The 60,948-nt window shown below is 39.8% G+C and overlaps 1 protein-coding gene and 1 long non-coding RNA gene across 10 annotated transcripts; both read right to left on the reverse strand.

The window, feature by feature from the left end:
• Positions 1-21,789: 21,789 nt before the first annotated feature.
• Positions 21,790-24,931, reverse strand: LOC121780411 (rust resistance kinase Lr10-like). Of its 8 annotated transcripts, none has more exons than XM_042178039.1 (10): positions 24,371-24,545; positions 24,220-24,257; positions 24,108-24,140; positions 23,985-24,014; positions 23,763-23,816; positions 23,631-23,684; positions 23,433-23,462; positions 23,277-23,366; positions 23,135-23,179; positions 21,790-23,051 (listed from the first exon to the last, which is right to left on the reverse strand). In XM_042178039.1, the coding sequence occupies exons 1-10, from the start codon at positions 24,400-24,402 to the stop codon at positions 21,910-21,912; spliced, it is 1,548 nt and encodes a 515-aa protein (XP_042033973.1). In that variant the 5' UTR covers positions 24,403-24,545; the 3' UTR covers positions 21,790-21,909. The 8 variants fall into 8 exon arrangements, with proteins under 8 accessions (XP_042033973.1, XP_042033971.1, XP_042033968.1 ...); XM_042178037.1 differs by having other exon boundaries at positions 23,763-23,870; XM_042178034.1 differs by having other exon boundaries at positions 24,220-24,931.
• A 31,885-nt stretch (positions 24,932-56,816) lies between these two features.
• On the reverse strand, positions 56,817-60,038 carry LOC121780419. Of its 2 annotated transcripts, none has more exons than XR_006046011.1 (5): positions 59,715-60,038; positions 58,775-59,603; positions 58,446-58,671; positions 57,921-58,355; positions 56,817-57,354 (listed from the first exon to the last, which is right to left on the reverse strand). It is a non-coding gene; the product is annotated as an uncharacterized LOC121780419 (long non-coding RNA). The 2 variants fall into 2 exon arrangements; XR_006046012.1 differs by having other exon boundaries at positions 59,707-60,038.
• Positions 60,039-60,948: the final 910 nt, after the last annotated feature.

Below are 60,948 nucleotides of genomic sequence, written 5' to 3' on the forward strand. Positions count from 1 at the left end.
GTTTGGGATTAGTCACTTTTTAGCCATATTTCCTCACCTTACCAAAGAGCCTACATTACAACTGAAAATAAAGACCTTTCGGATTTTTGATTTTAATCACATAAAGTAGAGGATGGATTAGACATCGAGCAAGCCTATGGTAAACTTTGCATGTTGCATGATCTGAGAGCATATATTCTTTACCTTATACACTTTGAGAGTGAGTGATAAACACACTTCTAAACACTTGTGAGCGCATGTACTTCAAGGTGATCAACGAGCTAGTAATGAAAATGCACTAATAAGCTTTGCTTGATTTGATTTGTATTCTTGTCAGACTCTTTATTTCTTGTTACAATTTTAAAGGCAACTATGAAGTCTAGTTCTTAGCATCCGTGTTTCTTTACTAGTTTTTCTCTTGTTTGTTTGAGGACAAATAAATAATTAAGTTTGGGGGAGTTGACAAACACAGATTTTGCATGTTTTTAAGTACTAGATTTGACTTGTTTTAAATGTCAATCATGCAAATTATGTTCTTAAATTGCATATGTTATACATTTGGTATTTTTGACGTGTTTGTTGATAAATGATAGAAAAAGGTGAAAAAAGGCCAAAGTGCAGCAGCCTCTGTTCGAGCCCATTCTTCCAGCGATTTTGAAGTCCAGTACGTGCGTACTACATGCCATTTTCTTCGTCTTCGAAAGAGCTTCGCGTGGATATCTTGCATGTCTCAATCGGAGTTCTGTGGAGAAAGTTATGACAATTCTACGAACATTGCGCAGTGCAGTCAAAGCTGGCGGGAATTTAGGCGGAAATGCACGGAAGAAAATAAATTATTATATTGTAAAGCCAAATCTCTCCTATCTCTTGTAGGGCACGAAATTTATCAAAAATAAACATTTTTCCAGCCTATAAATACCTATGAACCTAATTCATAATCTTCATCTCAGAGCCTCCAATCCTTCTCACTCTCTACAATTCTTCCATTCCATATTACACCCTTAAATTCATCCATCTTCCATTGGAGCGGAGTTCTGCAGATCCAGGCAAGAGAAGACTGAAGATTGAAGATTCAACCTTGGGTTTATCAATTTCTTTCATGTCTCGTACTTTAATTGTAGTTTTTACTTGTCTATGAGTAGAACATCTTTTGTAGAATTTTTGGTAAAGATATTCGATTGATTTTTCTTGTTAGCTCTTGCAGTTATTTGATTTATCTGGCGCTTTCTATGTTCAATTGATTAGCTACCTCTTGAATACATGTTAGAGTTGATTAGAGTATTTGGGAGACGAAATAGTTGACTTGGAAAAGGGATAATTCACACCTTAATTCAATAGAACTCGGGAGAGTTGAGGTTTTGAGTGAGGTCTTTGATCTTATATGCTTTTAGGAGTTAGAGGTTTAAGGGTTAGAAGGGGACTTCAATCCTATTACCTAATCTACAGGTTTCTCACATCGGGAGGGGGTTTAATCTATAATTGTGATCGACTTAATAGCTCTGGAGACCGTAATTCAAGACAGTCGATTGTGTTTTGGATCCTAATATTCTACATTCATATGCCTGCTTTGTATCATTGTTTATATGCTTTCTTTTTATTTGTTTATTTATTTTTCAGTCTAGTTTAATAAAATCAAACCAAAAAACATCTGTGTCTTTAAATAGTATATGACGCTTAGTATATGATAGCCAGTTGCAATCTTATTCCATGTGTTTGATATCCCGGTACTGACCTTTAGCTATACTAGATCTACCCTGTAAACTTGCAGGTATTTTTAGTGCTAATAAATAGTGCATCAAGTTTTTGGCGCCGTTGCCGGGGAATATTATTGCTTTAAGCTGATATTGTAGAACAATTGATAATACTAATTTGGAGTGTAATATTTTGTATAGTTTTGTTTTAATTGTTTTTATTTTATTTGTTTTGCAAGGAGCACGAATGGATTACTCTGCGCTCCTATGGAAGATGCAATTATCTGCTACAACATTTGATATACTCCGTAGAGCATGGGTACATTAGGCATCCCAAAGAAAATCCCGAGAATTGGGGATATTTTATGAGCCTCAAAGAACGTCATGCTAAAGACGTTAACCAAGCGCTTGTTGGGAGGCAACCCAACATTGGTATCTTTTTTTATTTAGTTTGATTTGTTTTCTTAGTTTACTCACATCTCCACAGACTTTTCAAACTTATTCTTAACGTAGTTTTGAATAAGTTTGGGGGATGAAGTGGTGGACTGTGAGTTTAGTTGTTTTTGCTTATTTTTGTTAGTTTTTTTTAATAATCCCGAGGTGAATCTTGTCATGAGCATAACATAGAAAATTTAGAAATACTCATGTTTAGGAACATCGGACCGAGTTGCCTATGATTAAAAGTTCGTTTATGTATTGGTTGAGTTGACTTGATGCATTGATTTGAAGGTTTAGTGAAAATGTGCATAAATAATGAATTGTTTGTTTGCCTTGAATCTTGCTTATACCTTGTAAGACTTGAGCCATAAATTTATTTCTTGTGTGATTTATCTGCATTCATGTATTTGTTTCTAGAACTTGCTCCTAGTCTGCCTAAGTTTACATAGTGTTTAAATGATAAAAGAGGACGTTAGGTCATCCTTCTTAGCTACTTTATATATCCAAATTTATGACCTTATTCAAAATATTTGTCCCTAGCTAGCCACTTTGAGCCTTTAAAGCCTTTTTCTTTGAAAGCTAAATAAAAGGGAATATCCATACACTCTTGGTGAATTTTAGTTTATATTTTGTGAAAAGAGTTGGAGAGATAAGGTAGAAAGAAAAGTAGTGTGCTTACTTATGAAAAGTGCATAGACATCTGTGGTTTGAATGAGATAATTGGTTGTGCATAGAAAGAAAAAAAAAGAAAAGATGTACAAATCAAAAGAAACAAAATCAAAGGAATTTGGGAAGTGAGAAGAAATTTAGACAAAGTCTAGAATTTACTGAGATTCGAATTGTTGGTGCGGTGCTATGTTTGATGTAGTAGAAATTGATCACTTTTGCTATGTTTGGGATTAGTCACTTTTTAGCCATATTTCCTCACCTTACCAAAGAGCCTACATTACAACTGAAAATAAAGACTTTTCGGATTTTTGATTTTAATCACATAAAGTAGAGGAGGGATTAGACATCGAGCAAGCCTATGGTAAACTTTGCATGTTGCATGATCTGAGAGCATATATTCTTTACCTTATACACTTTGAGAGTGAGTGATAAACACACTTCTAAACACTTGTGAGCGCATGTACTTCAAGGTGATCAACGAGCTAGTAATGAAAATGCACTAATAAGCTTTGCTTGATTTGATTTGTATTCTTGTCAGACTCTTTATTTCTTGTTACAATTTTTGAGGCAACTATGAAGTCTAGTTCTTAGCATCCGTGTTTCTTTACTAGTTTTTCTCTTGTTTGTTTGAGGACAAATAAATAATTAAGTTTGGGGGAGTTGACAAACATAGATTTTGCATGTTTTTAAGTACTAGATTTGACTTGTTTTAAATGGCAATCATGCAAATTATGTTCTTAAATTGCATATGTTATACATTTGGTATTTTTGACGTGTTTGTTGATAAATGATAGAAAAAGGTGAAAAAAAGGCCAAAGTGCAGCAGCCTCTGTTCGAGCCCATTCTTCCAGCGATTTTGAAGTCCAGTCAGTGGTTACTACATGCCATTTTCTTCGTCTTCGAAAGAGCTTCGCGTGGATATCTTGCATGTCTCAATCGGAGTTCTGTGGAGAAAGTTATGACAATTCTACGAACATTGCGCAGTGCAGTCAAAGCTGGCGGGAATTTAGGCGGAAATTCACGGAAGAAAATAAATTATTATATTGTGAAGCCAAGTGCTCTCAATATTCCCTGGGTCAAGGTATATATAAAGAGATCTTAGTCACCTGACCCAGGAATATTCTAAGAACACTTCCTTCCCAGACCAGTCAGGCGATATCAAGGAGTGCGCGTAGCGGCACTTCGTCCACTACACACATCTCCGAGTTATCCCTAAATACCTTCACCCTATGACCATTAACAAGAAAAGGAGTAGAGTTTGAAGCACTTCCCTGGATCTCTACTGCTCCATTTGCACGCAGATTCACAACAGTGTATGGTCCAATCCATTTGGACTTAAGCTTACCGGGCATTAACTTGAGCCTGGATTGGAACAGGAGAACTTTCTGCCCAACTTGCAGTTCCTTGGTCCGGAGATTCTTATCATGCCAAAGCTTGGTCTTTTCCTTGTACCACATCGTTGATTCGTAAGACTCAAGCCTCAATTCTTCCAATTCCTGGAGCTGCAGTTTCCTCTCTCCCTCACAAGCTTGAGGATTCATATTAATCTCCTTGACCGCCCAGCACGCCCTGCGCTCAATTCCCACCGGCAAGTGACACATCTTGCCGAATACTAACCTGTAAGGAGACATTCCTATGGGCGTTTTATATGCTGTTCTGTATGCCATAGTGCGTCGTCAAGTCTCTTACTCCAGTCCTTCCTTGACGGATTAATCGTCTTCTCCAGTATCGCCTTTATCTCCCTGTTGAAGATCTCTGCTTGCCCATTTGATTAAGGATGGTATGGTGTGGAAAGGCGGTGGTGAACTCCGTACTTTCTCATTGGGGCTTCAATATTTTTCTAACATTTTTCTTGCAGTCCTCCTAGGTCCAAAGTGACCTCTACAAGCTAGGGCATGGCAATGATTTAGCACATCCCTCTGTTCCCACTCCGGGATACACCTTCGGATTACTTGATCAGCCCCCATTCTCCACAAATACGGGTCGTCCCATAAATAATACTTGGCTTCGCTTTTGAGCTTCATCCTCTGGGACCGGGAGATTTCCTGCGAACTGGGCACATCTCCAGTGACCAAGTAGTTTGCCAGGTCTGCGAACCATGACTCATCGTTTAGATGACATTTTCCTTTTTCAGAATCTCCTAGACTTGTTAACGCCATGATCTTTTCCCAATTAATTGGTCTAGGAAATACTTTCATATAGTACAAATGTTCCTCGGGGAATGCATCTGGTATTGCTTCCTCGGTCTCCCCTTGAAAAATACGACTCAGGTGGTCAGCCACCTTGTTCTCAGTTCCCTTCTTATCCTTAACCTCCCAATCAAATTCTTTTAAAAGTAACACCCAACAGATTAATCTTGTTTGGACTCCCTCTTCGCCAGCAGGTACTTAATAGCTGCGTGGTCTGTGAAAACGATCACCTTCGACCCCAGCAAGTACGGGCGAAACTTCTCAAATGAGTATACAACAGCCAGCATCTCCTTTTCAGTGGTGTCGTAGTTCTTCTGGGCTTGATTGAGCGTTTTCGAAGCATAGAAAATCACGTAGCTTTTTTCATCAACTCGTTGACCTAGCACCGCCCCTACTGCATAATCGCTGGCGTCGCACATGATTTCAAAGGGTAGATTCCAGTCAGGTGCTCGGATAATGGGAGCAGAAACTAATCTATCCTTCAACAAATGAAAAGCTTTTTTGCACTCCTCATCGAAAACAAACTCCACATCGTTATGCAATAAGTGAGTGAGTGGTTGAGCAATACTTGCGAAATCCTTTATAAACCTCCTATAAAATCCTATATGCCCTAGGAATCCTCTCACCTCCTTCTGATTCGTCGGGTAAGGCAGTTTTGAGATAACATCAATTTTTGCTTGATCTACCTGTATGCCTCTTTCTGATACCACATGCCCTAGGACAATTCCCTCAGGGACCATAAAGTGGCATTTCTCGAAATTCAAAACCAAATGCTTCTCCTGGCACCTCCTCAGCACTATATCCAAACTTGCCAAACACGAGTCAAATGAATTCCCGTACACAGTGAAGTCGTCCATAAAAATCTCGATGCAATCCTCCAGGAGATCCGAGAAGATACTCATCATACACCGCTGAAAAGTTCCTGGCGCATTGCACAGACCAAACGACATCCTTCTATAAGCATACGTTCCAAAGGGACACGTGAAGGTCGTCTTCTATTGGTCCTCGGAATCCACATAGATTTGAAAATACCCACTATATCCATCCAGAAAATAGAAATATTGCTTGCCCGCCAACCTCTCCAACATCTGGTCAATGAAAGGTAATGGGAAGTGATCCTTCTTAGTAGCCTCGTTCAGCTTCCGGTAGTCAATACACATCCTCCACCCAGTAACAAGTCGAGTGGGGACCAACTCATTTTTATCGTTCTTAACCACCTGTATTCCTGACTTCTTTGGTACCATATGTACGGGACTAACCCATTCACTGTCTGGTATGGAATATATGATTCCTAGGGATAGCAGCTTCAATACTTCCTTCAGCACTTCTTCCCTCATGTTCGGGTTCAACTTGCGTTGCGGGTCCCTACAGGCTTTTGCTCCTTCTTCTAGGCGAATGTGATGCATGCACATATCCGGACTGATTCCTACCAAGTCAGAGAGTGTCCACCCAATAGCCTTCTTGTTTCTCCGGATTACATTCAGCAATTCCTCTTCTTGTCCCTCGGTCAAGCTGCTGTTAATAATCACCGGGAAATTTTCATTCTCCTCTAGATACGCATACTTGAGCCCAGGTGGAAGCATTTTCAATTCTTTCTTGGGGACATCTTTTTCCTGGGGCAAGGGATTTTTCTCTGTCGACTCAGTTGTTATTCCCTTCTTAGACTCAGTAGAGCTGTCCACGCTCGCCACATAAGGTGTCTTCCTTGTTCTAGCTAGCTCCGGGTTCGTACAGAATTCCAGAATCGCTTCAGCTTGCTCATCATCTGATAACTCACTCGTGTTCATTGCTTGACACCAACTAGCTACTTCTCTATCAATGGCATGACTCATCTCAGAATTCTCGATCTGTTCCTGCATTAACTCTGTCTCAAGATATTCCTGGACCAAGGGGTTAATAACATCTATAGCATGCAAATTTTCAACATCGAGAGGTTTTTTCATTGCCTCATCTATGCTGAATGTATATTTCTCCCCATTATAATCAAGGCAGATGGTACCATCAAAGACATCAATGATAGTCTTAGCGGTACGCAGGAAGGGTCTCCCTAAAAGTACTCCGCCAGACTCTGCAGACTCATTATCACTCATTCTAATCACCTGGAAATCAGCTGGGTAGAAGAAGTCATGTACCTTTACTATCACATTCTCAAGCACTCCTTCAGGACAAATGCATGACCTGTCTGCCAATTGGATCACAACTTTCGTGTCTACCATGCCTACCCCTACTAACTTCTTGTATATAGATAGTGGTAACACATTTATGGATGCACCTAAATCACACATAGCATGCTCGATTTTTACATCACCAATAGAGATGGGTAAGGTAAACATACCTGGATCATTGCATTTCGAAGGCATCCTCCGCTTTTGAATCACTGCCGAGACGTTCTCGCCTATCAAAATTTTCCCACTGGGTCTAGCCTTCCCAGCTATAAATTCCTTGATGAACTTGCTAAACACCGGCAATTTCAAAGCCTGTAAGAATGGTAGATTAATTTTCAATTTCCCAAAAATATCCATGAAATCCACCGGCTCTTCCTTCTTCTTCTTGGCTTCCCCCCGACTCGGGAAAGGCTTCAGTCGCTTCCCTGCTCCTGTAGAGCTTTCAGCTGAAAATTCTCCAGTTTCCTCCCTTACTGCCTCGTTCTCCAACTCCGGCTCTAGATCGAGGAAGAATGGTTCAGTTGACTTAGGCAAGGGTTTCTCCAAATCTCCTGTTTTAAGGTCATCCTTGACCAAGGAATTTTCTCCTTCCAAGTTCCTAGACCTAGGAATTGTATCCTCGTCCTTTTTGTCTTCCTTAGGGTCTGTCGCTTCCTTCGTTCTTACCACTGGCCCATCATATCCCTTCCCGGATCTCAAGGTAATCTGACTTATATTCGCTCTATCTGGTGGCCTTACTGAGGCTTCCTTCATTTCCCCTCATATCACTCAAAGAAGTGGCTATCTGGGATAATTGCTTGGTCAGCATATCCATTGCTGCCTTTTGCTCCTGTTGAGCATCTTGAAGCTTGTGCACTGCGTCATTGTTCGATTGCAGGTTGTTTTGCATATGTTGCTGAGAACTGACGAGGTCGTGCACCATATCATCGATACTCTTTAGTGGCTTTGGTGGCTGACTGGTCCCTGGCCCTATACTCAGAGTCGGTCCACTCATTTGACTCTGACGAGCGCTTCCTTGACCTCCTGAAGAGTTGTTGTATTGATTTCCTGGACCCTGGTAATTGTTCTGAAAATTCCTTTGGTGCGGTGGTACATAAGAGTTCCCTTGATTGTTCTGATTTCTGTTTCCCCAGCTCGAGTGGTCTCCTTGGTTCCGATTGATCCAATTGCCCTGCCCCTCTTGGTTTCTTCCTGACCAGTTACCTTGTCTCTCCGGCTGAGGTGCAAACTGCTGATTTTGTTGTGGTGCTGGCTGATTCTGTTCATTGTCAGTCCATCTGAAATTTGGATGGTTCCTCCAGGGTGCATCTCTCTGTCTCCCTGGATTCCAGCTCCCATCGGGATTCCAACTTCCCATTGCATTGACTTGGGCTTGATAATCTCCTTCCTGGGTCCCGTAATATTGCTGAATTTGATTATATCCCGGACCAGGAGATTTCTCATTCCCTTGTGAAGCTAGTGGAATTGTTTTTTCAATCGCGTTCAGAAGAGCCTTCTCGAGCATATCAATCCTTGCTTCTACTTTGTCATCTTCTTGCTCTCTTACAGCATGCACCGATCCTCTTCTCACTGCATTCCTAGGGTTATCGTACGCCTTCTTAGCGTCGATCAACTTCCCCACGATTTCTCTTGCCTCGCTTCCCCTCTTTCTTGTGAAATTTCCCCCACTCGAGGAATTCATTAAGTCCTTTGACTCAGGAGTTGCCCCTTCGTAAAATAGAGAGTAGGTCTCTGCCTCTATCATTCGGTGATTCGGGCATGCTTCCAGCAACCCCTTGAATCTCGACCAATACTGACTCAAAGATTCATCATAATCCTGCTTACACTCTAGTATTTCTTTTTTCAGTGCATTCGTCTTGTTGGATGGGAAGAAATAGTCTAAGAATTCCAACTTGAAGTCCCTCCATGTGCGGATAGAATCCGGGGGCAACCTCAATAACCACGTATTAGCTTCCCCCTTCAAGGTAAACGGAATTGCACGTAGGCGATAATCCTCCTCTGTTGCATCATTCGGCCTCTTCTGAATACCACACAACTTACTGAATTCATTTAAGAACTTATACGGACACTCATTTCTACGCCAAGAGAACGTTGGCAAGATGCCGAGTACGTTTGTCTTGATCTCAATAGTCCTCTGGCGTGGATTCATCACTATAGCTTGAGCTGGTTCTCCATCTAGATGGGCAGTGAGCGAACCGATCTCTGGATCTGGATCTACCACTTGCGCCATGACTACTTCCTCTACTTCCCCTGTTTCTGACTCTGTTTCTGATTCCGGTGGTGACTTGGGATCCTCCCTTCTGGATGAACTCCAATCCTCTTCACTTTCCGAACGGAACGGAAATGGATTTCCTGTAGATAACCCTGATCTGATGGTGACCGTGGATGCTGTATCCTTGACCTGCCAAATAGATCTATCGTTCCTCCACCCAGATGAGTTACTCCAGAATCCAGTCCGCGAGCATCTGCTCATAAACCGAAAATAAAAGAAAAATAAATCAAAACTATGTACGCCAAAAACCTCTAAAAACAATCACAAACTACGCCATCCATCCCCGGCAACGACGCCATTTGGAAGGGAGCGGGCGTGTTAAGCTGTGCGAGTGTGAAAATGCGTGCTGGGTCGAGACACCAAGTCCTATGAATCCACTAGATCACTCGGTCTAGGAACTCAATATAACTCGGAATGCTCTATCGTTGTACACACAAAACTCCCCCTCAAAGATCCCTCAACCCGAATACTATGGATTAGTATAGAGAAGCAGGGGTCGATCCCACGAAGATGGGCACGTAAGACAGCATTTAGAGACTTTCGACTAAAGCGGCTGCTGCCACGCAAAAAGGGTTGAGGTATAACTATTACTAGACCTAGGCAGGAAAATGTAAACGCTAGACCTAGAAAACTGTAAACATGCTGAAATCAAACATCATCAAGAAATTCGGTATATTAAATTTACTTCCTAGACAGTGTAAACGATTACCCAATTAAGTTAAACAGAAATCAACTAACAGTGGGGACCATGACTAGAAATAGCACGTACGACAGAAAAAGCTGAAAGTAACTAACCAGGAATTTAACTAACGACAACATGTATCTCTGTAACGGAATTAAACACGAAGATGAAAGAAACAGAGCACATACCCGGATTCAAACAGAATGTAAAGATTTGGTCGTCGGAAACTCACGACCAATCGGAAATAACACAGATCTAAATATACTAGACGAAGCGAAATAAAAATACGAAGACTAGGCATCAAAATAACAACCAACTCTGCTCAGATCTCACGTCGAGCGCTTAATCCACTCCAGATCCAAGCAATCCGAGACCAACAACAACTGGAATCAACTCCATAACTTCCGATCTAACAGATCTACTCCGATCAACTCCGAATTTAAACGATTCCATAATCAAAACCTCAAAATCAAATTCAACCTCCGATTCGTTTACCAACAACTCCGATCACTCCGATCTATCCATTACTCAGCACAGATTCAGTAAACAATTGCGAAACGCATCCAAAATAAGTAAGCTAACTCAAAACTCCAGAAATCACAGAGGCAAACCAAAAATCAACATCATCGACATAACAGAAAATAAAACTTGCATAGAACACGGAATAGACGATAAAAATAGAGTGCCGAGCTTCGAACAGCGAAGCTCGGTGAAATCCACAAAATGCGAGAAATTAAACGAGAACTTGTTTCTTCGCCCTCACTAGGACGGTGTTACAACCCAACTCAAAAATGTAAGAAAGCTGAAAGTGAATCCAAGTGTGTAACCCCCCTGAATTTCCCTCTAAGAACCCAAGTGTGTAGAAAAGTGAACTAGCTGCAGACTGTTAGTGAGGCCTCCACCGAGAAAGTCCCTCCAGAATGCATGCATCCTTCATTTTATAGATACGGACATCATCTTCTAGAACCTTCGTAGAAATCTCTATTCTACCCTTCGGTTCTGAGATTTACTCCGTCTTGCAATTTCTTTCAAAATGTTCACTTATCTGCCAGTTTCCTCGGGCGTGTGATTCCCGCCTTCTATTCCTGGACCTGACAAATTCCTTCTACACACCTGACTTAAAACATGTGTTAGACCCAGTAAATTCACGAATTTTTCCCCTAGACCTATGCATGAAATTAGCCTTATCACACGTCCTAGTTGCCTTTGCCTCGATCCATTTGGACACATAGTCCACTGCCACTAGTATATAGAGATTGCCTTCAGACGCGGGAAAGGGTCCCATAAAGTCCATTCCCCATACATCAAATATTTCACAGACAATAATGGGGATTTGAGGCATCTCGTCTCTAGTAGATATCCCTCCAGTAAGTTGGCATCGAGGGCACTTCTTGCAGAACTCATAAGCCTCTCTACGGATGGAAGGCCAGTAAAACCCGCTATCAAGTATTTTCATTGTTGTTTTCTTTGGTCCAAAGTGCCCACCGCAAGCCAGTGCGTGGCAGTGGAACATCACATCTTCCTGTTCCCACTCTAGAATGCATCGTCGGATTACTTGATCTGCCCCTATTTTCCATAGGTAAGGATCGTCCCAATAGAAGTATCGGGAATCGCTTTTAAGCTTTAGCTTCTGTGCTCTTGTAATCTCATCACTTCTAGGTAACTCGCCCGTTACCAAGTAGTTGTCCATGTCCGCGAACCATGGCTCCTTTCTCGTGTTCTGTCTCTTGCTTCTCTGGTTGCCTTGATCAACTCCCTCCGCTTGGTTGATCCACCGGCATTCAGGTGATGACTCGATCAGGCAGAGATGCTCTTCAGGGAAAACGTCTGGAATTGCTTCTCCATTGTCCTTTTGCAAAATTCGACTTAGGTGATCTGCCACCTTGTTCTCACATCCTTTCTTATCCACCTTGATCTGCCACCTTGTTCGTCCATGAAAATCTCAATGCAGTCCTCCAATAGGTCTGAGAAAATGCTCATCATGCATCTCTGGAATGTGCCCGGGGCGTTGCAGAGGCCAAAAGGCATTCTCCTGTAAGCGTAAGTGCCAAAAGGGCAGGTGAACGTCGTCTTCTCCTGGTCTTCTGGATTCACAGCAATCTGGAAATAGCCACTATATCCATCCAGGAAACTGAAGTACTGCTTCCCTGCCAACTTCTCCAACATTTGATCAATGAACGGCAGAGGGAAGTGATCCTTCTTCGTAGCTTGGTTCAACTTCCTGTAATCTATGAACATTCTCCATCCAGTAACTGGCCTTGTCGGGATTAGCTCATTTTTTCATTTTTTACCACTTGAATCCCTCCTTTCTTAGGCACCATGTGCACTGGGCTGACCCAGTTACTGTCGGGAATGGAAGAGATAATCCCGATCGAAACCAACTTGACAATTTCCTTTAGCATCTCTTCCCTCATGTTGGGGTTGAGTTTCCGTTGTTGGTCGCGGTGTGGCTTGGCTCCTTCCTCCAGTCGGATGTGATGCTACATAAGTCCGGGCTGATGCCTACCAAATCTGTCAGCTTCCAGCCAATAGCACTATGATTCCTTCTTAATACTTCCAGCAATCTGTCTTCCTGCCCCTGGATTAATTGATTGTTGATGATGACAGGCTTGGTTTCATCTTCACCCAGGTAGGCGTACTTTAGATGTGCGGGAAGGGGTTTTAACTCTTTTGCAGGTTTTGGTTCTTCATTGGACAGAGGGTTTTCTGCTGTGTCTCTTTCCAGTAGCTCGCCTTGATTATGCCGCTTCGCTAGGCTAGATACTTGAGTTGTCCCACTTGACCCAGCTGGCTTTGGGCGCTCGCAAAAATCATTATTGCACTTGCGACGGCTTGGTCGTCCATTTCTCCGACCTTCATGGTCTCAAACTATTCTTCTACTTCCTTTTCGACTTCCTTATCTGCAGCGGAGTCAGTGAACTGCCTTTTTAAAAATTCTTCCTCCAAATACTCATGTACCAAGGGCTCAGTCACATCGATGGAGTACACGTTCTCTCCGTCGGCTGGCCTTTTCATGGCCTCGTCAATATTGAACGTGTACTGTTCTCCTTTGAAATCTAGGCTGATCGTTCCATTCCGTAGGTCTATGATAGTGCTGGATGTGGACAAGAACGGTCGTCCTAGTAGGACTCCGCTTGACTCCTTTGTTGCGGGCTCCGTCATCTTGATTACGAAGAAATCAGCTGGGTACAGAAAGTTATTTACCTTAACAATAACATCTTCCAAAATTCCTTCCGGGTGAATACATGATCTGTCGGCCAGCTGTATCATTATATCCGTGTCGACTAGCTTTTCCTTTCCTAGCCGTTGATAGATGGAGCATGGCAGAACATTGATAGATGCCCCCAGGTCGCACATGGCATGCTCCACCTGGACGTCTCCGATTGAAATTGGGAGCGTGAACATTCCTGGGTCGGTCTTCTTTGAAGGAAGGTCATTCCGTTGGATCACGACAGAGACAGTTTCATCTGCAATCATTCTCCCCTCCTCATTGACTTTCCCTGCCAGTTAGTCTTTAATAAACTTGCTGACAGGGGGCATTTTTAAAGCCGTTAAGAGTGGTACTTTAACGTCCACATCTTTGAACATACTCGCCACATCGATTGTGGCATCCTTCCTTCTTGCCACCATTCCGCGGTACGGATACGGCTTAACTTTCTCACCCCCCTCTTTCTGATTTCCTTCTGAGGTTTCATCTCCCACTTTTTCCTTTCCTTTCTCTTTCGCTTGATCCACCACCTTGGGTTCTTCCTTCTCTTCACGGTTTGGTCCAGGATCAATTATTTGGGATGTCGCAGGATAACTGGGGCCTTGGTAGACCCTTCCCGACCTTAGGGACACTTCGCTAATGTGTTCACGCCCAGGCGGCTGTTCAGTAGCTGGAATTCTTCCGTCATTTCCCTTTAACTCTCCTAGCGACGTTGCAACTAGAGAAAGTTGTTGTGTCAGCATCTCTAATGCCGCCCGCTGCTCCCTCTGAGTTTCCTGGATTTCCTGCATCGCATCATTTGTGTGGTGCGGTACTATCATATTGCTCAGGCTATTATTGGAGTAGCGGTTATATTTCTGATTTGGCGGCCTCCCTCCATGGTTGGGCTGCGGGTAGTCAGATCGCTCGTAATGTTCGAGCAGGTATGGCTGATGGTTGTAGAATTGATTTCCTTGTTGCTGGCTTCCCCGTTGGTGTGGCGGGACATAAGTAACCATCTGGTTGTTTGGCTGCCTTCCCTGGTTGCTTGACTGAGAAGCTAGTTGCCTGTATCCCCAGTTTCCTTCCTGTTGTCTGCTTGACCGGCTAGGTTGTCCTCCGCTTGACCAATTCCCTTGAGGTCCATTTGACCAACCTGTCTGACTTCCCTGCATTTTGTTTCCTCCAGCATTTGGCTTGTTCTGGATCCGAGCAGACCAGTTAGGTTATCCGTCAGAGGATTGCAGTTGCTGCGTCGATAGTGGGAGTTGTTGGCTTTGATTCTGATCCGTCCACCTGAAGTTGGGGTGGCCCCTCCATGGAGCGTCTCTTTGCTTCCCCTGGATCCAGTTGCCATTGGCATTCCACTGTCCTACTGCATTTACTTGCTCTACCTCAGGGGGGAATTCGCAGTAATAATAGTGATGTTCTTCTGGCGGCCTCGGCTGTGGTACGTACTGCGTCTCTTTTGGTGCAGGTAGTGTTGGCGGTGGTCTGGTTTTTTCTACTGCTTCCAGCAGTTTCTTCTCCATGTCCTCGAATCGAGCCTCCAGCTTTTCATTGTTGCGCTCCTCTGCTGCGTGCACTTCTCCTCTCCTGTACTGCCCTCGAGAGGTTTCATACAACCGCTTAGCCTCAATTAGTCTTTCCAAAATATTCTTAGCTTGGCTGAAAAGGGTTTTTGAGAAATCCCCTTGTGTTGCAAGGTTGAGGTCGTTTTTGTTGTCCACCGTGAGTCCGCCATAGAAAATCGAGTAGATTTCCTTCTCTGCCAATTTGTGGTTAGGGCATGCTTGAAGCAGCCCTTGGAACCTATCCCAGTACTGGCCGAGGGGCTCGTCGTACTCCTGTCTGGCTTCTGTAATTTCCCTCTTTAGGGCACTTGTTTTTTATGTTGGAAAGAATCGATCAAGGAATATCTTGCGAAACTCAGCCCACGTTCTGATGGATCCTTCCGGCAGCCTCGACAGCCAGACGCCTGCGTCACCCTTCAATACGAAGGGAATGGCCTTGAGCCTGTAATCTACGGATGTGGATCCAGCCGGCACGGGCTGAATATCACAGTATCGGCAGAACTCCTCCAGGAAGGCGTACGGACATTCCTTCGAAAGGCCATAGAAGTGGGACAAGACGGCCAGTACTCCTGATTTGATGGCAATGGTCCGCATCCCAGAAGTTGCTGCAATAGCATGCGTGGGCTCTCTCTCATCATGAGCATGTAGAGAACCAATCCCTGAGTTATTGATGACAACGGCCATCGCTGCTTCCGTTCATTCTGGTGGTGGTGGTTGTGTTTTCTGCTCGGTGGCTGCTGCTGCTTCTAATGCGGCTCTGCGACGAGTGATGACAACGTCGGCTTCCTAGATTCTCCACTGAGTGTTAGCTCTTCTGTATATCAAGGGATGATTCCAGTAATCGCCTTGGTGGTACCTTCTCATCAACAGTAAAACAAAAATTGAGAAACAAAATTATATACACCTACGCACTACACACAAACATAAAGTAACACCATGTTTCCCAGGCAACGGCGCCATTTTGGAAAGTCCAGAAAAGGGTCGAAAACACGAAAAGAATGCGGATCAAGTTATATGGAATGATAACCGAACCTATTGATTCAGTTAGCAATGTCGTTGCCAGTTAATCAGTACACTCTAGTCTTCGCTCTTTCCTCCTTACCAAAGTAATTTTTAACTCCCAATTTTGCACAACTTTAACAGTAAAGCGGCAAGTCGGGGTCGATCCCACAGGGAAGTTGGTGTGTCGAGTGTGTGAGTAGTGAACAGGGAGGGTTGGCTGCTGCCACGATTTAACTTGGGAGTTTTAACTACTGTTTTTATCTAGGCAGAATTTAAACTAGCTAGCTTGATCAACGGAAATTTAAACACTGGGTCAAGTAAATTGTAGGTAATAACAGAAAAGTAAATGCGCGATTTAAAAGAGAGAATAACTTCGATTAAACTAAGAGACGATTACAGCGTGAAAATAAACTAAGCTAACACTTCGAAAATAAAGAAAGCGTTAAACTGAGAAGAATCTCAGCGGGAAACTTAAGTTACGCCGACAGAAATGGATATTCTGCAGCGCTCCCTTCGGTCGCCCTTTTAACTACGCTATCTAAGTTAAACTAGAGATCTGAACTAAACTAAGCTAAGAGAGCAGAACTAAGCTAAACTAAGCTAGAGAGCTGAACTAAGCTAAACTAAGCTAAACAAGGCGGAAAGTAAAGTCTCGGATAATTTCTTATGGTGGCGCAGCCTCTATTTATAAGCTCGATTCAGCCTCCAGCTGAATAACGATCTTGACAGGGAATATTCACTCATGCAGAGAATGAGCGACTCATTGATTGCTACGTGCTCTTTCTTCTAGAATAACGACGCTATTGGATAACAAATTTCTAATCGGTTCGTCCTGGCGTCTTCACAAGCTGGCACGTGTCCCCTTCTAGAACGTCGTCCTGGATAACAGAATGGTGCGCCACATCCTGCTCATTTCCTCACGTTTTCCTTTTAGAAACCAGCGGTCCCCACTTTAACTGCTTGACCTCGCCCCTTGATCAACTCCCCCGATTTTTGACCTTTTTCGCCTTTTGTACGTGCTTGATCAGTTCGGCCTTGCTGCCTTGGACAAGTAGCATTTCTGCACATTTTAACACTTGTTTGCGCGATAAACCGATCAAGTAGTATATGTTTTACCCCCAAAACCGATGCATGAAATGAGCCTTATCATACCCGTGGCAGCAGATGATGCAACCCCGTATGCAGATGATGCCGGGGTGGGCACCCGGGATGCAGCCACCGGCGCAGCAGATGATGCCACTGCCGCAGGGGACCGGGGGGGAAAACGTCTATCGGCCGGCTTTTGATTTTTCCACCGATTCTTCGCACACATCGACCCCAACGGATGCACAGTACACACAGTATGAGACCTTCTCCTTAGAGGAGTTGGGTTTTGATATTAACGAGGATCCGGAAACTCCCATTCAAAGCCAGGGAGTAGGGCGGGGTCGGAGCGCCCCTAAGAAGAAGGGCAAGGCCAAGAAGGTCGGCGAGTCGTCGCAGCCGGGTGAGAATAGCCGGGTCCGGAGGAAGTGGTCGGACGCGGAAAACGTTGCGGTGGCCAAGGCGTGGGTGAGTGTCTGCGATGATCCTCTCGTTTCGAACAACTAGAGGATCGTCAACTTGTGGGCCAAGATAGCCACAGCCTACATGGCATTTTGCCCTGAAAGGAGACCGCGCACCGGGGAGGAGTGCCGGAAGTGCTGGGACCGAATCAGGTCTGCCGTCTCTCGATTTTTGGGTTTTTACGTCAACGCCCTCCGCATGCGGACCAGTGGCCAAACAGAGGAAGACTGCAGGAGGATTGCGGAGAGAGCCTACCCGGATCCCGAGAAGTACTATGAGTTCACCTACTGGAACTGCTACCTTGTGCTCAACGAGTCGGAGAAATTCCGGGCAGGTGTCGACGCTGGCTGGCCGAAGAAGCAGAAACTGAACTATACCGGTGATTATAGCGGCAGCAGCGGTGGTTCCCACGACCTCCCCGAGACGGCCCAGGAGGTCCCGACCCCTCGTTCGTTCGGTCGCCGACCTCGCCCGGTTGGCCAAAGGTGGGCGCAACGGGATGCGAGGGGGGCACCCCGAGTTCCCAGGAGGTCCAGTCGGCATCCCCCCTCGACAGGTCCACCGAGGAGCTCAAATTCTTTGCGCGTCAACAAACGTGCGCTCAAATGGTGAAGACGTTAGCCGACTTCCGGACGTGTTCACAAGCTGGCACGTGTCCCCTTCTAGAACGTTAGACGTTAATCGGTTCGTCCTGGCGTCTTCACAAGCTGGCACGTGTCCCCTTCTAGAACGTCGTCCTGGATAACAGAATGGTGCGCCACATCCTGCTCATTTCCTCACGTTTTCCTTTTAGAAACCAGCGGTCCCCACTTTAACTGCTTGACCTCGCCCCTTGATCAACTCCCCCGATTTTTGACCTTTTTCGCCTTTTGTACGTGCTTGATCAGTTCTTCCTTGCTGCCTTGGACAAGTAGCATTTCTGCACATTTTAACACTTGTTTGCGCGATAAACCGATCAAGTAGTATATGTTTTACCCCCAAAACCGATGCATGAAATGAGCCTTATCATACCCGTGGCAGCAGATGATGCAACCCCGTATGCAGATGATGCCGGGGTGGGCACCCGGGATGCAGCCACCGGCGCAGCAGATGATGCCACTGCCGCAGGGGACCGGGGGGGAAAACGTCTATCGGCCGGCTTTTGATTTTTCCACCGATTCTTCGCACACATCGACCCTAACGGATGCACAGTACACACAGTATGAGACCTTCTCCTTAGAGGAGTTGGGTTTTGATATTAACGAGGATCCGGAAACTCCCATTCAAAGCCGGGGAGTAGGGCGGGGTCGGAGCGCCCCTAAGAAGAAGGGCAAGGCCAAGAAGGTCGGCGAGTCGTCACAGCCGGGTGAGGATAGCCGAGTCCGGAGGAAGTGGACGGACGCGGAAAACGTTGCGGTGGCCAAGGCGTGGGTGAGTGTCTGCGATGATCCTCTCGTTTCGAACAACTAGAGGATCGTCAACTTGTGGGCCAAGATAGCCGCAGCCTACATGGCATTTTGCCCTGAAAGGAGACCGCGCACCGGGGAGGAGTGCCGGAAGTGCTGGGACCGAATCAGGTCTGCCGTCTCTCAATTTTCGGGTTTTTACGTCAACGCCCTCCGCATGCGGACCAGTGGCCAAACAGAGGAAGACTGCAGGAGGATTGCAGAGAGAGCCTACCCGGATCCCGAGAAGTACTATGAGTTCACCTACTGGAACTGCTACCTTGTGCTCAACGAGTCGGAGAAATTCCGGGCAGGTGTCGACGCTGGCTGGCCGAAGAAGCAGAAACTGAACTATACCGGTGATTATAGCGGCAGCAGCGGTGGTTCCTACGACCTCCCCGAGACGGCCCAGGAGGTCCCGACCCCTCGTTCGTTCGGTCGCCGACCTCGCCCGGTTGGCCAAAGGTGGGCGCAACGGGATGCGAGGGGGGCACCCCGAGTTCCCAGGAGGTCCAGTCGGCATCCCCCCTCGACAGGTCCACCGAGGAGCTCAAATTCTTTGCGCGTCAACAAACGTGCGCTCAAATGGTGAAGACGTTAGCCGACTTCCGGACGGCGGTGGACCCCGAGGAGAAGGCTTATCTTCACGTATTGCTCCGGAGCATGCGTGAAGAATTGGAGGGGTTGCAGAGGGATACCGGCGGGAGTAGCCGCGGCGTTGGTGGCGACGGAGGCGGCGGCGGCGACGACGAAGGGCTGGGCGACGACAGAGGCGACGACGGCGGCGATGAGTGATTTTTTATGTAATTTTTTATTGTACTTTTTAATTTTTATACTTTTTTTTAAAAAATTAATGTACTTTTTTTAAAATTATTGTACTTTTTAAATTTTAATAGTATTATTCAATTTTACTGTATTTGTCTCGTTAATTAAATTCTGTATGTTGCTACGATTGTAATTAAATTATATAATTGTTATTAGTGATGTGGATAGGCTATGGGAGGGCTATTGCTTGTCCAGTTGCATGTTCAGATGATGTGGCAGGAGGATTTTAGTACTGATGATGTGGCAGTGGCAATGCTATGGGAGGGATATTGCATGTCCAAAACCACTAGAGATGCTCTTATGGTAAAATGGAAAAACCGGACTCTTATTCGCGGACGGGCTAAAATGAAAAAATGGGACTCCCATTCACGGACAGAGCGAGTAAGTAGGAGTTATAATACATAATTAATAAATTTAAAAAAATAGTAAAATAAATAAGATAGAAAAAAGTTGATAAAATAAGAGAGATGAAGAAAAAAATTAATAGAAGTAGTGTGGACTGTGCAATCCACGTCCTAAAATGCAAAATTCAAAAAAAAATTTATTTTTAAAAACAAATCAACATGAAAATAGTTCATATTTTTAACGAACAGAGTAATATTAATATAAAATGAATTTAATTTTGTATCTAAAAGTCTTCAAAATTGTAATAGCACAAAATTTAGTCATATATAAAAATATTAAATTCATAATAGTATTAAAACATCGCCAAACCAAGTCAATTAACATAATACTTCTTCCATCAATGAAAAATGCCACTAGTTTTTTGTTATTTTGGATTATTTGCAATTTAAAGTCTTATTTGTTTTATTTATTTTGGTAGGTGGATCTTATCACTCAATTAAATCATTACACTCATATTTTATTATAAAATTAATATATTAAGAGTATATAAAAGTGAGACTCATATTTCACTAACTTATTTATTTATTTTTTTAAAAAAAATTAAACAATTTCTTAAAATTCGTGTCAAATCATAATAAGCTATAAATAGCATACAGATAATGTATCCAGCAAGAATGAAAATTTGAAAAAAATTAAAATACAATTACTATTATAAAATATAAGCATATACCCTTTCCAGATTTTTCATGAAACATTCTCGTCAATACTAACCATAAACTAATATTTAATCAGTAATGTGGAGCATTAGCGGATATAGAAAAAAAAAAGTATTGCTAGAATTTTTACTGAACCTAATTTCTTATTGGGAAATAGTAATATATTATCTCCGTCCATGAATAGGAGTGACATTTTTCATTTAATTAGTTCATTTTCGAATAGGAGTCTTGGTTCATTTTTATCATAAATGATTATAGAGTCTTATATTTCACTAACTTATTTCATTTCATTCAAAATTAATATATAAAAAAAGTGAGACTCATATTTTATTAACTTTTTTCCATCCACTTTTTTTAACATTTTTCAAAAGTCACGTGCCACCTAGGAATGTGACTCCTAATGACAGACGGAGAGAGTACAAGGTAAAATCCATACAGGACAGATGGCCGGATTTCTAGAAATGAAACATTCTTCATCGAATGCTCGAATCCTGACCAGGATGTCATCACTATTAGATCGAATCCACATGTCTGCGGCACCTCTAAGGCCTTGAGGCGCCTGACCTTTACATATCTAAATCCAGGAGGGGATGAATACGAGGCGCAATATGGAGACTGGAGTGATGTTTGTGAAGAAGGAAGAATTGAGCAATGGATCAGGACAGTTAATTAAGTTAAACCGACCGTTGTAGAGAGGAATAGTAATTGACTAGTAAGGATCCGTGGAGTTGGAAGAAGGAGGAGATGAGGAAAGGATGCAGATTGTGTCGGAAGTTAGAGTCATCCAATCCAAATAAAAAAAAATTCCCTACAACACTGATGACGGATATCTGATAAGAACAGAACAGACAACCTGTATATTTGTTGTTTACTAGTATTTCATAAAAGGTCGGCATAGTTTGCCAGCACTTTCAACACCAACAATAATACTTCAAAATCATAACATTCTAAAAATTCCACCTCCTTCCCTCCAAAATCATACGGACAACGTCTGTTCTGGTTGGTTCCAACTGCTCGGTTTACATTGCATATAGGATAGTCTTCAGTTGGCCATCGGTCTGAAGAACAGTTCGACCACAAAGATCATTAGCCACCAAGGTTTGCTGTGTCTCATTAATAATATAATGCATATGTTTATGAACATCTCACAAATACATAATCAGTGGAACTTGTTTCTAAGTAAACATAGATGGTAATACAAATATTTCAAGCATTACTAATAATCTCAATAATGTTGTTATCATGCAACAATGATATGGAAGCATTAGAATCTGTAGCCCGGCTTTCTTCCTCATTTCCTGCCATAAACGATAGATAATTGGGAATCTGTATATGTTCGACATCACCTTCTAACATCTCCAACACCTTATTCATTGATGGACGATTGTCTGGGCTCATTTGTATGCACCATAATGCAACAATAGTAATCTTCCGACCAATGTTTCTATCATCATTTTCATTAACATATCCAATGTCGATGTCCTTTCCTTGGTTCAAGTGGTCGTATATCCAGTTTGGGAAATACTTGCTAGATTCATCATCGTTCCTTGTCAAGTCTTTGTTTAATCTCAACATTTCCATCAACAACATCCCAAAACTATACACATCAGCCTTGTAAGACACTGCGCCAATGCTTCTATTGATAAGTTCAGGAGCAACATACCCTATGGTTCCTCTAGCCGCCGTTAATGTCACCGCCTCCTTGTTTGCAGCGCATAATTTTGCCAACCCAAAATCAGATATTTTTGGGACGAACTTATCATCAAGAAGAATATTGTGAGGTTTGATGTCAAAATGCAAGATCTGGATGTCACAACCATGGTGCAAATACCTGATCCCTCGAGCCACTTCAAGTGCAATCTTAAATTTCATATCCCAATCCAACGAAAAGGCTTTTTCTGGATAGAAGACGTACTTATCAAGCGAACCATTTGGCATGAAATCAAAAATGAGGGCACGCTTTGATCTTTCAGCACAATATCCAACAAGTTGGACAACATTTACATGATGGATCCTTCCAATAGTTGCTATTTCATTGATGAAGTCTTGCCCGTTTGCTCCGGACTTCTTAAGCAATTTGACTGCTACAAGATGGCCACTTCGAAGCTTTCCCTTGTAAACAGAACCGTAGCCTCCTTGGCCGAGTTTGTCTTCAAAATTCTTAGTCATCTTCTTTATGTCTGAGTAGGAATACCTTATTGGCACGAGTTTGTTATCACTTTGTAGGAATGACTCTACTCCTTCGAAAGAGGACAAGTGCCTTCTCCGAAATTTGTAGATCAAAATCCAGAATATGAAAGGACAAATGATTATCTTTGGTGCCCAGATGATGACCCCAGTGATGATGGCTGGAAAATGAACACGAATGAATTAAGAAAAAAGCCAAAAAAATTGATGCAAATCGTAATATTGAAATGGTGATTCAACTTACAAGGTAAAACGAGGTCCGTAAGGTCATACACCATATAAGTGTCCCCTATATATATGGAAAAATAAAAAATAAAATTAAAACGTATAAGGAGCGATAATAGATTTAGTCCTAATGAAAGAGAAATAAATTTATAGATTCTTACATTTGTAGATGGCAATAAAGATGAGTGTCAATACAATTCCAACTCCGAAGGTTATTTTGAAAATGGGGTTTAGTGCTGCAATTAAACAAACTACAGAAGACAAAATTAACAATCTAATATTATCCATAGTTGGACATTTATAAATTAAGAGCTCACCTATAATTGCCAAACAACCCGCGAGAATTGCTGCATATATACATAGACAAACACAATATATAATTAAAAAAACAGGATTAACAATGTTGAAATTCAAAGTCATCTCACTAAATTATGTTGTATTGGGTAGATCAGTTGATGGACTTATATAAATTGGAATTTAATATAGTAACTACAACTTAAATTTAAAGAGCGTACCAATGAATACAATGTGATTAATTGCTTCTAGCATAGTCTGATTATTATAGTTGCCTGCAAATTAAAAAAAAAGGGAACATTTGAGAGATTATAAGAGAGACGAAAAAGAGAAATGAAATTGAAGATTCTTACTGAATTGTATATTTTCCAAAAGGGAAGTAGGAGTAAATGATAGTACTAATACACCTGCAATTCCGATGATGATTGTCACAAGAAGGCTTACCCCTGCAATTATGAAAACTGGAATTTCTTTGACAAGATTAGATTTATATCTCTTGTAATCTTATAACCACTATTAATGATTCTTGATTGAATAAACAAAGAAGAAAAAAAAGAGTAGTTATATGTAGGGACCTAGAATGGCAAGAGGAATAAGGAAATAGCCTGCATATAAATTATAGTAATCATTAATCATGAAGACATATTATGCAGTTAGAGAATAAGTATGTTGTTAGAATTCAATGTACAAATCCTTACTCTTAGGTCCTGATAAGTGATGTATGAGTTTCCCTGCATTTTACAGAATCAGATAGCAAAGATGAGCAGTGATGAAATTATATATTTTAATTAACAAGATTAACTTTCTTACCCCATTTTGTGGATTTTCCATTGCAATCATCACAGAATCTGAGTTCAAAACCATACAAGAGTGATTTTTGGATGAGTGAAGCATTAGTAAAATCCCAGAAAACCAGCCACGATGTGAAGACTAATAGATCTAATGTACACAAATGTGGTACCTCTGAGGCCAAGATGTGCCCAACATATACATATCTAAATCTGGTATGTGATAAAGTACAGGCAGTAATATCTGTAAAGTGGGAAGAATTTGGCACCGGGTTGGGGCAGGTAATCAAGTTAACTGGCAGTAACTTATCAGAGGGATCAGGAATATAGTATGGAGAAGAAGAACGATCGGTGAATTTGTAGAATTTGGAGGAAGTTTTAGGGAAAGAGCATTTTGTAGAATCCGTGTTTATGGAAGCATCAACCAACCTAATGGTGGAGGAATCATAGTTGATGTGTTTGACATAGTATTTGATAGAGTTTAGATAGACGAAGGTGACATTGTTTTCGCACGTTAGTTCATGGTATTTGGAACGGCCGCAGTGGCTGGGATCGCCCTGGACGCGGAAAGGGTAGCTGATATTGCGAATATCACCACACGCAGAATGACTGCAGCTTGCATCAGAAGCAGCATGAAGTGATAGAATCAAGAGAGATGAAGTGATGAGGAAGATGAAGTTATGTGTTGTGGTCATGCTGGAAAATGTGTTTCACCAAACAACATTAGGGTTATATAGTAGTATCAAATACAGAAGTTTACTTTTCCCTATTTTTACATACACTATTTTTCCTTGTGGCTGTCCTTTTTAATTGGTGGAATTAGTCATTGTGGAATTAGTTTACTTTATAGTCTTCCATTTATTTTTATTTGAATGCCGATAGTTGATTGCTGACTATGACCATATTAAAATATTATAACTTTGAAAAACTTATCAAAACAAATAGCATTACAATGGGTGTTAGAGCAATTCCTTTATGAAAACCGAAGCATGAATTGAGTTCAAAAGATGGGCCTAGAAAATAGAGAACAAAAATTTCACTATTTTTGTGATATTAGATTTTAAACATATTATATCGTATGTTTTTAATATAATGCGGATCTGATTAGGATTTCTTTTACAAATCATATAGTAAGATGCAAATAGTAATTCTTCATTAATTCATCTATTTATTTTGTAATATTAGATCTTAGCAATATTATAGCATTAGATTTGGAGATTGAATTAATAAAGGAAAGGCCATTTGGACTTATTAACTTGGGACCATTAGTTATTTGATTGTTGGGCTTGGATAAGTTTTTTATTTTTGGATATAATAAAGCCCAAATAACTCTTGCTGATTTGCCCCTCGCCGGAGAGTTGCTGTCGCAGGGGAACGGAAATCGTAGATAAATCGGTTTTCTTTTTATAAAACTAATATATGGATAGCCAATATTTGGCCCCATTTACTGAAATATTATATCCCATCTTCTATCCAAAATGAATTACAAAACAAAATGCTCAAAAGCATCAATAACCGATACATGGACTTCATTAAAATAGTCAACACCTCTATTACTATGCAGTATGTAAATATTCAATGACGATAGATTTTTCAAAGTTAATGATGATAGTTAAGTGCAGAGATGAGAGAAGTCTACAAACCCATACATCAACATTTATAACTCCGTGTTGAAATTTTCGTCGAATTAATTTTCTTTTTGGCACAATGAAATATAATTATCGATCCCATAAAATACATCTTTCATATTCTTCTATCAAAATTAATAAATGTTTTTTTTCAGTAATTCACCACCAAAAATATTTACAGTTGTAACTATAATTCACCACCAAAAAGGTAATTAGCACATACTCTTAACTTGGTACATTTTGAACTTCAGTGCCAAATTAAGATAATATCATCGTAATTTGTTACAACTTAAATTGTATTTGTATATTTTATAAATTTAAAGTGGATAAGGTAATTGCCATGTATGGGGTTATTAAACCTTTCACAACATGTCTCACCCTAGTTATAAATAACTAAATAATAGTCCATCTGTGGCTCCGCCCCATTATAAGTCAGTCGTATTCTTTTTAGGCCGGCTACTCTAAGTAATACATTTTTATGGCAAAAAACAACACTCTATCTATTTCTTACTTTATCATATCTCCTACTTTTTCTGCCTACTATTTTTCACTCCTAAAAACTTGTTCATAAAAGAAATATCTCACATGTAAAGGAACGGATGAAGTAATATAGTAGTTCACTTCATGTTACATATGATTATGAACATATCACAAATACACAACTAATGTAACCTTATTCTAAGTAAACATAGATGACAACACAATTATTTCTAGTATTACTAATTGTAGGGATCAGATCACTTAGGATTCACTAATTACCGGGACCTCTTTTGTTTGTGTCGCTAATATCAGTAAGAACAAGCCGATTACAGAACCAAATATTACAACAAGCTAAGCTGAGTACAAGTACAAGATTTACAGAAACCTTAATCTATTGCTAAGCCTCAAGCGCCTGCAATAGAACTGGATTATTCACCGCAAATCACATGCACAACTCACACACAAGTTAGTAATAACAAGGAAGAGATCCTTTCGGATCTAAGCAATAAACAAACAGTAACCGAAAGATATTGGAACACAAAGATCAGAGAATGGCTCAGGTCGCTCACACGATTTCACATGGCCAAAGACCTCATCTGTCTTGTCCAACAAATCACAAGGGAGCACAGTGAAAACAATCAAACCCCGAGCTAGGGTTTCTCGATTACTACAGCACGAAAGCCAACCCACGCGTTCACTGACTCGCAATCACAACCAAACACCTCAAGAACACTCTAAACCCACGGATCTATGAAAACAACCGAAGATCTCCCCAGAAAGAACAAGAGAACGAACTCAACCGTTCGAATCTCACACAAATCTCTAGATCAACACAGATGTTGAGAGATATCACTCGATCCTCACTAAAACAGAGAAATGAGTCATCGGAGAATAAGATCGGACGAGATTTCAGAGTGAGAGAAGAATCTAGAGAGAAGCTGGAGCAAAGGCTCAAGGAGAGAGAGAGTACATGAACAGACTAAGGAGTCCAAGAGGTGAGTGAGAGTGTAAAGACTCCGAAGAAACACACCTTGGATCCATCGGCTCAGCGCCGTGATCCGCGTAAACGGTGCACGTGGCAGCCATCTGGATAACTCATATAAGTATTGGGCCAAATCCGGATTGGATCAATACACCATTGTAAATGGGCCATCAGAATAACAAGCCCAGCTGATTTAATTAGCAAGGCCCAAATGGTTAGTCCACTATTTCACATACTCCACCTTAGTCTACAGTTGGTAAACAGAGGAGAGCCTTGGTCCACATGTTGCTTCATCACAGCCTACAAGATTAGTTCAAGACACCAAAGAGACAAAGCTCATTAGTCAAGAAACAGCAAGGTCTTCCCCTGGGACATGCATATGCACATGCTAACCACAGTCAAAATGCAACCTTTTAATGTAAGTAAGCAATTTTTTATCAGGCAAGCATTTAGTTCCCATGTCAGCAGGGTTCTTGTCAATATGCACTTTATGTAGCAAAATTTATTGTTTTTCAACCACATCTCTAATGAAATGGAACCTAACATCTGTATGCTTAGTTCTATCATGAAAGACAGGATTTTTGCATAATTGAATAGCAGACTGACTATCAGAATACAAAGCAGAAGTAGATTTCAAGAATTTAAGTTCAGACAGAACTCCCTTTAACCAAATTGCTTCCTTCATAGCCTATGTGATAGCTATATATTTTGATTCTATAGTGGAGAGGGCTACTATGTGCTGCAGTTGAGATTTCCAGCTTATACAAGAACCACAAACAGTAAACACATAAGAAATGGTGGACTTTCTCTTGTCCCTATCATTTGCATAATTAGAATCCACAAAGCCACACAGATTTATACCATCATCACTTTTCAAAAAACACAGACCATACTTAGATGTATGTTTCAGATATCTCAAAAGCCATTTTAAGGCCTCCAGTGCACAGGTCCAGGTTTGACATGTATCTTCTCAAACAAGAAACAACATAAGAAATGTCTGGCCTAGTACTAACCATTAAGTACATAACAGAACCTATAGCATTAGCATAAGGGACCTTTCTCATAGCATGGATATCAGATTCAGACTTTGGGCACAATTTCTTACTCAACAGAAAATGAGCAGCTAAAGGCACAGAGCCAGTTTCAGCAGCAGCCATGTTAAACTTATGCAGAATTTTAAGCACATATGGTTCCTGGTGAAGCACAAGCACTAAATCCTTTCTGTTCCTATGGATGTTAATACCCAAAATCTTTTGAGCATCACCAAGCTTCATATCAAAGTTCTCACATAAGGCAGCTAGCACATACTTAATAGATTTAAGGCAGGGTCCCATAATCAGCATATCATCAATATATAGCAACAGAAAGACATGAACCTTATCAATATTTTTCACATAGAGGCAAGCATCAAAGGTACTTCTCATGAACCCAAGTTTTTGCATAAAAGAATTAAATTTGATGTTCCATTGTCTAGGGGATTGCTTTAAACCATATAAGGCCTTTTATAACAGGCAGACATGATAGGGATACTTGGGATCTACAAACCCTTCAAGCTGTTTCATATCGATAGGCTTATCTAAATCACAATGCAAGAAGGCAGTTTTTACATCCATCTCTTTCAGTTCCCAATTAAAATGTGCACACAAAGCAAGCATAAGTCTAACAGTAGTGAATTTCACAACAGGGGCAAAAATTTCAGTATAATCTACCCCCTCTTGTTGAGTAAACCCTTTGACCACAAGTCTGGCCTTGTACCTAAGTCGTTCTAAATCATTTTTAATTTTATACAGCCATCTGCAATCAACAACAGAAGCACCAGCAGGGAGAGGGACAAGCAACCAAGTGCAGTTAACTTTCAAAGAAAGCATTTCATCTTCCATGGTTTTCTGCCATTCATTCCAAAATTTTGATTTTACAGCCTGTTTATATGACTGAGGTTCATCACCATCAGATTCATGCACATTAAAAGTTAAAGCAATCAAGTTGACCAAACCAGAATATCTATTAGGTTCATTAATGTGTCTTCAGACTCTATCTCTAGACATGAGATAATTGCTCAGATCTGGACCAGGGTTAACAACAGGCTGATCTACAACAACTTGGTCATCATGATGGATCACTGTTTGGTGGTCACCTACATCAGGTTCAGGCTCAGGAACAAGCTCATGAACAGGCTCAGGGTCAGGAATTATAGGATTAGAATTCCAGAATTGCTCCACCTCATTTGGAGCATCCAAGGATACATCCACTTCAGTGAGATTATTAGTGGACTCCACCTCACTAAGAGGCTCATTGTATACACTAGTTGGAAAGGAATCAGGGGCAGTGTTAAGACAAGGAAATTTATTTTCATTAAAGACAACATCTTTACTTATGGTGACTCTGAAATCAGGTTCACTTCTACTCCAAATCCTATAACCCTTGATCCCATCTGGACATCCAAGAAACACCTCTTTCTTGGATCTGGGATCCAACTTATCAGTTTTAGAATGAACAAAGGCACTGCAGCCAAAGACTCTCAGGTGAGATAAAGAAATTTTTCTATCAGTGAAAAGAGACTCTGGACACTTTCCCTTAGGGGAACAGAAGGTGATCTATTTACTAGGTAGGCTAAGGTCATAAGGGCTTCACCCCAAAATTTTTTAGACAAACCAATTTTAAACAAAAGACATCTAACTTTTTCTAGATGGGTTTTGTTCATTCTTTCAGCAACTCCATTTTACTGAAGGGTATAAGGAGTTGTCTTGTGTCTTTTAATCCCAAACAGAGAACACACTGAGTTCATTTGGGAATTACAAAACTCAAGACCATTATTTGTCCTAATAACCTTAATGGTTTTTCTAGTTTGATTTTTCACAAGATTTTTCCATGTTAAAAACTTTTCAAAGACCTCGGACTTATTTTTCATTAGAAAACACCAAACTTTTCTGGAAAAATCATCAATTATGGACAGAAAATACACAAACCCTGAATGAGTTGAAACAGAGGACCCCACACATCCATGTGCAAATATTCAATAACACTGTGACTGATATTTTCGATCACATGTGTTGGGAAGGACACTCAATGTTGTTTGCCCAAAACACAAGTGTCATAGAAGGGGAGACTATTTTGAAAATCATTTTCAGACAACAACTCATTTTTTTTCAAAATATTAAGACCCTTCTCACTCATATGACCAAGTCTATTATGCCACAACATGACTTTGTCAACCCTAACCACATTTGAGACATTATTCACACAAGCCATAGACTGAGCAGAACATACATTGAGGTTACACTTTTTCACAGCTTTAAACAAGCACATAGCACCTTTACAGATCTTCATGATACCCTGCCCCCACTTACTCTCTAGCCCATCTAATTCCAAACAGGTACAAGAGAGCAAGTTGTAACACATATCAGACACACATAGCCATTACTGAATTTCAAACACACAGTACCAATGCCAAGAATTTGACATTTCTTATCATTTGCCATCGAGACAAAAGTATTTTCAATAGGATTGAAATTAGAAGACATAGATTTGAAGGGAGATATGTGATAGGTGCATCCTGAATCAATCAGCCAGTCATTTTTAGTGAAACAACAGCCCAGGGAAGAGTTTACAGACAGAATATCATGGGTCATGAAGCAAACACCTTCAGGATCATTATTCTTAGCCAAGCCAGCAAGGGAATCAAGATGATTATTACCAGTTTACTGTTTTTTAGGATTAGGGCACTCCCTTTTATAGTGACCAACCTCACCACAGTTAAAACATTTTCTATTAGCTATTGGATTCTTGCTCCTAGACCTGGACCTACTCTTTCCTTTCTTTTTCCCATGGTCATTGGAATGACTGTCCTCATTACCCCCTTTTGTTTTAGACCTGCCTCTAACATACAAGGCCTTTGAATGAGCAGATTTAAAAGCATGATTTTCTTTAATTTCCATTTCCTTTGACTTTAAAGAACTGATAATCAAATCCAGAGGGACACTATCCCTACCATATTTTATCGCAGCTTTAACATCATTATAAGAGTCATGGATAGCATTCATTATAGCTATACTAGTGTACTCATCAATTATTTTGTCACCAGACCTTTTGATATCTTGGACAAGTTTCTGAATAGTATCAATATTATCATCAATGTCCTTTGACAGATCAAGTTTAAATTTGAAGAGTTTTTCAAGTAAAGACATTCTTGAGGACATTGAGGTTTCAGTAAACAAAGTATCTAGTTTTTCCCAAAGTTCAGAGGCAGACTCAATAGCTCCTACTTTCCTAATCACAGAATCAGAAAGATTTAGGATTATAGTAGACCTAGCCAATTCATTCATTTCTGCCACCTTATCTTTAGTTTCAGTATCAGGAATGGTTCCTTCTACTGCCTTAAAAACTTTTTGCTGAATCAAAATGCATTTTATTTTCTGTTTCTCATTAAAGGGCACAATACCAACTGGTTGAGTCATTTTGAGAAAGATTTTTACACACACAAAGACTCAAGCAACACAGAAGGCACAATAAGCAACCCTACTGTCATAGAGAGTGGACTTAAACACACAACAATTAGTGAGTCCACTTAGAATAGATATGTAGGGATTTTTCATGCAGAAATCACAGATGAAAGTATACGAACAAGGCACACACTCACAGGAAAGCAATTAACACAATTCAACGTGATTTCAGACACAAGAATTTTGGTCAGAACCGAGTTCCTCCCTATCTGTCACGTGTACCCCGGCAAGAGGATCTCCCAGTTCACAATCACCCAATGTATGGGGGCGCAGGGGTCACTCAAGGCGGTTAAGACACAGGGTGGATAGGTAATTCACTCAAGACATAGAGATCAAGCTCTGGAATACACACATTGAACCAAAACAAATAAGAGACAATCACAGAAGAGACAACGGAAGCAAGTCAAGCAGTAACTGCATCAAGAAGCATATATGAAGACAAGAGCACATAGTCCTAAACCACGACCAGTGGCAACTACCAGAAACAACTGCCCAAACCTAGACTAGTAAGCAGTAAAAGTTTTAGGGTTTCAGCCAATATACCAGAGCGGATATCCTTCGTTAAGGAGTATCCGAATTACCTCAGGGCCTATACCGGAGGACGAGCTTTACTCTGACGAGCCCACCTCCTTATAAATTTGCGAGCCGACGTGCCCAAGTGATCTCCCCGTGTCTCTGATACCACTGTAGGGATCAGATCACTTAGGATTCACTAATTACCGGGACCTCTTTTATTTGTGTCACAACTGAGATGGATAATCTCAGTAAGAACAAGCCGATTACAGAACCAAATATTACAACAAGCTAAACTGAGTACACGTACAAGATTTACAGAAACCCTAATCTATTGATAAGCCTCAAGCGCCTACAATAGAACTGGATTATTCACCGCAAATCACCTGCACAACTCACACACAAGTTAGTAATAACAAGGAAGAGATCTTTTCGGATCTAAGCAATAAACGAACAGTAACCGAAAGATATTGGAACACAAAGATAAGAGAATGGCTCAGGTCGCACACACGACTTCACATGGCCAAAGACCTCATCTGTCTTGTCCAACAAATCACAAGGGATCACAGTGAAAACAATCGAACCCCGAGCTAGGGTTTCCCGATTACTACAACACGAAAGTCACCCCACGCGTTCACTGACTCGCAATCACAGCCAAACACCTCAAGAACACTCTAAACCCACGGATCAATGAAAACAACCGAAGATCTCCCCAAAAAGAACAAGAGAATGAACTCAACCAATCGAATCTCACCTAAATCTCCAGATCAACACAGATGTTGAGAGATATAACTCGATCCTCACTAAAACAGAGAAATGAGTCATCAGATAAGAAAATCGGACGAGATTTCAGAGAGAGAGAGAAGAATCTAGAGAGAATCTGGAGCAAAGGCTCAAGGAGAGATAGAGAGTACATGAGCAGACTAAGGAGTCCAAGAGGTGAGTGAGAGTGTAAAGACTCCGAAGAAACACACCTTGGATCCAACATCTCAGCGCCGTGATCCGCGAGGAGGGTTCGTGTCAGCCATCGGGGATAACTCATATAAGTATTGGGCCAAATCCGGATTGGATCAATACACCATTGTAAATGGGCCGTCAGAATAACTAGCCCAACTGATTTAATTAACAAGGCCCAAATGGTTAGTCCATTATTTCACACTAATAATCTCAATAATACTGCTACAAATTGTTATCGTGCAACAACGATATGGAAGCATTTGAATTTGTAGCCCATTTTTCATTCTCATTTTCTGCCATATACATTGGGTAATTAGGGATCTTTAGATGTTCAACATCACCTTCTAACATCTTCAATACGTTATTCATTGAGTGATGATTGTCTTGACACATTTGTATGCATTATAATGCGACAATGGTCATCTTCCGACCAATATTTCTATCATCATTTTCATCAACATTTCCGATGTCAATGTTCCTACCTTCTTTCAAGTGGTCGTATATCCAGTTTGAAAAATACTTACTAGATTCATCACTGTTCCTTGTCAAGTCTTTATTTAAGTTTACCATTTCCATCAACATCCCGATGCTGTACACATCATCCTTGTAAGACACTGCACCAATACTTCTATTGATAAGTTCAGGAGCAACATACCCAATGGTTCCTCTAGCAGCCGTCAACGTCACTGCCTCCTTGTTTGCGGCACATAATTTTGCCAGCCCAAAATCTGATATTTTTGGAATGAACTTATCATCAAGAAGTATATTGTGAGGTTTGATGTCAAAATGCAAGATCCGGATGTCTCAACTATGATGCAAATAGGCAATCCCTCGAGCCACTTGAACTGCAATCTTAAATTTAATTTCCCTCTCCAATCTTAATGAAGATGCTTTTTCTCGATTGAAAATGTACTTGTCAAGGGAACCATTTGGCATGAAATCATAAATAAGAGCACGCTTGGATCTTTCAGCACAATATCCAACAAGTTGTACAACATTTACATGATGGATCCTTCCAATAGTTGCTATTTCATTGATGTCTTGCCCGCGCGCTGCAGATTTTCCGAGCAATTTGACTGCCACAAGATGGCCACTTCGAAGCTTTCCCTTGTAAACAGAACCGTAGCCTCCTTGGCCTAGTTTATCTTCAAAATTCTAAGTCATCATCTTTATGTCCGAATAGGAATACCTAATTAGAGCAAGTTTGTTGTCACTTTGTAGGAATGACTCTACTCTTTACAAAAGCCTTCTCTGGGATTTCTTGATCAAAAACAAAAATATCAAAAGACAAATGATGATCTTGGTGCCAAGATGATGATAACATGGAAAAACAAGAACAAGTACATTTAGTAATAAGGCCAAAAAAACTTGTGCTAAAATAGTTTTACAGTAACCTGCATGAAGTAGAAATGAAAGGAAAACAGATGCAAGCAGTGGCGGAGCTAGAGATTTCATAATGGGGGGTCCAAAATTAAACTTCAAAAAAAATTACATAAATTAAATTATAAGGTTCAAAATGTAAAAGTCAAATGCAATCACATCATAACATTTGTCTTCTATTCTTCATCTTCTGAAACCGCTGCATAATAGTTTCATTGGTAACTTTAACAAACACATCATTTTCGATGTAAGGAACTAAGCAATCATTCAATAGTTGGTCTCCTCTGATACAAAAGCATCTTGTCCATTTCCGTGGAGTCTTGAAAAAAGATAGCAATATAAACAAAAAGCTGCTTCCTTTGTAACACTATATTCCAACCAATCCTTACATTCATCAAACCAATGTGAGACAAATTTACGTTTTCGATTTCCATCTACTGTAGGACGAAAATCATGATTACGTGGTTGACACGGACCTTTAAGTAAGTAAGCTCTGCGAACTTGTTCTATTAAATTTGGTGGATAACTCATTATATCAGGTCGTTCTCCTGGATCACTTGGAAGATTCTCTAAATCAACCTTACTTTTATCTTCATTCGATAATTCTTGAGGTTGAAGATGTGAAGGTTCAACTGATGAAGAATCAACGGAAGAAAGTTTCTTGAAATAACGATCCATATACCTACAAAAATAGTCAACACTGATTAAGTTCAAAATATTTGATATTTTCTGTATGCAAAACTATTAACACACACATCAAATAAAGAATTGGAGTTATAAAATTCCAACTACAGAACCACCGTAGACCGTAGCCATTGAATTACATAAGCTATCTTCTTTCTCCCCCTTTGAATTATTATAGCAGCCAAACAAAAAAACAACCTATGTAGAAAAATTAATTGAATTATATTTGAGTTTTGAATATACCTAGTTCTAGTTTACCAGATTTCAGACTTGGAACGACAGAATGAATACGCTAAATTCAGACTTGGATTGGAACGGCAGAATGAATACGCTAAATTAAGAGGCACGATTCATATATATTTTGCTGAAACCTATCTCTAATATTATATTTATTATAAATTATAATTATTGTGAAATTACTAAAATACCCCTAAGTTTTTTAAGAATTAGTGGGGGGACCATGGGCCCCCCTGGCCCCACCCTCCCTCCGCCCCTGGATGCAAGTGTATAGAGCTCACCAGGAAACTCGAGTTCATTAACTTCATTTGGGATTTTGTAATAAAAATTTGGCAGTATACCAGCTATACGCATAATAATAATAATAATAATAATAATAATAATAATAATAATAATAATAATAATAATAATAATAATAATAATAATAATAATAATAATAATAAAGTGAATTCAATAGTACAACAAATAATGATCAAATTACTCATCTTAGAAAGAGAATGTAAAGATTCTTACACTCGTGGGTGTAAATAAGCAAGAGAAGTATTCCACCTCCAGATCCCATGATTATAAAAATTGGGTTTAATGCTGCTGTTAATAAAACTGAAGATTTTTTGTGACATAAAATTAGAAGTTGTATCAATCAATCTTCTCCTATATATGTGATTGCAATGAGACATACTAATAAATTAAATGCGCGCCTATAATTGCCATACAACTCACGGCAAAGACTGCACACATAATTATACAAAAATACAATATACAAGGATTAATAATGTTGAAATTAATTCAAAGTCATCTCACTATGAAAACTCTGCAGTTGAATTTAAGATAGTAACTACAACATAAATTCAGAGAGCATACCAATGAACGTAATGTAATTAGTTGCGTCCACAGTGTGAATGTAGTAGCCTGTGAATTACAAAGTTAAGTCCACAGTGTGAATGTAGTAGCCTGTGAATTACAAAGTTGCATTTAATAAATTAAGAGACTTAACAGAAAAATGAAATTAAAGATTCTTACATTTTTGTATCCCTGGAGTAAAAGAGAGTCGTAAGAGTATCCATTGTAAGGTGGACGTCCCCAATAGCCCCGCTCCTTTTTTTCCACAGCCCCAGTTTTTTTGTCCACGCCGAAAATTTTTTGTTTCCGCCATTATAGTGGACACTTCCAATAGCCCCAATTTTTTTTCATTTATGTTAATTCAATTATAATTAAATTTATCGTGCTATACGTAATTAGAAGAAAACGGCTATACGGGAAGAAATTAAAATAACCACTAAATTTTCGCCGTATTAAAGTACAAGAAAAATTATACAACGAAAATTTAATCTATTGAAAATCACAACGGTGTTCACACTGCGCCGCCTCCCTTACGTGCCCAAACTTCTTCAATCAAATCGGCGTGGAGTGTGGTATGTGTTGTGCTCCTGCGCATATCACTGAAACGTTGGATCAAATATTCATTGCTCTGTGGTACGCCCATCTGGATCGGCGCGGAGGCAACACCGTTACTTGTACTTGCGCCCTCTTCCGGTGCCCAGCGGTCTGCCGCAAATCCTTCATCTTCTATTATCATATTATGCAATATGATACATGCTAACATAATATTCGCGACATCATCTTCGTGCCAAACTCATGTTGGGCTCCGTATAATGGCCCATAGCGCTTGGAGGATACCAAAAGCTCGCTCAACATCCTTCCCAGCAGCCTCTTGTTTTCGTGCAAAATATTGTTTCTTTGGTCCAACCGGTTGGCGAACTGTCTTGACGAATACGGGTCACCGAGGATATATCCCATCTGCCAAATTGTATCCCATACTATACTACGTGCCGTTGGCTACGAAGTTGATTTCGGGACCCTCCCCCCGGCACTCATCATTGAAGAAAGGCGATAACTGAAGAACATTGATGTCGTTGTTCGAACCTGCAACACCGAAATACGCATGTCAGATCCGCAAATGGTAGTCAGCAACAGCTTCCAGAATCATCGATGGATATTTGCTTTTGAATCCAGTTGTGAACTGGTCTTTCCACGCCACCGAGCAGTTCTTCCACTCCCAATGCATGCAATCGATGCTTCATAACATTCATGGGAAACCGTGGATCCAACCGTGCATATCCAGCAGTCTTTGACACTCATCAGGGGTGGGCTTTCGTAGGAACTCCCCACCAAATATTTCCCGAATCCCCTTGCAAAACTGCCTAAGCACCGTTAGGCTAGTCGTCTCACCCATTTGTAGGTATTCGTCGAACATATCAGCTGGTCCGGCGTATGCAAGCCGCCGGATTGCAGAGGTGCACTTCTGAAGCGTAGACAGCTCGATCCGGCCAGCGCAATCACTCCGGAGGGTGAAGCACCTGTAACGCTCAGCCAAATTCGTCGCTATATGGTTGAAGAGCCGTTGCGACATTCTGAATCGCCAGCGGAAAATCTCGGGTGGATAACGAGGGTTATCCACAAAGTAGTCCGCCATTAGACGTTGGTGCGCTCCGCTATGGTCTCACTGGATGGTCCGCCGACGATTAATCGCACGAGGGATCGCGCCCTCAACCACTTCCGTCGGGCGGGCTGCTTCCTCCTCGTCGGCCTCGTACTGCACCTCTTGTATCAGAGAATTCCACGCGTCGTTCCACAAATTGTCCATTTCAGTCCACAAATTCTAGTGAGAGAAAGTATGAGTGATGAAGAGGTGGAATGGTGTGAAAATAATGAAAGGAATGGGGTGTACTTATTGGTAAATTAAATTGAATTAAAAAATTAAAATGAGACGTCCGCCCGGACCGGCGCGCCTGGCACCGCCCCGCTATAGGCCGGCGCGCCTATCGCCCCGCGGGGGAGGCACCGACACATCCTCGCACACTTCTCGCCTGATGACTGTCCTCCCCGGAAATTTCGTCCGCCTCGGGGCGGACGTTCACCCCACTATAGTCCACCCCGCCGTCGCCCCGCCGGGGAAGTAGCCGCGCCGGTATATAGTGGATACCCTAATAGTCCAGTAATACCGATGATGATCGGCACAGGAAGGCTTATCCCTGCAATTATAAAAACTGAAATACCTTTCACAAAATTAGATCTCTTCTTGATTGATGGGACAAAATTGATGAAGAAGAAAAAAAATGTTAAGTAGGCACCTAGAATGGCCAGAGGAATTAGGAGATACCCTGCATCTATAATCATTAATTGGGTAGTTATATATATAGAAATGTAACCAAATGCAAACTCTAAATATTGTACAAACTTCAAACTATGATTTGAACAGTTTGACAAAATAATAGTAAAAAAAATGTCAATACAATGTCAACGGTTGATACTGTCTTGACATTTATTTTACAATATCTATAGAGGATGTTGTTAGGATTCAAAGTTTTTATCCTTGCTAATAGATCCTAAAAAGTTGTTGTATCTGAATTTCTCTGCATTTAACAGAATCAAAGGCGTCAGAATATATATACAAAGAAAGGATTTGTTGAAGAGCAGTGATGTGATAAGCAAGCGTGTCGTATCCCACAATGACCGTATGATTGCACGTCTCAATCAGAGTTCTGTGGAGAAAGTTATGACCATTCTACGAACATTGCGCAGTGCAGTAAAAGCTTACGGAAATTTAGGTGGAAATTCAGGGAAGAAATAGATTATTACCCGACTCTCTCCCATTTCTTGAAGGCCATGAAAATTATAAAAAATAAACCTATTTCAACCTATAAATACCTCTTAACCTAATTCATAATCTTTATCTCAGAGCCTCCAAGCCTCCGATCCTTCTCCATCTCTACACATTCTTCCATCCCATTTTCCACACATAATTCATCCATCTTCCATAGGAGCAGAGCTTTGCAGATCTAGGAAAGAGAAATTGAAGATTCAACCTTGGTTTTATCAATTTCTTTCAAGTCTTCTACTTTTATTCGTTGTTTTTACTTGTCTATGAGTAGTAAACATCATTTGTGGAATTTTTGGTGAAGATATTCAATTGCTTTTCCTTGTTAGCTCTTGTGGTTATTTGATTTATCCTTATGCCTTCTATATTCAATTGATTAGCTACATGTTGAATATATCTTAGAGTCGATTAGAGTACTCGGGAGATGAAATAATTGATTTGGAAAAGGGATCATTCACACTTTAATACAATAGAACTCGGGGAGAGTTGAGATTTTATGTGAGGTCATTGGTCTTAACGATCTTTTGGGAGTTAGATGTTAGAGATTTAAATGGAACTTTGATTTCAACACCTAATCTACGGATTTCTCACCTCGGGAAGGGGTTTAATCTAGTTAAGTGGCTGACTTAATTATTCTAGAGACCGTAATTCAAGGAAGTCGATTGGATAATAGCTCGTGACTTTATTTTTGGATCCTAAAATTCTACATTCATTAGCCTGGATTGTATTATTTGTTTTTTATGCTTTCTTTTATTTGGTTATTTATTTTTGTCTAGCTTATAAATCCAAACCAAAAACCTTTGTGTCTCTAAATAGTATATGACGCCTAGTTTATACGATAGTCAGTTGCAATATTATTCTTTGTGTTTGATATCCCCGGTACTGACATTTAGCTATACTAGATCTACCATGTATGCTTGCAAGTATTTTTACTGCTAATAAAATGTGCATCAAATTTTTGGCGCCGTTGCCGGGGAATATTATTGCTTTAAGCTGATATTATAAAACGATTGGTAATACTAATTTAGAGTGTAATATTTTGTATAGTTATTTTAAATTTTGTTTATCGGTTTTGCAAGGGTTGCTATTTGAGAAGAGCATGAATCAAAACAATGGATTACTCTACGCTTCGATGCAAGATACAATCATATGCTACGACACTTGATATACTCCGTAAAGCGTGGGTGAGATAAAAAGTTCAATGATGATAGCTCTCTTATTTTTGTTTATTTTTTTAAGTTTCTAGTTTAGTTTTTTTTTCTCCTTCGTAGAGCTGAAGGTTTACTCCGTAGAGCTTAAGCTTAATTCTTTTTTTATTGGTTTTAATATTTGTTTTTTTCAATTAATTTTTATACAAAAAAATTGTTTTTTCCCTTTTTCTTTTCTTTTACTTTCTTTAAAAAAAATTGTTAAAAAAAACCTCCTTCCCCTCTTTATATTTATTTTTACATGTCACACTCTTCAAATTCACATTACTTATTCAAATTCTTTAGATTCTACCAATTATTCTTGTGCTCAACTGTCAACCAACTCAGGGTATGTTCTTCTTGTATGTAATAATGGAGTGCTCATTTCAGTTGGAAGAAGAAGGCAGAAGAAGGAAGCTCGGCTTTGAGCTGGAACTAGCCGAGAAGGGAGTTCGGTTTTTGAGCCGAGAAGGGAGTTCGGTTTTGAGCCGAGAAGGGAGTTCGGTCTTGAGCCGAGAAGGAAGAAGCAACCTAGAGAAACTAGCCGTTGGAGCAGCAGTTAGTTAGCTGAGATGTAGCGGTTATTCTTCTTATTTTCTTGATTCTTGTTGTAGTTAGTTAGTAGCAGTTGCTACTTGATTGTAGAGCTTTAAATAGCTCATAAACCGTGTATGTAGTTAGTAGTTTTAATCAATAAAGAGTTTTCCAGTTTCTCTCCAAGATTATCATCTTCAATACTCAAAGTGTGAGTGTGTGTGTTTCTGCATTGTGTGATCTCATACAACAGTGAGTGTGTGTGTGATCTTCTTGAGTGTGTGAAAGCCTTGTGTGTGCAAATCCCAACAAGTGGCGCCGTCTGTGGGAAGGGATATTGAAGCTGTTTTGCAGAGGATCAAACGGTTTCAGAGATGGCAGCAAGGCTTGATGCAGAAAAGTTCACAGGCAAGAATGATTATAGCCTGTGGAAGATGAAGATGAAGGCGGTTTTGATTCAACAAGGCTTGGCCGCAGTTCTTGCAAAACCAGAGGAGAAAGGAAAGGCTCCAGTGCTTGATGATAAAGCTCAGGCAAAGATGGAGGAGATGCAGCTCAAGGCACATTCTGCAGTGATTCTGTGCCTTGGAGATAAGGTCTTGAGGGATGTTCAAGAAGCCAAGACTGCGGTGGAGATCTTGGACAAGTTGGATGAAGTTTACTTGGCCAAATCCTTGGCTAACCGGCTGTATCTCAAGAAGAGGCTGTATGCCTATAGTTTTTCTGGAGATAGGTCCATCATTGAGCAGCTAGAGGAGTTCAACAAGATCATTGATGACCTGGGATCTGTTGATGTCAAGATTTCAGATGAGGATAAGGCCATTCTCACATTGAATGCCTTGCCTAGCTCGTATGACCAGTTAAGTGATGCAATTATCTATGGAAGAGATAAACCTATCACCTATGCAGAAGTCTATTCAGCCTTGATGGCCAAAGAACTCCAGAAGACAGCCAACAGAGGCTCTGCAAGCTCCAATGTTCAAGCTGCAGAGGCCTTGAATGTGAAGAAATTCAAGAGGCAGAACTTCAAGAAGAAGTTTGAGGGCCCTAAACCCTCAAGTTCTGATGCTCAGAAGGAAACCAGAGCTTGCTATTGGTGCAAGAAACCTGGACATTTGAAGAAAGATTGTCATGCATGGAAGAGAAAGATGGCCTCTGAGGGACACAACCAATCTGATTGTGTGGAGAGTGCTGATCCCCCGGCTCAACTTATGAATATTAGTGACAGTGGGGTCAGTCACAGGTGGATAATGGACTCGGGGTGCAGCTTCCATATGTGCCCCAATAGAAGCTGGTTTCATGATCTTCAAGAAGCATCGGGTACGGTTGTTCTTGGAAATAATCATACTTGTCAGATAAAAGGGATAGGGAAGGTGAAGCTAAGCCTACAAGATGGCTCTGTGAAGATCCTGACTGGGGTGAGGTATATTCCAGAAGTGAAGAGGAACCTCATCTCATTGGGAATGCTGGAGCAGAGGGGGTTCACTATATTAATGAGTCAAGGAAAATTGTTTGTGAAATCTGGAGATGCAGTGATGATGGAGGCTGACAGAGAGCATATTCTCTATTATTTGAAGGCTAAGGCTGTTGATGGAGAAAGCAATGCTGTGTCAGATGATTCCCTAATGCTATGGCACAAGAGGCTGGGCCATCCAGCAGAAGGAAGCTTGAAAGAACTCATCAAGAAGGGCCTGATCTCTGGAGATTTCAACAAGATGGACCCCTGTGAGCAGTGTATACTTGGAAAAGCAAAGAAGGCACCCTATCCCACAGGTATTCACTCTTCTACAGCCCCTTTAGACTACATACATAGTGATCTTTGGGGGCCTTCACCGGTGTGTTCAATTGGTGGAGGAAAGTATTATCTAGCTATCATTGATGACTATACAAGGAAGTTGTGGGTATATATTCTTAAGGAAAAATCTGAAACACTCACTAAGTTCAAGATATGGTGTAAGGAGGTGGAGCTAGAGAAAGGAAGGAGTGTTAAATGTTTAAGAACTGACAATGGCTTGGAATTCTTGTCTGCTGAATTTGATATATTTTGCAAAGAGAAGGGTATGAAGAGGCACCGTACTGTTCCTGGTAATCCCCAGCAAAATGGTGTTGTGGAGAGGATGAATAGGACTATCCTAGAGAGGGTGAGGTGCCTGCTTCTTGGTTCTGGTTTGAGCAGCAGGTTCTGGGGAGAGGCGGTGTATACAGCAGCCTATCTCATCAATAAATGCCCATCTACTGCCCTGAAATCTGAAACTCCTGATTACATGTGGTATGGAGCTCATAGTGACTACTCAAAATACAAGGTGTTTGGGTGTGCAGCCTATGCTCATGCTAGGCAAAGTAAGCTTGAAGCTAGGGCTCTGAAATGTATCTTGCTGGGATATCAGAGGGGTGTTAAGGGGTATAGGCTCTGGTGTATTGAGCCTGGTAGGCAGAAGGTGGTGGTGAGTAGGGATGTGGTGTTCTTGGAGGATCAGATGCCCTACTTGAAAGATAAGCTGGACTCCAGTGACTCCAGTGAAGTTGAGAGTGATTTCTTCAAGGTGGAGCCTATGGGAGTTGGCCTAGGAGCAGGTGGAGTCACTGACTTAGAAAATGAACCTGATCCAGAGGGTGATGGTGCTCCAGCTCAAGGTAGAAGAAATGATGAGCCCACAGCAGATCCTACCAGAGAGTACCAGATTGCAAGAGATAGGGGAAGGAGAAATGCAAAGCCTCCTGAGAAATTTGCAGATATGGTCTATTATGCACTGTGTGCTGCTGAGAGTATTGATATTGCTGATCCTCTCACCTATAAAGAGGCCATGAGAAGCAAAGACAGAGAGAGATGGATAGAGGCCATGAATGAAGAAATAGAGTCTTTACTCAAGAACAAAACCTGGATTTTGGTGGACAAATCCAAGCTGAATACAGATGGAAAGGAGAGGAAGCTGATCAGTTGCAAGTGGTTGTTTAAAAAGAAGGTAGAGACCACTGATAAAGACAGAATCAGGTTCAAAGCAAGGCTGGTGGCAAGGGGATTTACACAGCAAGAAGGAGTTGACTTCAATGAGGTGTTTGCTCCGGTTGTTAAGCACACTTCTATTAGGATTTTGTTGGCTGTGGTGAATCAGCTAGATTGGGAATTGCAGCAGCTTGATGTGAAGACTGCCTTCCTAAATGGAGACCTAGAGGAGACTATCTTCATGGATCAGCCAGAGGGCTATGTGAAGAGTGGTGAAGAAAGCAAGGTGTGCTTGCTACAAAAGAGTCTTTATGGTCTTAAGCAAAGTCCTAGACAGTGGAACAAGAAGTTTGATGCACAAATGAAGAAGATTGGCTTCATTAGATCAGAGTTTGATGATTGCATCTACATCAAGAGGAAGGGCAAAACACCTATTGCCTATCTATTGCTCTATGTGGATGATATGCTACTTGCAGGACCTTCTATGACAGAAATTCAGCAAGTCAAGGAGGATTTGAAGTCTAGCTTTGAAATGAAGGATCTAGGAGAGTCAAGGAAGATCCTAGGCATACACATTCAGAGAGACAGAGGCTGCAAGAAGCTGTGGATGCTTCAAACTGACTATATTGAGAAAGTTTTGCAGAGATTCAAAATGGAAAATGCAAAAGCTGCATCAACTCCTCTGTCCCAGAGTTTTAAGCTTTCAAAGGAGCAGGCCCCTAAATCTAAGCAAGAGGCTGAGGAGATGGAGTCTATTCCTTATGCTAGTGTGGTTGGAAGTGTTATGTATACTATGATCTGTACCAGACCAGATCTGGCACATGCTATCTCAGTGACTAGCAGATACATGGCTGACCCGGGGAAGGAGCATTGGAATGCTCTTAAGTGGATATTGAGGTACATGAAGTCAACCAGTGGCTGGGGAATTGTCTTCAATGGCTGGGAAGGTGAATCTGAGGAGGTTGTGCAGGGCTATTGTGATGCAGACTATGCTGCAAACCTGGACAACAGAAAGTCCCAAACAGGTTATCTTTTCACCATGTTTGGAACTGTAATCAGCTGGAAATCAGGTTTGCAAAGTGTTGTTGCTCTCTCAACAACAGAATCAGAGTATATAGCTCTCACTGCAGCTGTACAGGAGAGCTTTTGGATTCAGGGAGTGATTTCTGACTTTGGTTTTGACCAAAAGACAATGGTGATTCATTGTGACAGCAGCTCAGCTATGTGCTTGGCTAAACATCCGGGTTTTCATGAAAGGAGCAAGCACATAGACATAAAGTTGCATTTTATTAGAGATGAGATTGAGAAGGGGAGAGTGAAGGTGATTAAGATTAACACCTTGCACAATCCGGCTGACATGCTAACAAAGTCTCTAGGTAGAGACAAGTTTGATCATTGCAAGAAGTTGATCAATGTTTGTGCAAGAACTGAGATGAGCCCTCAGGTGGAGAATTGTAATAATGGAGTGCTCATTTCAGTTGGAAGAAGAAGGCAGAAGAAGGAAGCTCGGCTTTGAGCTGGAACTAGCCGAGAAGGGAGTTCGGTTTTTGAGCCGAGAAGGGAGTTCGGTTTTGAGCCGAGAAGGGAGTTCGGTCTTGAGCCGAGAAGGAAGAAGCAACCTAGAGAAACTAGCCGTTGGAGCAGCAGTTAGTTAGCTGAGATGTAGCGGTTATTCTTCTTGTTTTCTTGATTCTTGTTGTAGTTAGTTAGTAGCAGTTGCTACTTGATTGTAGAGCTTTAAATAGCTCATAAACCGTGTATGTAGTTAGTAGTTTTAATCAATAAAGAGTTTTCCAGTTTCTCTCCAAGATTATCATCTTCAATACTCAAAGTGTGAGTGTGTGTGTTTCTGCATTGTGTGATCTCATACAACAGTGAGTGTGTGTGTGATCTTCTTGAGTGTGTGAAAGCCTTGTGTGTGCAAATCCCAACATTGTAATTTATGAGTTTCGAACTTAAATTCTTTCATTGAATGACTTTGTTGTTGATTTGTATTGATAGTTTGGATTGGAGTTTGATGGGAAATGATGAATTTGTATGTTTTGGATTTTTGTAATTAATTATTGTTGGGATTGATTGAGTATATTTGACCTTTGTGGGTGAAAATTGTGTATTTTTGTAGAGCTTAAATTGTTTTGCTAGATCTTGGTCTATTGTTGAAAATTCTTGCAATTGATTGGGAGATAGAGAAGATAACGTGGGATGCAATATTGATCATGTTGAGGTAGATATTTGATTTGCATATTTTAGGCTCTGATATGATTAAAGTTTAGGGATTGCCACATATAATGTAGGGCTGTCAAATCGTGTGGGTTGGGTCGTTATCATGTCAACTCATTATCGACCCAACCCAATAAGGTCAAAACCCAACCCAATCCAACCTGAAATCATCGGGTTCTTATCGTGTCCCAACCCAACGGGTTCGTGTCGGATTCGTGCGTGTTATCGTGTACCCAAGAAAAAAATTCAACCCTCTATTAATGATAGTCAACCTCTATTAATGATAGTCAGTTAGCTTGACACGACACGATAACGACTAAAATATATGTTATTATACGATTTAAACATGATATTACACGATAAAATAAAAAAATTACCAAATTAAAATAATTATTTTCTTAATCAAAATAACAAAATTAAAGTATAGTAATATTAAATCTAAATAATGAAATTAAATAATTAAAAAAATTAATTTTAATAAAATCTAAGCATAAAATGTTCTTAAAATTCATAAAAAATTAATTAATAAAATTAAAGTAAAGTATTTTTTAATGATTAAAATTAAAGTATAATAATTTTTAATTAATTAAAATTAAGGTATAATATTTTTAATCAACAAAAATAACTAAAATTAAAGTTTAATAATTTTTTAATTAATAAAAAGTAATTATTTTTTTCTTAACCTATAACACTACCCGACCCGACCTAAGCCAACTCGTTATCTTTAGGTTCTTATTGGGTCGACCCTATAAGGACCCAAATCCTAAACGTGCGTGTTCCTGTCGTGTTAACTTCGTGCGGGTTTGTATCGTATTATCGTGTCTTATAAAAAATTGTTAGCCCTAATATTATGCATTGTACTCCACTACAATTTTTTTCATTCTATGCTCACATTGCGAAATTGTAGGTACAAAAGGTATCCCAAAGAAAGTGCCAAGAATGGGGGATAATTTATGAGCTTCAAAGAACGTCAAGCTAAAGATGTTAACCATGCCCTTGTTGGGAGGCAACCCAACATTGGTATCATTTTTTTTAATTTTAAATTTTTATTTTTAGTTTAATTTTTTTTCTTAGTTTACTCATGTCCCTACCGACTTTTCAAACTTATTCATAACGTAGTTATAAATAAGTTTGGGGGGATGAAGTGGTGGACCGTGAGTTTAGTTGTTTTTGTTTTTGTTTTATCTTTTTTAATAAACCAGATGTGAATCATGTCATGAGCATACCATAGAAAATTTAGAAATACTCTTGTTTAGGGACATCAGACCAAGTTGCCTATGATGAAAAGTTCGTTTATGAGTTTGTTGAGTTGACTTAATGCATTGATTTGAGTTTTGTAAAAGGTGCAAAATTAATGAATTACTTGTTTGCCTTGAATAATGCTTATACCTTGTGAGACTTGAGCTATAAATTTTTTTCTTGTGTGATTTATCTGCGTTCATTTACTTGTTTCTAAAACTTGCTCCTAATCTGCCTAAGTCTACTTAAATAAATATTTTTCCTAATTTTACTTCATCTCATATAACTTAATTATTTGTGATGTCGAATATTTTTCCTCTTAATTATTTCAAAAACGATAGTCAAAGTGATAAAGAAATTTGAAACAAAAGAAAAATGAAGTAAAATTATAGTAGTACTCACTTCAACGTATGATCATCTAAATAGTTTCTTTTCAAATAAATCAAAACACTTTCACTAGCTACAAAACATGCCAAAACTATCCTCACATTGTAGCTTGGTTATTCACAAGTTATATGAGATGAATTAAATATATTCATCAATATAATTCACAAGACCATTAAAGTACATAATTAATTAATGACATGGCAATTCACTCTGATTACGAACAAATAACAAATACAGCAATATACTTGAGATTATTGTACAAGAGAGGCCGATTCAAGCATTGCTACTAATCTCAATAATGCAGCTACCATTGTTATCATGCAACAATGATGTGGAATCATATGAATCTGTATTCCAGCATTCTTCATCATTTTTATCCATATACACTGTTTGTGATGGATAATCAGGAATCTGCAGATGTTCAACATCACCTTCTAACATATCCAACACCTTATTCATTGATGGACGATTATGTGGGCTCATTTGTATGCACCATAACGCAACAATAGTCATCTTCCGACCAATGTTTCTATCATCATTTTCATCAACATTCCCAATGCCAATGTCCTTACCTTCGTTCAAGTGGTCGTATATCCAGTTCGGGAAATACTTACTAGATTCATCATTGTTCTTTGTCAAGTTTTTGTTTAAATTTAACATTTCCATCAACAACATCCCGAAACTATACACGTCAGCCTAGTAAGACACTGCGCCAAAACTTCTATTGATAAGTTCAGGAGCAACATACCCTATGGTTCCTCTGGCTGCTGTCAATGTCACTGTCTCCTTGTTTGTGGAGCACAATTTCGCCAACCCAAAATCTGATATTTTTGGGACAAACTTAGAGTTCTTTCTTTTTTTGGTAAAACATGTTAATTGAATTCCATTTTACTGAAGAAGATTAGATTTATTCCGAATGGGGGAGTGACGCACAAGGGTTATGCGTCGTTATTAATGAAACGCACAACCCTTATGCGTCTTTGGTTAATGACGCACAAGGGTTATGCGTCGTTCAACGACGCATAAGGGTTATGCGTCTTACTCTAATGACGCATAACCCTTGTGCGTCACACTGGTTAGTATTCCCGCCTATCACGCGGGTGACCCGGGTTCGATCCTCGGCAATGGCGCATTTTTTTAAGTGATTAGTATTTGATAAAAATGAGTTATTCTAAACATTTATTTTTGGCAAATACATATTACTCTTATTGTCTATGTTTATCACCCTCGATTACTTTAAAATCAACACAAACTTTAAAAAATTAAATTCAATAAAAAATTAAATGCATCAATCCATATTATAAATATAATTAAAAATTATCTTTAGCCCTATCAAATTAATGCCCACAATATAAAAGTAGGAGAGTTCCTATTATTTTTTTAAAAAAAATTCCACTCTTTTTATTTGAATTGAACCTTTCATATATGTATAATTGCATGCATAGTTCAATGATAATTGATAATCAATTTGACAAATATTTATATGAACGCATATTGTTTGCACAACGACGAGTATATCTATCATTTTTCTTTGTTGAAAAGGTTTGGTTTTTGTAAATCATTTGGCAGACCAATCGTATTTCTTGTCACAATTTATAAAATGTAAAAGTAAAATAAAAATATTAAATATATGAACTTTCAAATTGCCAATCATGAAGTGTGCATCGCATGCTTGTCGTAATTTATCGGATTTGATGATTGCAAGACAAGTTAGTATATTGATTTGAGCAAGAAAAGTTATAGTATATATATATATATATATATATATATATATATTGATTTGATGATTGCAAAAAGTAATATGTATTTGCCAAAAACAAATGTTTAGAATAACTCATTTTTATCAAATACTAATCACTTAAAAAAATGCGCTGTTGCCGGGGATCGAACCCGGGTCACCCGCGTGATAGGCGGGAATACTAACCAGTGTGACGCACAAGGGTTATGCGTCATTAGGGTAAGACGCATAACCCTTATGCGTCGTTGAACGACGCATAATCCTTATGCGTCACTCCTCCATTCGGAATAAATCTAATCTTCTTCATTAAAATGTAATTCAATTAACATGCTTTAACAAAAAAAGAAAGAACTCGACAAACTTATCATCAAGAAGTATGTTGTGAGGTTTAATGTCAAAATGCAAGATCTGGATGTCACAACCATGGTGCAAATACTCAATCCCCCGAGCCACTTCAACAATAATCTTAAATTTCATGTCCCAGTCCAAGGAAGATGCTTTTTCTCGGTTGAAAATGTACTTGTCAAGGGAACCATTTGGCATGAAATCAAAAATGAGGGCACGCTTAGATCTTTCAGCACAATATCCAACAAGTTGGACAACGTTTACATGATGGATCCTCCCAATAGTTGCTATTTCATTGATGAAGTCTTGTCTGTTTGCTGCATATTTTCTGAGCAATTTGACTGCTACAAGATGGCCACTTCGAAGCTTTCCCTTGTAAACAGAACCGAAGCCTCCTTGGCCTAGTTTATCTTCAAAATTCCTAGTCATCTTTTTTAAGTCTAGTAGGAATACCTTGTTGGTACGAGTTTGTTGTCACTTTGTAGGAACGACTCTACTCCCTCAAAAAAGGACAAACGCCTTCCACGGAATTTGTAGATGAAAAACCAGAATACCAAAGGGCAAATGATTATTCTTTTCTTGGTGTCCAACTGATGATTTCGATGGCTGATATAACACGACAAAACAAGATAATATACATATTGTGATTAGTCCAAAAAACTTGTGCCAAAACAGTTTTACGGTAACTTGCATGAAGTAGAAAATAAAAGAATACTGATGCAAATATATAATATTGAAATGGTAATTCAACATAAATACAGAGCGCACCAGCGAAAACGAGGCCAATTTCTTCAAATGAAAGGTCGGGATTATCTAGATACATAAAAAAGTGAATTTAGTGATTACAAGAAGCGAAGATCAAATTACTCTTCTTAGAAAGAGAAATGAATGTAAAGATTCTTACCGATGGGGATGTGAAAAAAGAAGGGAAGTATTCCACCTCCAATGATTATGAAAAGGGGGTTTAATGCTGTGGTTAAATAAACTGAAGTTTTTTTTGGGAGACAAAATTAGAACTTGTATCAAATAGCCTTCCCAATTGTGATGGTAGTGAGACATAACAAAATATGCGCGCACCTATAATTGCCACACAACTCAGGACAACATCTGCAAATATACATACACAATATATATATATATATATATATATATATATATATATGAAAATGATCAATACAAAACTTGATCTCAATACAAAATCCAGACCAAATCCTGACCATGAGATTTGACAATCCAATGGTCAATAATTAAACAAAAACACGGAGGGTCATTGTAAAGCAGTTTTAGGTCATATTATAAACTTTGGATTTGAGGTCATGTTAAGATCATTTCATGTCATCCTTACTATAATGACGTAAAAATAAGCTTACAATGATCTAAAAATTACTTTTGTATGCTTGGTTCTGCATTTTTGTATTAAGAATGCTTTTGCATGGATCAAAACCCTATATATATATATATATATATATATATATATATATATAAGTAGACAGGATTAACAAAGTTGAAATTCAAAGTCATCTCACTAAACTTTGTATAACATAAGCTTAGAGAGCGTACCTAGGAATAAAATGAAAAACAATTCCCCTCTATGATCTATATAATCTGCCAATGAAAACATAACATTTGATCATGATTAAGAGAGACTAAAAAGAGAAATGAAATTGAAGATTCTTAGTGGCTTGTGTATGTCGCCAAAAGGAAGTAAATGATAGTACTAATACACCTGTAATTCCGATGATGATAGTCACAGGAAGGCTTAACCCCTGCAACTATGAAAACTGGAATTTCTTTCACAAAATTTGATCTCACTATAAATGAATCTTGATTGATGTGACAAAATTGATAATGAGAAAGTAAATGTAAAGCAGGCACCTAGAAAGGCCAGAGGAATAAGGAGACAGCCTGCATATAAATTATAATCATTAATTAGGTAGTTATATATAGAGTATGTTGTTAGAATTGGAAGTACAAATCCATACGATTTTCTACTAATAAGCGATACAAGAGCTTCTCTGCATTTTCAAGAATCAAAAGCGTCAGCAAAGATGAGCAATGACACATCTTAATTAACAAAATTTGCTTTCCATTGCAATTATAACAGAAGCTGAGTTCAAAGCCATACAAGAGAGATTGGTGGATTTCTGAAAGTGATACATTCTTCACATCCATGAATCCCCGCCCCGATATCATCATGGTTAGATCTAATCTACACATATGTGGTACCTCTGAGGCCCTGATACATTAGAGGCACAAGGGTAGAATTGTTCAACGGATTGGGACAGGAATTGTTCAACGGATTAGGAAAATAGAAGGGAGAAGAAATATTGGTGAACATATCGGGATATGGGGAACGGAGAGGGAAAGAGCAGATTGTATCATTGTTTATGAAAGCGTCGACAAGCCTTATGGCGTGGTATTGGTAGTCGATATCTTTGACATAGTATTTGCTAGCGCTATTCAGATAGAGAGGAAGGCAGGATAATTCAATTCTCCAATCTCCGCAGTGCCCTTGAGGCGGAAAGGAGAGCTGATATCGCGAATGACACCACATGCAGAAGGACTGCATTTCTTTGCATCAACAGCAGCAGCATGGATTAGTGAGAGAATCAAAGTAGTGAGGAAGCTTCTGAGTTGTGATCATGGCTGGATAATGTGACTGACTGATTCTGTTGCAGCAGGTGTATGATACGAGACATATCACTAGGAATATCCCCACATATCTTTTATTTAGTTTAGTGTTGATTTAGCATATCTTTCCCATATATTCTTAGGATCTTTATTTTCTTGTTTAGTAAGTTAGGGCTAGTCTTATAAATAGGAGTCATTCTATTATTCTCAGGGAATCAATGAAATAATCCTTTATCGTCTTTCTTGTTTTCTTTATCGTTTTTCTGCAAACCCTAGTTGTCGACGGGATTTCGCCTCCCGGGACTTCTAATCTATCTTCCGGCATCGCGTTAAGGAGATTATCCTTAACAAATTGGTGCTTTCATCTTCGAACTCATGGCCAAAGTCAATCTTAGTTCATGGCCGGAGATATCGCAAGCATCCGAAGGCTTGCAACTGAATTCAACAGCCGCAACATTGGAGTATATTCGTGCTTGGCTCGACCGGTTAGAGACCCGATTGGTTGAGCATGAGTGCAGGGCAGCAGCCACGCTCCCTCCGTTGCGCCCAGAACCTGACCCACCCGACGGACCTCCGCTGCACTCCACCGCACAGCCACCTTACCCACATTTCCAGCCACTATTGCCTCCATATCTGCCTGCCAGATACCCGCCGCACACCGACTACCAGCACCAGCACAACACGGACACACACTCCGGGTGGAGAAACCCAAATTTGGGACTTTATACACCTGATCCCGTGCAACAGCCGCACTATTTTGATTCAGCCCCGCTGACGCCCTATTCCGCGTCAGAATATCACGGCCACCATCTTGAATATCAACCCCCACATGTGCAGAATCAGCACGCTCACGAAGCCCACATCGCCGATCAATCCGCAGGATTTCAGCAACCTCATAGTGTTGACCCTTATTTTTATGGGAAGCCTCTGGATTCTTACTTCCGGCCACACGAGTACCAGCCAGATTATCTGAAGGCATATCAACCTTATACCCGGTTTTCACACGCGGACCGACAGCCCTACGCGTGGCAGCAACCGACGAGCTATCACGATCGTCAATATAATCTCCATCTGCCTGCGCAGCCAGATTTACCACCCAACACTTGGCCACAGGCATTCTCTAGTTCATGTTGGTTACCACCACAACCAACGCATGAGGAAACCTCTGCCCCACATTTGTCGCATCCACCGCAGCATGCCAAATTTCATATTTCCACTGAACCTATCTCAGATTCCAGTAACGTGGAGATGCCGATCATGGATGCGGTTCAGATAGAGGAGTTGCCTCCGATTGATGTGATAAAAGAGGGGGATGGATCCATTGCGGAAGGATTTGATTATTCCACCAAGAAGATTCTAGATTCTTCTGCACGTTTATGCGGCCTTGAAAAGGTTGAGAAGAAGATTAGACATGAGTACGAGAGCAAGAAAATGCAAATTCAACTGTGCAAAGGGATTGAGTACTCAAAGCAGCTGAATGCTTCTCGACTCAAGGTTCTCCAAGCTTGGGAGGAGTTGATCAATTCCTTGAGGGCCAACACATCGAAGGATTTACCGACTGATTCATGGCATGTTAGTGATGTTGCACGTGTTAGTCATCGTTCACTAACGCTTGCCGTCGATGCTCGGTTGATTCCTCCGCGCACATTTTTGGGTATTCATGGACGCGTAGCTTTTGATCCCGGAGGGGTTAGCTTCAGGTCGCCAAAGTTTTGTTCGCAACTTGTGCCATGGTTCCCACCTTGAGGACAAGGTGGATTTTAATCGTGCGGGAGTTGATACGAGACATATCACTAGGAATATCCCCACATATCTTTTATTTAGTTTAGTGTTGATTTAGCATATCTTTCCCATATATTCTTAGGATCTTTATTTTCTTGTTTAGTAAGTTAGGGCTAGTCTTATAAATAGGAGTCATTCTATTATTCTCAGGGAATCAATGAAATAATCCTTTATCGTCTTTCTTGTTTTCTTTATCGTTTTTCTGCAAACCCTAGTTGTCGACGGGATTTCGCCTCCCGGGACTTCTAATCTATCTTCCGGCATCGCGTTAAGGAGATTATCCTTAACAGTGTACTCAACCATATCTGAAGCTGTGAAGGAGACTTGGTCAATGATTAATGAAGTCAACGAGTCCACGGCGATAGTTGATTGAACTGAACTCTACAAACCCATGCACCACAAATTATAACTCCGCGTTGCAATTTCTTATCGCATTCATTTTGTTTCATATGAAATACTCCGTCCCAATAAATATGAAACATTTTTTTTTCGACACAAGATTTTATGCAGTATTGTTTTATGAGTAAATGAAGAGAGAATAGAGTAAGAAAGAATAAAATGTAGAGATGATTATGAAACGTTTCATTTTTAATGAGACAACTAAAAAAGGAAAACGTTTCATTTTTAAAGGAACAGATGGAGTATATAAATTATGTACCGATTCGGAATTAGAATTCTATGGAAATGAATTATATATGAAATTAGAATTCTATAGAATTGAATTTCAAGTTATTTGTTCCGTAAAAATGATGTATTTGATATGAAATGAAATTTGAAGAAATCATATAGTGTTTGCACGTGTGTAGTATGTGTGTGTGTGTGTGTGTTGTGTATGCAGTCGTGTGTAGTATGTGTGTGTGTGTGTGTGTTGTGTATGCAGTCGGTGTAGTGTATGTGCAATGTGTGTGTAGTGTGTGAATGTGCCTAGTAACTACTAGTGTCCACCCCCTAGGCGATGCACGGCACAAACATTTTTAAGAAACGAATAATTAGAAGAAAAAATTGAAAAACAAAATACGTCTTTATTAGGGACACAACATCTCAATGAAAGGTTAAAATTAAAAGTAACATTGATCAAAAGAGACAAAAACTCAAAACTATTCGAGCTAACAAAAAAAAACTAAAGTTCATAACTCCCCCTTGTACACAACATTAAGAGTGGTAATTACCGTCTGCACCATCACCTTCATCGTTACAAATTAAAAGTTAATACTCTCTTCATTCCATAATAAATGTTTGTCTCATAAAAAATTGTCACTAATTCTGACCATTTATGTATAATATGGTCCATTATAATATTACGATGAAGTAGGCTTAATGTGAATTAGGAGTATAATCTTCAAATAATTGTACTATTTTAATGTTTTCGGGTCAATTATATAATGACGTGAAATGACATTATCTAAGCCTTCGATTTTTGCATCTAATAAATGAAATTCAGTTATATAATGACGTGAAATGACGCCGGAGTCAACGGCGTTAGGCCCATCTAATATATTTAACCTTATTTCTCTACTAGTGCACATACAACTTAATGGGTGTGGATCAGTGACTGATTTTAGTATGCATGGATCAATACATGTTTTTTGTTATCTGTGGCAGCTGATTTACTATGCATTAGGATTATGGATTAATTTAAGTTTCAATATGAGTGCGAATAAAATACACTTCGCTTTTCTTAGGACGAAGGGAGTATCATTTAAAGATTGTTTTGGTTGATATGTGTTTTACATAAAATATAATATTCTTCTACAGTTGGATGGCTATTATGAAGAATGAAAATTAATAATGCACCACAACAATGTGTTGAGCACATATCATATGCAATATAATTGAAAATTCAGTAATGGAAAATGAATTTAGCATTTGAATATGGTCAGGGGTGGACGCAGAAAATTTTGGTTGTAGGGGCTTTATTATACTATCTCCGTCTTTAAACAATAGAAACTATTTCTATATTGGTTCGACACTTAAAATTAGAAAGTTTCTGTTTTAAGAAATTTTATTTCTCTCTAATAGAGTAGAACTCATTTTCCACTAATAATACTTCAATCACTTTTTCTTTTTATATTTTCTTTACTTAATTATTGTTCAATAAAACATGTGCGGTTTCAAAAAGTTCAATTTTTTTAAAAATGAAGATAGTATGTATTCCTATATAAATTTAGTTACTACTACAATTTTATACATAAAAGTGGTTCAATACACAAATTAAAATGTTACAATAAAGTAGCTATAAGTATGTAAAATTAATTCTATATAAAACCACAATATCCTATATAAATTTAGTTACAATTTTAATGCACATTTTTTCATATTTTCATTGTTAATTTCACATAATAATAAGGTATTAATTTCACATAATAATAATGTGCTAGTATATATGAAAAATTATGAAAACTAAACAAAATTTTCTATAATTTAATTTGCAATCGTTTAGTTAAAATTTCAAACTAAGTAATCCATTTGAAATTTTATGTCCACTAAACAAAAATCTAAACTAACACTTCCTTTGACTAAATTGACACAGCACATTTATTTTTCCATTATTAACCGAAGCCACATCTTAAAATACGACTCGACAACTCCCAAGATGATAAAGAAAGCTTTAATTTGGCATAATACTAATTTAGACACAAATTTTGGGTAAGTAATTTACATGTACTAGAAAATACATTTGTCATGGCGATTTAGTTTGGAAAATTAGCATACGCAGAAGCTAGAGCAGTTAGTCATACAACGACATTTTAGATGGTTTTCCCTATCAACATTCCGACCATTACCAACAAGAGTCCGGTGAACAAAATCAGGACATTGGTCTTCCACTCCAACATGCGAAGGGTGTTGTAGTAAGGACCACTGATGACCGAGTTGGACGTTGCTTCAGATATAGTCTCTGTTCCACGTACATCTCGAGGTCGTTTACCTATTTCAGCCTGGATATTGCAGCTGCGAAGCGAAGTGTCACCGGCCACCTCGTCATACCACTTAAAAGACCCAGTATGCTTCCCTTCGACTGGACACTTCAAGTAATATCACCCTGCATTGATCGCTGACGGCCCGGCACGCTTAAGTTCCATTTTCCCGCTACCGCAAACGCATTTGGGCGTTTCTTCTTTTGGATGCATATTGCTGTAAAAAAATTCAGATGTAAACATATATCTTCATCATCAATACTGATTAGTGAAGGAGTATGGATTCATAGAGCAACCATCATATCACTTAAACAGTAGCAAATATACTGCGGCCATATACAAGAATCAATTAAAAAACGGTTTAAGCTCAAGTCCAAGTCACTTCTTTCCAAAGAAGTAAGTCATTCATCTGTTATTCCACATGTTGAGTGCTAGACTATCTCTGAACTGAGTCCAATCGGAAGGCGGATCAACACAATCAACATACTCCCCACCAATGTTATCCTCCTCTGTGTTGGTTGTGTTCACGTATGTGTCTAGCTCAAGTTCCACCGGATCCACCTCCATTTCACGTCGAATGAAATTATGGAGTAAGAAACATGCCACGATGATACGAGTATATCACTAGGAATATCCCCACATATCTTTTATTTAGTTTAGTATTGATTTAGCATATATTTCCCATATATTATTAGGATCTTTATTTTCTTGCTCATTAAGTTAGGCTAGTCTTACAAATAGGAGCATTTGTATCCATTCTCAATCAATCAAGAAATAAAATACCTTCTCTCATTCTTCTTCTTTTCAAACGTGCAAAACACACAAAACCCTAATTTTGACGCCGGATTGATCGACGGGCAAAAGCTCCCGCGATGTTCGACGCAAAATCTCCGAGTTGAGGAACTTCATCCTTAACAATTAGTGCTTTCATCTTCGTACTCATGGAGGAACTTCATCCTTAACACACGATTAGATGGATTTGCGTTTTTATAGGATAAAATGAAACGCTCCTTAGAATTCCCCACCGCATTTTCAATACTCCAAATGTGCGTTCGATCACATTTCGAGCTTTGGTATGCCGCATGTTGAATATTTCCTTCGGGTTTTGGGGAGTCTCAGTGCCAGGACCCCATTCCTTGAGATGATAGCGCACTGTCTTAAATGGTGTGAGTAACCCATTGCAATTTGCATAAGCATTATTGCAAAGGTAATAGCAACCTACAAAACATAAGGTGGAAAGCGATTAAAGTTACAGATGTGAAGAGGTAAACTGAATATATAAAAAAATGGTTGTAAGGAAAATGCTACCTTGAGGTACTTTGAGCCCACCGGCATGTGAAACTGCATCCCTGAGTACGCGGGAGTCTCGTGCAGAGCCCTCCCAACCAGGGAGCAAATACACAAACTGCATTTGACGATCACTCACAACAAGAACATTAGTTGCTATCTGCCCTTTCCTCATTCTATAACGTGGTTTGTCATCATTCCGAACTAAGACATTAATATGGGTGTCGTCCAGCGCACCGAGACAACCCTGAGTTGAACAAATCAAAGGTTACACTTTATTATTTGGTAAGCAAAAATCATATAACCAAATTGGATATTACAGCAAAATAGACACTTGTGCCATGTATTACCTTAAACCACTTCGAACGGTGGTCGGTGCAATCATCTAGCACAAGTGCCGGCTTCGAAAGGAGTACATGATGAAGGCTAAGTACAGCAGCAAGTACCTTGTGTACATAATACGATATAGTTCCACCTGAACGCCAAAAAGTAGTCCCAACAACTCGATTCTTCTGATGGTGTGCCAATACAGATACAAATATTGTCGGTTGCTCCTCGACACCGAGGCATTACCTACTGTCAGGGCCCCCCTCTGAGAAAGTAAACGACACAACCTATCAAACGTGTTATGGTCCATGCGTAGATTGGATACACAAGCAGAATTTGTGACGTGCAGTAGCTGGTCTAAGTACTTCAACTGGGCAGGGATCTTCTTGAGCGTGCTCAACAACGCCTCTCACGTCTACACCGGGCAAGGATGTAACGATGTAACAATGTTGTGGTTTCTTCACGATAAATGGGCATAATGTCCTCGAGCAACAAGCATAGTTGCGTGTATTTGGTGGTGTAAAGACTCATCGATCGATTTGGATATTGGCTTTAACTTGATAACAAAGTATGAGCAAGTTGTAGGCTTATCAACATAGCAACATAATACAATGGCACCCAAAAATATAGATTATCGTGGTCTCTGGAAGAAGTTGCATTCCCAAACTGAAATTTCAGATCTCAGAAACAGAGAGAAGAAAAGAACATATTTTTGGCAAGAAGAATAATAACCGAGCAAATACAAATCACAAATTTTTTGAAAAACTGCGTACCTAGGCTTATAGAAGACGAGATCAGGAGCACGATGACGATGTCTAGCCTCTGATTTTGTAACTTTCCCGATACTTGATCCTGAGATATGTCCCAGAAAAAAAAACCCAAAAAATATGGTGGGTGTTACACTAAATTCGAGCCAATTATCCGTGTGTGTAAATTGTAAGGAATAGCCGACAACCGGTATACCCGTGGTGATGGGGGAAAGTAAGCAACGGATATTTTCAGTACACCTCCAAATCAGACCAGAGCTCCGCCGCGGAATTGATTTCTGCAAATCTAGGGTTGGGTCAACATTTTTTTGTAAGAGAGGAAAATGATGAGGGCTCTCTCTGTGTTGGGGTTGATTTAAAAATCGCAGGGGCAAATGGTAATCTTCAAGTCATTTCTGGATCTGAATTTCTAGGCAAGAAAAATAAAGCAGCTCCTTCGGCCATTTAGAAGAATTAAGCGTATTTAGAATCAAACACTGCATGCCCGAATTTGTTCAGCGGGCTTCAGTAGGTTAAATAATGTAACTTGAACAACCACCAAGACCAAGAAATAAGCCCATATCTACTCATTTCATAAAACTTGAACAGGTTATAGTTGAACATTATAGTAGAAATGTATGATCATCTAAATAGTTTCTTCTAAAAAACAAAAACGAAATGAAAACAGAGTTACAATGAGAATCACAATCGAAACACTCAAGCTAGTCTCATGTCGAGCTCACGATCAAATGCTAACTGCACTAGCCATTTGAGCATTATATTTCAGCTAAATGTAACAGTACAAATCATAACAAACAAAATGTAATCCTAATGGCTAGTTTCCGACGACCCTATTCAGCAAGCACCTGATCATGCTCCCGTCTCGTTTCGAGCTTGTGGGCACACAACTACAAACTCCACCTTGACAATGTGAATCACAGCCCCCTCCGACTTCAATCTATTAACTCCTTAGCAAAGAACCCATATATGCCTACCAGATCCAAACCATATTGAAATTTGGACACTGGCAGTGGCTTAGTGTGCAGCATTCTGGTCAGTTGATACTTTGACTCTCATCACGAATGAAATGCATTCTATTGTGTATGTGTTTGCTTCTCTCGTGAAATCTGTTGTTTTGTTAAACATATGGCACTGTTGTTGTCATATTTGATGCTTATAATTTCCTGATTCACACAAAAGTCTTCCATAATACCCTTCAGCCACAACCCCTCTTTAATAGCTTCTGTCAACGATATGTACTCTGTCTCAGTGGTTGACAAAGCTACAACTGATTGAAGATTGGACTTCCAAGAAATAACATTTCCATATGTACTCTGCCTCACTGATTTGCAAGAGGAATTGATATTGCCCTTGTATTACCTTTAGAGGGGAGAAAAAACAATTAAAGTAGAAGAGAGAGATAAAAATAATGAGAGGGAGTAGAAAAAGTA

The sequence above is a fragment of the Salvia splendens genome, chromosome 19, assembly GCF_004379255.2.
Source record: "Salvia splendens isolate huo1 chromosome 19, SspV2, whole genome shotgun sequence".
Classification (NCBI taxonomy): domain Eukaryota; kingdom Viridiplantae; phylum Streptophyta; class Magnoliopsida; order Lamiales; family Lamiaceae; genus Salvia; species Salvia splendens.

Excerpts from the sequence above, each read along its gene's own strand:
- LOC121780411 (XM_042178032.1), bottom strand. The coding sequence starts at position 24,892 with ATGACCACAACACATAACTTCATCTTCCTCATCACTTCATCTCTCTTG. Across the intron at positions 23,367-23,432 it reads GGGTTGTTTGGCAATTATAG|TTTGTTTAATTGCAGCACTA; the intron begins GTGAGCTCTTAA and ends TGTCTTCTGTAG. Across the intron at positions 23,180-23,276 it reads CTTTATTGCCATCTACAAAT|GGGACACTTATATGGTGTAT; the intron begins GTAAGAATCTAT and ends CCATATATATAG.